Consider the following 67,061-nt stretch of genomic DNA (forward strand, 5'->3'; position numbering starts at 1 on the left):
CATCTGCGCTCCCTAACCCTTCGCCCGATCCCCCAGCCCCCGGCACCAACCCCGCCTGGAGGCCGTCCGTTCGTTCTCTGTGTCGATGAGTCTCTCTGTTCCGTGTGTCCACCTGTTTTCTCCCTGAGATTCCCCGTGTGAGTGAAATCGGACGGTGTGGTCTTCGTCCGACGGACTCCGCTCAGCACGATGCCCCCCAGGTCCGTCCATGCCGTTTCACAGAAGGTGCGAGCTCCTTCCTTTTCACGGCCGAGTAGTGCTCCGCTGCGTGGCCGTGCCACCGCTTTCCACCCACTCACCTACCGAGGGCCCTGGGGCTGCTCCCGAACCGTGGCGACTGTCACTGAGAGGGAGCAGCTGGGACGGAGCAGCCGGAGGGAGACACGGGCAGGGCCCGCGCCACCACGACCCGACCAAGACGTCAACACGGGGGGGGGCGGGGGGGGGGGGCTTGAAGCAAGAGGGAGAGGCGTCCCACCCGTGGACTCGGCCGTCGTCCTGAGCTCGAGTTGCTAAGATTGCCGGGAGCGTGGCAAGCAGAACATCGCAGGCGGCCGAGTGTCCTCCAGCCGCTTCTGTAACAATCAGTGTTGCTAAGGCTGCGCGTTCTGAACGCCACAAGCGGGAATCCTCCAGGAAATGGGGGGCGGTCCTTCACGTTCTGTGCTGGGAAGGGGTCCCTGTAACAGTCTCGCCAACGAGGACACGGAGCCTCTACTCACGGGGAAAGAAAGCCTTTGTAGCTGCACATCGCTCCCAAGGTCCGGAAGAGGGAGAAGAGGCCAGTTGCCCGGAGCCAGCTCGGGTGTGTGGCCCCTGAGCCCCGGCTGTTGGCGGGGGTGGGCGAGCTAAGCCCCTGCCCGCTTGCAGCCCCAGCTCGGCTCCAGTGTATGGGAGAAAGTTACTACAAAGTAACAACTCCGTGGGCACCCGCCGTGAGTTTTACACACAAGCTCACAAGCTCACTAACAAAGTAACAACTCGGCTGACACAGGCTGTGTGTTTCCCACATAAACTCTCCCAAATTTATTAACAAAGTAGCGACTCTGCCAGCAGCCGCCATGGGTTTAGCACTTAAACCTGCTCTCTCGCTTCCACTAGGCTCGTTGGTCTCTCGCTTGAATCATCCTCCTGCCAGGGAGACAAGAGCCCAGGTGGGGGCGGGGCCTCCTGACTGGGGGTCCCTCTCCCCACCTGTAACTCAGCTGCTGCGGGGAGCAGGGGGACACGAGGGGCGGGGGGCACGTACCCCTTCAGTGAGTGAGCGAGTGGGTTTCCGAGGGTGCGCTCGCAGCAGCGGGCCCGCGGGGCCGCGAGGCAGTTCCACGTGTAGTTTGTTGAGGTGACTCCAGTCTGCTGGAGTCAGTTTGAATGTAGTTTGAATATTAACCCCTTATCAGAGGTATCATTGGCGAATACTTTCTCCCCATCAGTGGGTTGTCTTTGCATTTTGTTGGTGTTTCCTCTGCTCTGCAGAAATTGTTTCATGTGACGGAGTCCCATTTTTTTATATATTCTTTCATTTCTCTGGCCCGAGAAGACATATGCCCCCCCCACACACACACACAGAAAATGGCTAAGAGCGGAGCCAAAGACCTCCCCGCCCGTGTCTCCTTCTCAGACTCCGTGGTGCAGGTCTTGCGTGTCCGTCCTGGACCCCATCGAGAGTGTGTTCTCGCGTGTGGTGCAAGAAGGTGGCCCGGCCTCCTTCTCCCTGCGTCGGCCCTGCTCTCCCGGCACCGCGCACTGGATTCAGGGACTCCCCGTGCCCCGCTCCGTGCCCTGGCCCCCTCTGCCGTAGACTGACCGACTGCCAGGTGTGGGCTTAGATGCCTGTGGCAGAACCAGGTGGCCACCCATCAGCCCATCAAAGTCCATGTCCTAGGCGCATCACCGGGCGGCATTTCCCAGCCGCCCTGGCCGACGAGTGAGGCCGCGACCCTGCGCTCCGGCCCACTGAAAGGGCAGAGGTCACGTGGCACTGAAAGGCCCACCCCCGCAGAGCCCCGCCTGGCGGGGCTGGCGACAATGGCGGGCCCCACAGGCTGCTCCCCGCCCCCCATCCCCCACCCGTGCTGTCGGGTGATGGAAAACCTCCACCGAGTTTGAGTCATTGTACGTCTTTGTCTGTTTATTTTAGAAAATGCAGACTCTAACCATTGTCTTCGGGACGGTGGTGCTGCCGGGGAAGGGGTGGTCTGGGGAGGGGCCGCTCCTCGGGGCCAGAAAAGGCCAGACCAGGGGCCACACCCGCCTGCCCCCGGCAGCACCAGAGGGTCAGCGTCTGAGAGAGACGTCCCAGCAGGACACAGAGGCCGTGGCTGGCAGGGGAGTCTGTGGAGGTGCAGGGGAGGGCAGTGCTTGCTCGGGTGCGGGAGGGACGTGGGGAAGCAGGGCGGAGTGGGGTGGTGTCTGCCCCCCCCCTTCACTCCGGGCACCCTCCCTGGCGCTCGGCAGACCCGGCACAGCCGGGGACGTGATGCAACGACCCTCGTGTGTCCTCAGGCTCTCGAGACCCCCGTGGACCCCCCGAAACTGAAATCAGGCCTGTGCATTATCTGCTGATAATCCGGTTCCAGTGAGAAATTTAATTACACCGTCTGGGGGAAATGGAAACGACAGTTTCTTTGAATTTCATCCATTCCGGAAACCTCCACAGAGCGATAAATCCGCTAATTGATTTCTGTACCTGTGATGTTTGATTAGGTGTATTTTATTGTCTTCTTGGTTTTAATTAACCCCGGGCTTGTCAGAATGCCGCCGGCGACAAAGGATTTATGATGAAGTGCGATAAACCCCATTAACAGGGGCCGACTTCTGTCAGCAATGGGCCGCACGCACGTGAGTCGTTAGAAATCAGCGCCCGGACAAAAGGAACCTGCACTTCTGCTCGCAACTTTTGTGGGCCGCCGCCAACCGGCCGGCCGCCCGCCCCTCGGGGCCGGGGGCTCGGAGGGGACCACCACGCCCTGGAGACCCGTGAGCAGGAGGGGCGACACCACGGGGAGGAGAACGCCGGAGTCCGAGAGAGAAGAGCCGGAATTACGCCAGCCGCCCTCGCTGCCCCCACGGGGGACTGGGTGCGGGGGACGGGGGGGGGGCGTGCCCCCCAGGCTGCTGCCACCGCGGCTGCCCCCGCAGGGACTCCACGGGCACCGCGCCGCTGGCGTCAGAACCAACGCGTCAGCAACCCAGGCGATCGGGACAGTTTCAAACCATTTTAACCGTCACCTCCCAGCCCTGGGGCCACGGGACCTGCCTGCGGCAGGTGGAGAGAGAAACGGTTACAGGCCACGAGCCAGTGCTCCCGAAGGAGAAAGGAGGAAAGGCAGGCCGCTCGCCCGGACGCCACCGTGGACCCCTGGTTCCTGACAGGGCCCCCCACGGTGGTCCCCCCCGGTGGTCGCCCGCCAGCAGCGGCGTCTCGGTGTGGGGTCTGCCAGGTGGGCGGACCCCAGCCGCCTCCCGGGAATTCCCGGTGAAGACCGGCCCTTCCAGGCCTCACGTCTGTCAGAGCCCGACACCGACAGGCGAGACAGAAGTTAATGCGATCGGGTGCCTTTCCCGTCACACTAGACGATTCCCGTGACGCCCGGGGTCCAGGGTCGCTGGCCGTCCGGAGGTGCGAGACCGCGGGGCAGCAGCAGGGGGCGCTCTCTTTACCGAGTCGGAATGAGCGGTGGGCCGCCCGGCCCCGCCCTCGGGGGCCCGCCTGCGGGGTGTGTCCATGTGCACAGGCCACCCCGGGGACAGCAGGGACTGCGCCATCGAGGCCCTGGGCGCCCTTGTGGGTTCCGCTGGCAGCGGTGGAGCAGGTCGGGCAGGTGTAGGTGGGTTGACAGCTGGAGAGCTTTCGAGCCGAGAGCTGACACTGCGTTCGTTTTCAAGAGGAAAAATAGTTGCTGGGGGCCCCCGCCCGCGGGGGAGGCTGAGAGGACCACCAGTGGGTGCCGTCAGCAGACGCGGACCCTGGGAGCCGGGCGGCCTTTCCCTGACAGATCCCGCGTCTCTGGAGGTGGATCCCTTCCTGCCGGCCCCTGCCGCACCCCCCCAACACGGAGTTTTAGGGACCCTCATCAAGGAGGGAGAGAAGGGACCCTCACCGCCGGCCCCCACCCTTGCACACGCACTGACCGGTTTGAGGAGCCCAGAGAGCGGCTGCTCGGCTTCCAAGGACCGGGGGACTCTCGGGGGCTTCAACGCGCCGCGCCGGGTGCCTCCCACGCCCGCTGGGGGGCCGGGCTGGCTCGGCCTTTCCAGGGCCCGCCCCTTGGTCCCGGCTGGAGCCGGCAGTTTGCCGGCCCATCCCGGGCAGCGGCAGTCCTGCCGGGGAGAAGAGCCCTGCGTGTCCTGTTTGGGTCTGTGTTGACAACGCACACGCACACTCCAGCGCCAACGAGGACCCTCCTGCCAGCCGGCAGCTCCCCCCCCCCCGTGTGGATGCATGTGAGCGCCTCCCCCTCCAGCCCCTCCAGCCCCTCCCCCCAGGGGAGTCAGTGGGCGGCCGACGGGGCGCACGGGGACAGCAGAGCCGGCGTCCCCACGACTCTGGCCAGAGCATCTCCTGCTCTGACCGAGGGTTTTGTTCGGAAGCCGTCCGCGGGACAAGCAGGTGTGACCCTGAGCTCAGGAAAGTGCCAGGGCTGGACCGTGGGCCCCGTCAGGGTGAGTTCCGAGGAGGGAACCACCAGGCTCCGAGGTGACTGGTGAGACGAGTCGCCCCCGGGGGCCTGTCGTGTGTGTGTGTGTGTGTGTGTGTGTGTGTGTGTGTGACAACGGCCCCTTCGTGGCCGCAGACCTGCTGTCGGAGGGGGAGGCTGCCCGCTTGCACGGCGTCCCGTCTGCAGTGGCCGCATGCAGACTTTCCCAGAGCGGCACCTCGAGGAGGAACCGTCGAAGGGACCGCTGGGAACTTTGAGGGAGGGGAAGGGACCACTGACAACCTCAGGTGGCTCGGGCCCATGGCGTTGGGGGAACGGGGACCCAGAGACCCTGGTTTCCAGTCACGGTGGCCAGAGACCTGGCGCCCATCGCCGGCTGGTGCCGGGAAGAGCACACGGACACAGTACAGTGGTCTCACGCACCAGCCGCTCGTGTGTCGCATCCGGTTGGGGAGGGGGAGCCCCCACTGACACCCCAGGGCGGACGTCCACAGGCTGTGAGCGCAGGGAGTGCGGCCCACGGGACAACCCCCCACCCCAGCACCACAGACCCATGACTGGGCGATGCCCCACCGAAACTCCGGAGCAACCAAGGGCAGTTTAGCGTGCTTTTAAAAATCCAAGGTCACCCCATGGACACGGGCCTGGGCTCCGTCCCGGCCAGCAGTGCGGCGGCGGCAGCCGGTGGGCCTGGCCTTGCGGCGGGAGGCTGCCCCCGGTGTCCCTCCTCCCTCGGACCCCCGTTTGACAGACCGCCGGGCTCTTCGTGTCACAGAGCTTGAGAGACGGCAAGTAACTGCCGGCAGCACTTTCAGGATCAGGCCGCCAGAACGAGGTCGAGGGGAGTGCGCCGACCCAAGTGCTACGTCTCTGCTTTGACGCTGCCAGCAAACCCGAACCCCAAACCGCCCCTCGGCTCCCCACCCTCCAACCCCCAACAGCGAGCAGCTCGGCCTCTGGCCTGTGCACACCAGCCCCCGGAGGGACACCCTCAGGACGGCAAACTTCTGTTCTGAGGACACTAAGTAAATTATTTCCTTGAGATCATATGGCAGATCTGTAATTAATTAAGCCCACCACGATATCAAGGCAAAATAATTTCGCTTTTCTAAAAAGGTAACTGTAATTTGCCGATCTGGTATTTGGAAGAATGCTTTGCCCGAAACCAATTCCTTTAGTTTCTAGAGAATGGAAACGAGAGGCAATCTCGTTTTAATTATATCTCTTTATTGCTAACAAAGGAATGATTTATGCAGTTAAATTAACTGGCTAGAAAATCACCCTCAGCCGGGCTGTCCTGGCCCCTGGCCCCGCGGACCCCAGGCCCTCGCGCACCCGTGTGCAGATTAACTTCTCTGATAAGCACACAATGCCCCTGGCCGCCCCCCGCGCTTTGTTCCGAAGCCCTTTTCTTTTTGCCAACGACATGAGTGATGCTCGTTGAACTGCTCGGCTCTGACTTGTTTTCTTTCTTTTTTAATGTTAAAGAGATGAGAAAAGATCTTTTCTTTCCGGCCTCATTATCCTGGTGCAGAGCGAGGCCCGGGCTTCCCCGCAGTCCCGGAGAAGCCGCCGATCGCGGGAGACGGCGACCGTGTCAGAGCCACGCAGTCGGGCTCCGTCCGGGGGAGCCCAGAACGGGGTGCCGTGAGCAGACACCCCCGGGCCGTCCTTCCTCCTCGTCCCCTCGTCCCTCGGCCGCCCCCGCCTGCCCGAGGTCCTCTCGGTCCCCCTGGGCGGTTCCCGTTGGAAGGGACCAGTGGCACAGGCGGGCACCCTCGCTGTGCCAGGGACGCATCACATGGGCAGCGGCTGTGTGCAGAAGCTGCCGGACACGGTGCAACAAGCCGCCTCACGTCGGAGTGAGGGCCCCCCAAAAGCAGTGGGGGCTGCCCGCCGTCTGCATCATCGTTTCCAAGGAGGTTCAGGGGGAAATCCTAGGTTTTCTAGGCTATTCAGCCAAAGCAGCTGGACGGAGGTTTGAGTGCGGGAGACACTGAGGGTTTCTGAGTCGGGCTCCTGTCTGGGTGGGGGGGGGGGGGGGGCACAAAGCTGCTCACAGATGCGGGGACGGTCCATGTGACCACAGGGTCCACGTCGCCCGCCCCGCGCGCGGCTGGGCTGCCCGCTCACGGCAGAGAGAAGCGGCTGGTCCCTGGGTGACTGTGTCTGCGCGTCCCCGCGTCCCAGCCGAGACACGGCCACGGGCCCCGCCGGACACCACGTCTGGCCGAAGGAGGACGTGCGGAGAAGTGCCAGACAGTGACACCAACCGCAGTGGAAACAGTGACGGGAATGGGGAGCCGGCCGAGCCTCCACCGCGTCAGAGCCGCAGGGGCCGACAGCGTGCGCCTCCCCCAGGAAACCGGCAGCCGAGGGAGAGCCCCGAGCGCACATGGCGGGCGGGTGCGCGTGAGCAGGGGAGGGGGCCGGTGCTGCGCCGGCTGGAGCCTGGACACCTGACCACACATCCCGGCCCCCCAGTCTGGGGGAGGCGGTGGCCCGATCAGGGGCTGTGCGTCCTGCCGCCCGGGGCTGGGGTCGCACGCGGCTCTGTGGACGAGTGTGGTCTGCTCCCGGGAGCACCAGCAGGAGGAACTGCTGGGCCTCGAGGGGATTCCGGTTCTGGGATGAGGAGACACCCCCCACCCCCGCTGTCCACAGCGGCGCCCCCAGCCTGCACCCCCGCCAGCGGGGCGCGGGGCCCCCTCTTCCCCACGCCCGCGCCAGCACCTGGGTGTGTGGCCCCGCAGCTGACGGCCCCTCTGACGGGCGGGAGGCGGTTTCAGCCTGCGTCTCCCCGGGGCTCCGCGAGGTCGAGCGCCGCTCCGTGTCCACCGGCCCTGGGTGTGTTCTCCGCCCCACCTCTTGGGAGAAGGGTCTCTTCGGGCCCCCCCCTCCACTTTTAACTGGACGTTTCCTGGCCGTGCGGGGAGGAGTGGCCTTCGTGAGTTCTCCGTTCGGCTCGTCGGGTGGAACCGGCTCGTCGGACGCGTCCCTGCAGACAGGCTCCCCGTCGGCGGGTCCTCCCCCCCCCCCACCCCCCGCGGGTTTGCTGTGCAGACACTCGTTTCACGACGTAGTTCCAGCGTTTATTCCTGCCGCCTCCCTGGCCGGGGGCTGTTTCCGACAAGGTGAGTCGTGTCCACGGGCTCGCTGCCTGTTTCCTCCCACTTACATGGTTTCGTGTCTCACGTGTGCCCTCACCCCCGTGCGGCCGGGCCTCGTATGTGGTGTAAGGACACGGTCCGGTTCCCGTGGCGCTGCTCACGGCAGAGGCCGTCTTCGTGGCGCTGGGCGTCCTCCCCCCGCCCCCCGCCCCGGCAGGGCACCGACCGCAAAACTGGGTTCTGGGCTCTCTGGTCCTCTGGCGTGTCCGTGCCAGCGCCACGCTGTCTGGGTCATCGCTGCTTCACCATGCAGTTGGACCTCAGGGAGCACGCTGCCGCCACCTTGTCCTTAGAACTGCCCTGGCCCCCTGGGGTCGTCTGTGGCGCCACCTGAATTCTGGGGCGAGCTGCTCTGAGGACGCCCCGTGTGAACTCGCAGAGTCGCCTGGGGCCCGAGGACATCTCAACGGCAGGCAGTGCCTTCCACCCCAGGAGCAAAGCGCGGCCTCCCGTCTCTAAGTGCGACCGAACTGTATCTCACTCAGTTCCCTGCGGTGTCCCACACCTTGCAGAGCAGGGGGTCAGACATCAGCCTGGCGGTGGCCTTCAAAGGGCCAGAATGACCTCAGGACTGCACAGATGCGACTCTTCCTCAAGGAGCCGACGTCACACTCAGCCCCTTGCAGGCAGCCGCGAGGCTGCTGGGCCCCGGGATCGTGAGGCCGACACCCGTGCCAGCGGGGGAGCCCTTCACCTCCCGGGCTGACTTCGTTCCCGGGCGCTCGCCTCACTTCCCCCCGACGGGGAGCAGGAGCCGACAGAGGGGCGGCCGAGGCACAAGCAGCTGCAAGACTTTATTGCAAAGACGACAGAGGGCGCACCAGACGCACCGCCCCACAGACCACCACCCGGGGGGCACCACCACGGGGGGCACCACCACCGGGGGCACCACTACCAGGGGCACCACCACCGGGGGCACCCCAAAACAGCCGCTTCGGCACTGTCTGCTCCTCCCGCTCCTGCCGGCCACAGTCACGGCAGAACGGCCCGCGAGCCGGTCAGGCCGGCAGCCTGGACAGCCTCCTCCGCAGCTCGGCGGCCCTCTCCTCCAGCTCCGCGCAGCCCTCCTGCGCCGCCCTCTCCACGCCCTCGTGGTACTTCTCCAGGGCCCCCCTCAAGGCCAGAAAGATCTCCTGGAGGGGAAGGAGAGGTGGTCAGTTGTGCGGCGACCCCAAGGAACCGGGGGCCGCGAGGATGCCATGTGGCTCGGTTACCGCTCTGCGGCCCCACGTCCTCCGTGCACACCCGTGCCCACTGGTCCCCCGCCCTGCGGGCCAGGCGGCACACCGGCCAAGTCGCCCCTAAAGCTGGGGCCCGAACGCTGGCTCGGGTTCCGGACGGCGAGAACACACCGCTGCCCACGCCCCAATCCCCAGGAAGCACCGGGCGGCTCCAGGAGCAACAGCGCGTCTGTCCGCACGCAACCCCCGTGGACGCGTGGGGGTCGGGAGAAGACGAAAGCCCAGCGGTTTTTACACCCAGTGCAACTTCTCCTCTCGTACTTACCGGTGCGTTTCCGATTTTAAAGGAAAACACGTCGAATGGTTTTATTATTATTATTGATTGTTACCGATGTAGAGAGCGAGAAACTCCGGTTTGTTGCTGCACTCGCTGGCACACCCACCGCTGGCTGCCTCTGGGGCGCGCCCTGCCCGGGGCGGAGCCCACCACCTCGGCTCCTGGGGACGACCCTCGAACCACCTGAGCCGCCAGCTCGCTTTCCCTACGCAGAGTGCCCAGCCCTCGCTGCCAGACGCGCGGGGCCCGGTCGTGGGGCCGTCTCCCCCCGAGGCGGGAGAACACCCCTCTGCCAGTGGGAGGGGAGGGCGCGGGCAGGTCCGCTGTCCCCGACCCTCAGGGCCAAGCCCGTCGGCCGTCCTTACACCTGCGCCCTGGCCGCCCACTCAGCGCCCGTCTCCGTGCACGGTCGGCGCAGACACGGACGCTGAGCCCACGGACCGCAGCCGGGGCAGCGTGCGCTCCAGCACACTGCTCCCGGGGCGCCGCACAGGAGGCTGAGACCAGCAGGGGGCGCCGCGGACCTGGCCCGGGAGGCGAGCACCCGGCCGGACGCACCTGCAGGGCCGCACCCGGACGCAGGAGCAGGCGCCTGTGCGAGCCCCTCAAGGCCCCACAACTGGGACGGGTGACGAACCATCAGGAAAATAAGCCAAGAAAGTTTTAAAGCTTTGTTTCCTAACTCTGGTAGGAAAGGAAGGTGGATCAGCCGCCAGCACGTGTAAATACCCTGTTAAGTTCTGTAGGTGTACGTGTGTGTGTACACGCGTACACGTGTGTATACATGTACACGCTGGAAAAGCAGCTGAAACCACCTGGTGGTAAGCGGTCCTTCCTGGCCAGATACAGGGGCAGCCGGTGCCCGTCCGAACCAGCGGTCCCCCGAGGCCCAGCCGGCGGCACACCTGTGCCAGAGGGACCTCCCCCACGTCCCGGGCAGCATCTCAGACGCGCTCGGCACCGGGGATGAGAAACGCTTCTGAGGTCCTCAACCGGGAAAAAACGCAGGACCGCCTCGGACCCCGGGCACCGGCTGCTGTCGGGAGAGGCCAGCAGGGCCGAGGGGCATGCAGACCAGCCGGCGCCCAGACGGTGCTGGCCGCAGCGCGGGGCCTGCCCCGGTGGCCCGTGTGGCCCCGCCCGAGAGGGGCCCGCGCCCGTGCCCTGTCGGCACTCACCTGGGACCTCAGCTTCTCCCTCTCGGCCGTCTCCCTCAGCTGCTGGATGGCGGAGCGGATCTTCTGGATCTCCTGGTTGGTCGTGGTTATTCGCTCGTAGACGGCCCCCCTCTTCTCCTGGACTTTACTGCAGTCTCTGGGGGGCGGGGGGGAGAGACAGCCGGGCTACCACCCCTGCAGCGCCTGAGAAGGCGACGCCTCACCTGACGGCCACTCCAGGGCGGGCCTGTGCCGGGCGCCCGCGGCCACTTCTCTGGGCGAACAGCGGGCGGAGGGGGACCCCGGAGCGGCGTGACGCGGAGTCCAGTGCCCGTGGGCCACACGGGGTCCGTGGACACAGCCCCTGCCCGGTGTGCACCCAGCCCGGTGTCGGCGGGCCTGGGAGTCGGCGCAGCTTGGCCACTGCACAGCCTGTCCCGGAACCTCAGCTCCCAGGGGGCTCTGCCCTGTGCTCCGCCCGCAGGAGGGAGGACGAACAAGGGAAATCAGCCCTCACCCCAGTGCACCCTGGGGAGGCTCACAGTGGTGACTTGCACGCCCCCAGGGCCCCGGCTGCGCTAAACACTCTGAGGCCATGGGGGGGGGGGGGGGGGACCCCTGCAAACCGCCGACAACAGGGACAGATGTCAGCGCGGTTCTGATCTGCACTTAGGGACAGGACCTTCCCTCAAACCGCAGGCGCCACGAGGGGCTCCCACCGGCGGGACTGGGCAGTGGACCTGCCGGGCGACGAGGCGGACCCCCGGGCCCTCCAGGGAGTCACGCGGATTCCGGAACCGTGAGCCCCGGCTCGGAAACCTCTGAGCCTGGACGCGCCCTGAGAGCCCCGCAGACTGGGACCCCGCGGACCGGGACCCCGCGCGCCCGGGGCGGAGGGGCCGTACTCGATCACGGCGCGCTTGTACTGCTTCACGTCCTCGTGCTTCTGCTGGGCCCTGAACTGCAGCGTGGCCAGCCGCTCCTTCTTGGCGTTCGCCAGCCTGCGCAGGGCGTTCTCCTCCGCCTTCAGCTTCTTCAGGTCCGACTCGCCGCTCTCGATCTGGTCCTCCAGGTGCAGGCTCTGCGGGCCACGGGGCGGGGGCTCAGGGTCCCGCGACTGGGGAGGGCGCGCCCACCAAACGGACGGACGACCACCGTCCGGGAGACACCGCAGGTGAACTGCGGCTCCGACCTGAGACACAGCGGTGCAGGCCCGGCACCCGCAGAGGGTCGTGGACTGCACGGCGGGGGGGGGACAGGCTCGGGCGTCTGTGTCGCTGCTCCATCAGCGAGGGCGGGGGCAGGGCACGCACGAGACCCACGGTGAGTGAGGCAGGGCTGGGGGCTGAGCTGAGGGGGGTGCAGGAGGAGGGGCCCTCCACACTGTCCCACGGGCCACGCAGCGGGGGACAGACACCTCAGGCATCACCACGCTCCAGCCCCAGGCCCCTCCCACAGGAAACCGTGTCCTGTGACGTCACGGCGACCGCCCCTGGGGACAGGCGGGTGAGGATGTAAAGGGGGGAAAAGGGAGAGGGTTTTCCAGTTCCCGGCCTGAGAACCTGAGCGCGCGTGGGCCCTGGCTCCCGGCCTGGTTGGTCCCGGGCCGCGCCAGGTGTCTCGTGGGCCCCAGTGCACACTGATGCGAGGGTCGCCTCCCCTGTCTGAGTAGAAACCCCCTCCCCCCTTCCTCCCGAAACCCGGGTCAGAGACAGCTCTTCTTCCCCGCACATGTCATCCTCTCCCCGGCGACGGCCCGGGGGACTGCAGCCCGCCCCCACCTCCTTCAGGACGCCGGCCAGCCGGTCCCGGTTCTCGGCCAGGTCCTGGATCTTCTTCTGGTACAGCTGCACCTCCAGCTGGCAGGACGGCAGCCCGTCCACCGAGTCGCGGTAGAGCTCGAACTTCTCCATGACCTCGAGCTGTGGGGGGACACAGGGCCCAGTGGCGGCCTCGCCCGGGGCTGCCGGGGGCCGCAGCGGCTCCGAGGGTGAGGTCAGAGCGCCACACGAGTGTGACCTCTCGGGGGGACCCGCCCGGGCTCGTCGCGGTGACCTGGGAGACCCCACGTCCGCCCACACCCAGCCGCCCCCGAGGGCTCCGGCCCCCGCATCACCACCACGCACTGACGTGGCCTCGGTCCTCTGTGAGGACAGCTCCTCCCTCCCCTCCCTCCCCTCAAACCACAACAGCCGCCGCGGACAGAGGGCGGCAGAGGAGGGCGGCCCGCCCCCGAGGACGAGCCCCTTCCCCCCCCCCCCCCCCCCCCGGCCCCGCGGCCCCAGGGGTGGGGGGAGCGAGTGCGGTTGAACGAGTGACTCATCCCAGTGAGGGGAGGCCCACCCTGGAATTTTTGAGCTTCTGCACTGTGTCTTTCATTTTCTCTTTGTAATTCTTCAACTTCTCTGGAGAATCCACCACTTTGGTCTTCAGACCCTCTTGCACTTCCTTCAAGGACACCACGGACAGTTTCAGCTCGTTCTGGAGGAAACCGAACACCATTCTGTGTCGGCGGCAACAGTAAACTCGGCGACTTCCCGTCGCAGGAGCGGGCCAGACGGGAGAGGCTGGCCCCCCGCGCCCTGCGTGGAGGGAGGCCACGGGAGGGGCGCCCGGACACGGTGCACGCGGTTCCGTGCCCCGCACCCACTCTCGGCGCCCTCAGTGCCCCCACCCGGAAGGGCGCTCTCACCAGGTGCTTGGCTTTCCCCGACAGCTCGGCCTTCTTCTGGGCGTTGCGCTCCTGCAGCAGCGTCTGGGGGGGGGGGCAAACGACCGTGTTCCAAGGACGGGGTGTCAGCGCTGCGACCGCGCTTCCCCGCAGAGCGGAGACGGGAGTCAGGAGTCGGAGGGTCAGACTCCGCTCGCCAGGCCCGGCCCCGCGTCCACAGGGGTGCACGAGCACCCACGTGCTGACGCCTCGGGAGCCCCAGCTGGAAGCAGGCGCTGACCTCCCCTCACCCCAGACACACAGGACGGCCACGTGGGCGCGTGCCCGCTGGGCCCCGGAGCCGCACGCCCCAGACGCAGCCCACGGGCGCCCTGCGGTGCTGCCCCACGAGGACTTGCGCACAGCGCCCGCCATCCGTCACGGCGAGTGCCAAAGGCCGGGGCTCGGCTCAGACAGCGGGGAGCGGGGCTCAGGCTGGACCTGCACGCGTGTGGGCTGCACCTCGAGCAGCGCGGGGCGGACAGACACACCCGCCCTCCCCTGGAAACGGTCAAGTGCCCAGAAGCCCGCGGGGGCTGGCTGCAGTGCCCAGGGGCCAGTGCAGTTGGGGACAGCAGGGCTGGGCCGAGCGCAGCCCTCGGAAGTCCCCGTCCCCAGAGAGCGTGTGACTTTGGCACCACCAGCGACACAGCGGTCGGACAGGGCTGTCGGAGGCACGTGTCCCTCGGAAGAGCCCCAACGGGCAAGGCGGTGACGGCGGTCCGTCACGGAGTGCGCAGCCCCCGCCCCCAGGAACGGGCCGGCCCAGAGCCGCGGTCTCCAGCGACAGGTACCGTCTTCTGCCGGAAGTCCTGGTTCAGCAGCTGCTGCAGCTCCTGGATCTCCTCCGACAGCTGCTGGAACTCCGCCTGCTCCTCCGCTGGGACGGAACTGAGTGGGGGCCGGTGGTCACCTCGCGCCAGGGGCGCGCTCCCAGGGGCCCCCACTCTTAGGTCTGGGGGGGGGGGGACTACCTCTCACCCCCACCCCGCCCCAGGACCACTCCCCGCCCTCGCCAGCAGAGGCCCGCCCGTGCCAGCCTCGCCCACGGGAGGGCCCCAGCGCTGCTGCTTTGATTTCCCCTGTTCCTCCCCCACTCACTCCAGCTTCTCCAGCCTTGCCAGCGCCTCCTGGTGGGCCGTGTTCAACTGCTGCATCCTGTCCACCGAGGATTTCTGCAGAGCGACCCCAGGGACTCCCCGTTAGTGCCTCTCCACCACGGTCAGGGGGGCATCGAGAAACCGCCGCCGGTCCAGCCTGCAGCCCCCTCACCGCGACTCCCGCGGGGCGGGGGGGGGGGGGGCGCACACGCAGGCTGACACGGAGCCGGAGCCCGGCCGTTGGCAGCTCGGCCCCCTGGGAGGGGCAGACCCAGGAATCTCAATGGCAGCACAGCCGCCACAGGGCCCAGGACGGTGGCACGCGACTCGGCCGAGCTGACGGCTGGGGGAGCGTTGCAGAGGGCGCCGGGCCGCACCTCACAGACGAGAAGCAACCAGCCACGCTGCGTGCGCACGTGTGGGCTTGGAGAGCACACGGCACCAGGAGGTGCGGCAGCGTGACCCCTGGGAGGGCGTGCCCACTGACCCACGGCCCAGTGCAGCCGGGGTGCGAGCTCTGACCGCCTAGCCCCCGGGCTCCTCTGAGGGCACCCCCCCACCCAGGACAGAGGGCCTGCACCTCCCCAAGCGCCGACTTGTGACGGAGCGAGCCTCTCTGCCATCCACTGGGGCTGAGCCGTGAAAATGTGTGATGCCGGGCCAGCGTGACAAACGGAGCGACCCCCCGCGGGGCCCTCACTCAGGAAGCAAGCACAGGCCTGGGGCCTCGAGGACCTCGGGAACTCTCCTGTCACCCCGCATGCCAGGCAGGGAGAGACGGGCCCCACCGTTCCCCTCCCTGTGCTTCCTAATGCGGGGACGGACACCTCAGGCTCCAGACTGGAGCGGGAGACCCGGCCTGTGCCCTGCGCTGCCGAGTCGCAGAGAAAGCCTCACTCGGAGACGCGCCGGGACAGAAACCTGTGTCCTCCTCGAGGTCGGGCCGTCCGGCTCATGCTCACCGGGGGCCACAGCGGCCTCTGGGTGGCCGTCAGAGGGCCAGGTGCAATTTCAGCTCCGAACAGGGCCACACCTGTACGGCCCTAGAGCTCGTTCAGCCCCTTGAAGCGGCCGAGAGGCTGGTGCGGCCCCCGTGGACACGAGTCTGACGCCCCCACTCCAGACGTGAGAAGGAACTCGGCTCCCCCACCACGAGCTGTCCGTGAGAACCGCCTCAGACAGACCGCGGCCACACACGACGCCCCTCGCCCTCGGGGACCCCCGCCCCCTGAGGGCTCACGTATTGCCAGAGGAACTCCAGGTACGTCTCCCGGCACGCCTCCCGGAAGTGGATGAAGTTGATGATGCCGCTCAGGAACCGGCAGGTGCGCTTGGCCTCTGAAACACAGGGCGAGGCCCTGGCGTGGGTCCTGGGGACAGCGCAGGGGGGACCCCCCCACCCCTGCCACCACGAGCTCTGCCCGAGGGACAGAATGAAGCTGGGTGTGAGCCGCACCCTCCCAGGACCCAGAGTTTGCTCCGACCCGGAAACCAGGGTTCCCATGGTGCCCAGGACCCGAGAAGAGGCGAACCGCTTCCGGGCCAGAGGGCAGGACAGGGGCCAACCCCCCCTCGCCCTCGACCGGCCAGAGCGCCGGGACCCCTACTGCGGGCAGGCGGCCAAGGACAGCAGCCCCCAGGGGAGCCCCGGGGCGCACAACCCTGGGACCGTGAACAGCTTTTCTGCGGGACGACACTCCAGCGCCAGGCTGTGAAGCCTGGAGACCCCCCCCCCCCCGGAGGGACCCCCTTCCCCCGGGGCCCCCGCAGAGGGGCGCTCACTCGGGTACAGGATGTCTGCCGTCTCGAAGTCGCTCACGCGGCAGACGGGCAGGAACGAGTTCCTGGAGGGGACGTGGGGGGACGCTCAGCAGCACGCTGTGCGTCCCCCCCCACGTCCGCAGGCGGGCTGCGGAAGGGGAGGCCGCCCCGGACGGGCAGGCGGGCCGCGGAAGGGGAGGCCGCCCCACTCACAGGTAGATGAACAGGTTGCTGACGGGCAGGAAGCCCTCCATCAGGTGCGGGTACATGACGTCCGAGTTCACCGGCATCTGTGGGGAAGCGGTGCTGAGAGGCACCGACCCACCAAGTGCGGGCCCCTCCCCCCAGGAGAGCCCTCGGTCTCAGAGCGAGTCACGGGGACTTTTCACGGAAGGGGAGGCATGACCCACAGCCAGACACACGCATGGACCACCACCGCCGTCACCGGCGGGGACCCTGGGGTCTCTGGGTGTTCACGAGTGGTCCCCGTGGGGGACAAGGCAGGGGCTGGCTCCCGTCAATGATGAGCAGCACAGCCCATCAGCTGCTCCCTGGGTGCCCGTGACCCTCGGGACAAGCCCAGGGCGCGGGGCTGCCCGTCTGTCCAGGCTCAGATGGAGCCTCAGCCAGGACCCCGGGTGACGCCGGGGACACCGATGGACACACCGGTGAGCGGCGGGCCCTCCCCGCCAGAACTGCCCGACCCACAAGGGCCCCACTGTCCGAGGGCAGCGGCTCGGCCCCAGCGCCTCCGCCCCGCCCCCCCCCCCCCCCCCCCCCCCCCCCCGGCTCCGAGCGCCCGCGCACCCACCATGTAGAAGTGCTCCAGGCGCGTGCCGTACACCATCTGCAGGGCGCGCAGGTAGATCATGTGCAGGACCTCGGGCTGTGGGGACGAGCAGGCGCCTGTGAGTGACGCGGCCGTGCCGCCCCACAGCGGGGCCTGCAGCAGAGGACCCGGGACAGCGCCCTGCACCGCTCCGCGTCCCGGAGCCCCCGCGTGCTCGCCCGTTCCCGCAGAAGCGGTCAGGGGTCGGCGAGGTGGGCCGCTCGAGCTCACGGGGCGAGAGTGACACTGCCCGGATCCAGGCCAGTGACCCCCCACCAGAGTGGGGGGGCGGGTCAGTCTTCCACAGGGGGTCCCTGGGGACCCTGGGCCGGTCTGTCCTTAGAAAAGGGGGAGGCCGCCCGCCTGCCGCGCAGACCCTGGGCGTGCGGCGTCCGCAGGCGTCAGAGCCCGGCGAGCGCTGAGCAGGGCTGCAAAGGTCAGAGGGCAGCACAGGACTTCTGGAGTCTGGTCACTTACGGTCCCGGTTTATTTCTGACTTTCAGAGGGGGGGAGGGGGGAGGGAAGCATCGGTGTGCGAGAGACACTGTCGGGCCACCTTCCGCACACGCCCCGACGGGGACCCGGTCCGGCGACCTCTGGGCCCGGGGGACGTGCCCAGCCGACCCCACAGGCAGGGGCGCCAGCTGCCCCCCAGCGCTGGCCTGGGGCACCCGCTTCGTCCGCAGGCTCGTCTGCTCCGAGAGCCGCCCTCTCACTTTAAAGAACTGAAGGGGCTCCAGATCAGGAGGCCGAGCTCCGCACCATGAACCAGGCCGTCCTGTGCCGTCGCTTCACGGCCAGCTCGGGAAGCTCAAGGGGACTCTGGGGCCTTCTGTGTCACGGAAGCAGGCCGTCCCCCCGGTCACAAGCGCAGGTACAGAGAGGAACCCCTGTGAGAGCAAGTCAGCCCCCTGGGGCGCACGCCGGAGGGTCATTAACCTGGGAGCCTCCCAGGAGGGTTGCTTCTCCCGCTCTTTGTGCTTGGGACCCCCCGAGAGAGTCCCCGCAGACCCTGCCCACCAGCGACCCTCAGAGCGCCCTCCAGAGACAACGGGAAACATGGTGTGGGTCCGCGTGTCTGTGGCTCGGAAGCCTTGTCTTCTCGAAGACAACCACCACGCAGCAGTCGCCAGGCTCAGAGGTGCAGCAGCGGGGCCTGCGCATGGAAACCACCGGCCCAGGCCGGAGCCTGTGTCTGGGGCGCCACGCCCCCCCCGCCCCCCACACACACCGGCCGCCAGGCCTCCCGCTCACCTTCGGGTTGGGGTAAAGGTCACTCTTGGAGAGGTTTTTGCCGTCGGGCCCCGTGAGGATCTTGTTTCGAACGTGCGTCACAATCTCAGCTACATTGTATCTGGGGAAGGACAAGGTTTCCATCCCGGAGTCTCCCGCGGGCCTGCAGGGAGAACAGCCGGTCAGAGACACCGAACCGCAGCGAGATGCCCGCAGTCAAAACGAGTTGTCAAACCGCAGTGACGCTGGGGCCGGAGATCCAGCCTGGAACCCTGCGTGACGTCACAACCCTGGCTGCCCTGCCGCGCGTGACAGTGCGTGTGACGTCACAGAACGCGGGGCTGCCCAGCGAGCCCCCCACCCCTGGCAGCCGCAGCGGGAGCCATGGAAGGAGCGGCCGCCACCCAGAGGGCGGCACCTGTCAGGGTCCCTGAGGACCCCGCTCCCTGGGGAGGCAGCAGGCCCCCGGGCTCCGCTGTGCGCATGCTCAGTCCCGCACGCGAGGAACACCTGGGCCCGCTCGCTTCCCTGGGAGACCAGCTCCCGTCCACGTCTCCTTGAGATGGGACGAGGACACCGAGCACCACAGTGCGGCGTGGGCGGCCCCTCGGGCCCTGCTCACCCCACGGGGGGCCCGACAGACACACGGGGCACAGCTGCGTCCGCGCGACCCGCGGCCACCGGGCTGCCGGGGCCGTGCGCGCGGGGTGGTTCCCTGGGCGGGCGGCACCAGACCCGCCGTCCCTCCGCCCGACAGGCGCGCTCCTTAGGGGGCGTCTGCTGCGTCAGCGCGCGTTCGGTTTCCACCTGCGTCGGGGCGGACACGCCGCCGGGGGAAAGGCCGGCCCGGGGAGCCGTCCGGTTCCCGGAGGCTCCGGGGCCTGGAAGCCCCTCCCGCACCCGGTTTCCGCCTTTGAGAGTTCGGTTCCGACCCGCTCGTGGGGGATGGGGGGCGGGGGGCGGGGGCCGAGCACCGGGGGGCCTCGCTCTACCTCGCGGCGCCTCGTTGCGCTTCACAGGGGTCGCGCTTCCCCCCCAAACTGCAGGCGGCAGGAGGGCGGGGGCTCAACGGCGGCAGCCCCTCGCGTGGACGGCTGGGCCCGGCCCCGACCACCCCGGGTCCTCCCGCGGTCGCAACCCCTGCACGCGGCGGGGAAGGGGCCGGCACAGGGACGCTTCGGGGCGACGCGCAGCCGCGCCCCCGGGCACAGCGGGGCTTTCCCTCCCGAGGCTCGGCAGAGGCCGCGGTCCCCAGGCGACGTCGGAGCCCGGACCAGCCTTCCGGACGCGCCCCCACCGGGGACCGTGACCCGGCAGAGCCGCCCGCCCCGCCCCCGCGGGCCCCGGCGGGCCCCCGCCGCGCTCACCGCCTGCGCCGCCGCCGCCCCCGAGACCCCGAGTCCGCAGAGCCGCCGCGCGCCCAGCCCCCGACCGCGGTCCCGATTTGAAAGCCCCGCCTGCCCGGGAGCCCCGCCCCTTCCGCCCACTTCCGGTAACGGTCGCGGCGGAGGCCGGTGGGGCTCAAAAGACTCCAGCTGCGCGGACTGCGCGAGCGTTGGTGGGAACCGCGCTCCGCGGGAAGTGGGGCGAGCTCGCGGCTGGGTTCGTGGGTGCAAAAACCCTCCGCGGTCCCGGTCGGACTGGCCTTCGCACAGCGTACCTGCACTTAGTTATGAACGGACAGCTAAGTGTAGCATCCAGCACACGCGAGAACCAATATCGGAGACTTTCAGGGGTTCAAAGATGTTATTTTATTGGCCAAGTTTCACCTGCGCAGGGGCGAACTCTCAAAGTGTCCAGCGACACAGAGCCCACAAGGAGCTGCAAACGAGAGCCGCCGGGAGCGCGTGCAACTACGTCCTTATACAGGGGCGGGCAAGCAAGCGTTATAAAGGAGCAGACGTAGCAGGTAGCAATTCGCTTCTAGAGACCGCGCGCGGGGAATTCCAAACCAGGCATTTTTGCCTAAGGCGGGAAGGCAGGCTGTTTGTTCATTCACCCAGTCATCTCCTGGCTCTAGCTAGCTAGCTTCCTATTTTCTCATTAAAAACTACAAAGCACTGCTTATCTAGCCTACCCAGGGGAGAGTGTCTGCCAGACACGGGAGGTTTGCTTAACTGCCCTGTGTCTCCCTTATCATTTCCTTTTAGCTACAATGTGGTTCTTGTCTATTAGAGGAAATTTAGCTCTTAATTTCCTTATTCCCAACACTAAGCAGGCTCAAGGCTTTTGAGTACTTATCGTGCACTTAGTAGGTGCACAGGACGTGCACACAGAGTATTTCCTGTTTTGTGCACCTGACGGGGCTGCAGCTACGCCCGAGACGCACCGGGACTGAAAAGAGCAAATCCCGGGAGCGGGGCACATGCGCCGCGCAGCCACTGGGTGGCGCTGCCGCGCCAGCGTGAACCGGACACGGGGAACCCGGTGTTCTGTTTCGGGTGGGGCGATCGGCCTGAAGGAAGCGGCTTGGAAACGCGAGGTTAGCTCCCGGGCCCCGGAAGGAAGACGGCGTTGGGTTCAGGTCACCTGTCCACCTGCTCCTTCCCGCCGCGTGTTCACTTTCACTCGTGGGTTTGAGAGCTGAGGCCAACAGCGCGTGGAGTCACACGCAGTTTTCGGTCCTGTGCTAAACACACTGTGGCAGAAGCGACATGAAGCGGGTGTGCGCAGCGAGGTGCTGCTCACACCCCCCCGCACCCAGGACTGATTCACGCAGGCGACCCCCAGAGCGACCCAGAGGGAGGGAGTCGGGGCTGGAGCTGGCCTGCACGGCCCCATCCAATCACGTGCTCAACGTTCGTGCCAATTTTGCCTTCCGGTCTCTGCCCGGCAACTGATGACACGTGAGACTCTGAGCCAATCAGAGAACAAGGGTGTTTAAGGCGGGGCTTTCCACTGTCTCTGGCAGAGAGGAAGCTGCCTCTGTCCCCGCCCGCCTCCCGGGTCGGAGGCTCAACTCTAACGGAGAACGTCCCGGGGCCTGAGCCCTGGGGTCTTCAGCTGGAAGAACGAAGGGGAATTGCGGGGAGCTGGTGAAGGCCAGGGCCCCAGGGCCCCTTGGGAGAGATGCTGAGAAGTGCTTGAGCCCGCACGTGGAGCGTGGAGCAGGGCAGGTAAGGCCTTCCCTGGGACACCTGTGGGAGGGAGACAGCGGGAACCAGGGAGCCGGACACCTGCCCGTCCCTGGGAGCTTCCTGGGGTCGGAGAGGGGCAAGGCCCCTCCCAGTGTCTCCTGCTCGTCTCTGGGAACGTGTTCTAGGAGATTCTAGAAGAGGCGTTGACACCAAACCCAGGTGTGACTGCCTGACGCTCGGCAGCCAATCACTGGGAGACGGGGACTCGTGGGAGGAAAGCAGGTCCATTCAAGGGCCCGCAGCTGGAGATGATGGGGTCTCTCCTGACAAAGACCATCTGAACAATGGACACAGACAGGGGTTTTTGTAACGAGGGAAATGGAAAGGAAATAAAAAATCCACCAAAGACATGGAGGGAGGGTGCTGAGAGTTCTCCTTTTGAGGACACAGTGCAAGCAACACAGTTTGTTCAGGTGACTGGTCAGGTCAGCAAACCTCCCAGAGCTGAATGTCTGAGGGTGGACTGAGCTCCTTCTGAAGTTAGTGTCTGGAATTCCTCAGCAAACTGGCTGTTTACCTGAGTCACATATAAGTCAGCAGGTCATCATTTACAGAAATAATGTGGAGAGAATAGTGGGGTGAGTTACCAGGTGTGTCTTAAAGATTAATTGTAAAACCCCTGGCCAGTGCGGCTTAGTTGGTTGGAGCATCGTCCCACACACCAAAAGGCTAGGGGTTCGATTCCTGGTCAGGGCACAGACCTAGGTGTTGGGTTCCATCCCCTGAATATGCAGCCTAGGAGGGGCAGCCAACTGATGTGTCTCCTTCATGTCCGTGTTTCTCTCTCCCGCCCACTCTCTTTGTCTGTTCATCATCCTACTCTCTCCTCTACCCTTCTGCTCCCTCTGGAAGTAATGAAGAAAATGTCCTTGTGTGAGGACATAATAAAGTTGTATGTGTAAAGAAGATTGTTAAAGCAATACTTGTGACATAGAACAATCTGAAGCCTCCACACACACAGCGGTTGAGGAATGCATGACTACACAGTGTCTGACCACAGAGGGGGTCCAGGCCGTGTGTCTATTGGCCGTCGGTACCTCCTCTTTGGAGAAAAGTCCGATCAGGCCCACAGCTCATTTTATACTTCGATTGTTTGCTTTCTTGGTGTTTAGTTGTATGAGTTCTTTCTAAATTCTGAATATTAAACACAGTTTAAAAAGTGGGTCCAATTACTACCTGCCTTTTACTTTATTTATTTAGTTTAAGATTCCATTTATTTATGTTTAGAGAGAGGGAAAGGGAGGGAGAAAGAGAGCAAGAGAGACACTGAAGCACAAGAGAAACATCAATTGGTTTCCTCTCACATGCTCCCTACCAGGGACCAGGCCAGCACCCCAGGCCTGTGCCCTCCCTGGGAATCGAACTGGCAACCTTTGGGTTCTCAGGCTGGCACTCAACACACTGAGCCACACCACTCAGGGCTGAACACTTTTTAATTGATTGCTGGCAAATACATTCTTCATTGACTACATGGTGTTTACATTTTGTTGATGGTTTCCTGTGCTGGGCAAACACTTGTTACTTTGAGATGGTCTCATTCATTTATTTGTTCACTTTTAGCCCTTGCCCAAGGGGACATGCCCGAAAATGATATTGCTCAGAGTGATGTTAGAGAATTCACTGCCTACGTTTCCATCCAGTTTTACGGTTTCAGATTTTATGTTTAAATCTCTAATTTTACTTTCTGTTCTTTCTTGTACTTGGTTTACGGAAGTGATGCAGTCACACCCTTTTGCACCTATCCATCCAGGTCTGACAACAGCATTTAGAAGAGGGTCCCTTCACCTCAGACCAATTGCCCACAGAAGCCAGGACTCGTTGCTGGCTCTCAGGTCTGTCCCATTGACTTTGGTGACTGCTGTCCTGCCAGGTCCTGCTGTCTCTTCAGGGCAGACGTGTGACGTCCTGTCCTGTGAGGGAGTGTGGCACCACCGACTTCCTTCTGTCTCAGGGTTTCTCTGGCTGTTCAGAGTTTTCTGTGTTTCCACATACTTTTTAGGGTTAGTTGCTGTGCTTCTGAGAAGTAGGTGGTTGGTACTGTAGTAGGGATTGCACTGAGTCTGTGTGTTGCCTTAGGCAGTGCGGACATTGGGACAATATGAACCCTTCCCAACACCAGCACACTGCATGTCCCCACTCATTTGTGTCTCCTCAGTTTCTGTCCTCACTGTCCTACAGTCGTCACTGTGCAGGTCTGCCACTCTTCACTTACATTGAGTCCTAGGTACTTTGTCCTTTTGGATGATATTGAAAGTGGGATTTGAGGAATGTCTCATTCTGAATATTCAGTATTGTAGTATAGACAGGCAGCAGGTTTCTGCTTTTATGTCCTGCAGTGTGACTGCATTCACAGTAGTTCTAACAGTTGTTTCGTATTTTTTTTTCCAGTGGAGTTCTCAGGCTTTTCTCTATTTTGTATCATGTCATCTGCAAATGGTAAGAATTTTACTTTTTCCTCTCTGATTTGTGTGATATTTATTTGTCTGTCCTGTCTGATCAGTGTGGCCAGGATTCCCAACCCTGTACTGAATGGCAGTGGTCACTGTGGGCATCTGTTTCTCCTTCCTGGTCCACAGGAACAGCCTTCAGCTTTGCACCGCTGAGATTGTGTGGGTTGTTGGTTTAGGAATCATGTTTTTAAGGAAGAGGCTTTCTATGTATTTGTAACAAAATTGGTTGCAGTTTGGGTATTTAAATTGTATGTACACTTTGCTATTACAGATTTTACCATGATGAACACACTTAAATATAAGCCTTTGTGATAATGCCTGATTTTTTTTCTTTCAGATTCATTCTTGCAAAGGGAAACATTCTTAAGCCAGTGTGTGTCTGTGTGTGTATGTGTGTGTGTATATTCAAAATACATCCAGAAATATTTACATTCGTATGAATAAAGTATATGATTTCCATTATAAGTTATAAATATTTTATTCTATTATTGTTATTACTATTAACATTATTTGGGTTATTTTAAGCTTGTATGTGATCGGGATTAAAAAACAACAAATATCTCCAGAAATAAGTGAAAATACATCCCACACTGTGAAAACTTTTAATTTAAAACATTCAGGTAATTGTGAAAGTACAGGGTGCAAAAGACTCGGCTCGTATGGAGCAGAGTGGAAGGGGAGCCCCCCGGGAGGGACTGAGCAGCAGGGAGGGGAGGGGTCCCCACCTCCTGGCTGCTGTGCGGAGCACGGCCTGCAGGGGGCAGCAGAGAGATCCGGTGTCAGAGCAGAGGGGCCTGCCTTCCTCAGAGGGTGCTGCTGGGGGCCTGCAGCTGGCTGTGGCGGGGAATGTGGGTGAGTGGAGGGATTCTGAGCTTATTCACACAGGAGAGCCCCGCACTCCCTGAGGACGAGGGTTCAGGTATGTACATTACGGTTCCATGTTTCCTGGGTGATTTCCATGCTGGAGTCCAAGGTGAAGAGACTCCCCAGGAGACATTTGCAGAGGAGGCTCTCGGGTCAGCAGGGATCCCGGTTGTGCCCCCTGCCGGCCCTGGGGAGGCCGTGTCTCCAGGTGGAATCCTCCACCTTCTCCCAGGTCGTCACTGCCACCCAGCCCCTCCTGGCGTCTCTCTCTCTGCCCAGCAGCTAAGGATGGAGAGGCACCTGGTCCTCCCCCTGCCTGCTCTCCCTGTCTGCCTCGCCGTGGTCCAGCTGCTCAGCCCCTGCTCAGGTAGGACCTGCTCTGCGTTTGTGCATCTGAACCTTTCCCTTGGGGCCCAGTCAGAACCCTGGACTCCCCGCCCCTCACCCCTGCAAGGCCCGTCCAGACACACCTGTGTGCGGACTGAGTTCCGGTCTAGGTGTCTCTCCCCTCGCCCTCCCTGCTGGGGCAGCCCCTGGCCCTCTGGCCCCAGCTCCCTCTGACGGAGCCCCCCCTTCTGATGACCAGCTCAGTTTGCTGTGGTTGGACCCCCCAAGCCCATCGTGGCCATGGTGGGTGAAGACGCTGAGCTGCCCTGTCACCTGTCCCCGGAGATGAGCGCTGAGACCATGGAGCTGAGGTGGGAGCGATCCAGCCCCAGGCAGGTCGTGCACACGTACGCACACGGGCAGGAGGACACGCCGGCAGCAGAGTATCGAGGGAGAACTTGGATTTCAAGAGAGGACGTCACTGCGGGGAAGGCTGCTCTCTGGATTCAGGACGTCAGAGCCTCTGACAGAGGAAACTACCTGTGTTATTTCCGAGATGGAGACTTCTTTGAAAATGCCCTGGTGGAGCTGAAGGTTGGAGGTGAGTCAGGTTTGATCTGAGGTCATTTCCCTGGAGTCAAGGGCAGAGGGTCTAAGCCCACCAGAGAGCACTCTGGGCTCTGCACCACCAATGGTCCCCCTGACCCCCAACTCCAGCCCCATCCCTGCTCCTCTGAGGCCCCTGACAGACCCAGGTCGTCCCCCAGGAAGTGTTCCTCCTACATCCAGTAAAGAGTCCCTCACGCCGCCCACCAGGTCTCAGCAGGGAAGTGGAGGTCGGGGACAGGAAGGAGGAGGACACCCTTCCCCCACGGTGGGGGGCACACAGGTGTTTGGGTTCAGTGTGTCCCAGACAGTGGCCGTGGGCCCCCAGGTGCCCGCTGCTGTGGGTCCAGGGGGCTGAGCTGCAGGGGCAGCACCTGTGGTGCCCACACCCTCCAACCAAAGGCCCCAGGACACACGTGCAGTTGAACAGGGTGTGTCCATCCCTGGAGCAGTGAGGGGGGATGCACAGGGGAGGAAACCGGGGTGTCTCAGAGAGGGGGGTGTCGGGGAGGACACGGTGTGACCTCTGGGCTGTCAGGGGACTTGGGGGGATGTGGAAGCAGGGCTCTGCTCTGGGCTGGATGCTGTCAGGAAGGTGCAGGGGGGTCATGGGTCACTCCCAGCCAGGACAGGGAGGGTGGTCACTGCTGAGGTCTGCACACTGCTCCTGCTTCCTCTGTGCTCAGACCGACTGCTGAGTGGTCTTGACTGTGTCCTGACCCGTCCCAGGGACAGAGTGACCTTGTCTGAGGTGCTGCCCGTGAAAGTGCTCGTGTCCGGGTGTCAGGGCTGCACTTCACCTCCTGAGGACACAGCCCCGCCCTGGGCTTCTGCCTGGTGGGTCCCTGGGGAGCCCGGCAGGGGATGGACTGTGGGGGGTCCTGGCTTTGTCCTTGCAGGGCCTCCTCAGCCAGACACTGTCCCTCCCTGTAGATCACAGGTCCTTTGAAGAGAGTCCTCCCCACAGGACTCTGTCCTCTCAGGTCTGTAAGGGGCTCCCTCCTGCTCCCCTTGTGTGTAGGGATTCAGTGTCAGTAGGAAATACCCCACAGTTCCTGCCTGGGTCAGCGCTCCTCTGTGGAGAAGTGTTCCCCTCTCCACAGTCACGTGACAGAAACCTCCCACGGTGGAGGGGCCCCAAAGGAGGCTGACACCTGCAGCATGAATCACAGCAAGTGTTTGCTGAGGGGACTTACATATAACGCACACCTGGGGGGCCTCCACACCCGGGGAAGCGGGACGACAAGTGCATGTCCTTCCCCACACGGCAGGCAGGGCAAAGGGCTTACACAGCACAGAGGGGATGAATAGAGGCAATGGGGTGTGACCTGCTTCAAATAGCAGAGAATTTATCTGCTGGCAGATGGGGGGGGGGGGGGTCCAGCAGTCTCCATGGAGACTGAGGGGAAACAATGTCTGCCCTGGCCCAGATCCCCCTGGATCCGGCACGAGGGGCCAGTGACGGTCAGGCAGGGGTCACACCGTGGGTCCGTCTCTCCTGCACAGCACACTCTGGGAGCAGCTCCTGTGAATCCCTGCTGGGCTCATCCAGGGTGGGTGTGCCCCTCCCTGCTGTGGAGACCCTCACCAGTACAGAGGGCTCCCCAGGATTCAGGCTCACTGTTCCTCCCCAGCGCTGGGCTCTGACCCCCACGTTGACATGAAGGGCTACGAGGCTGGAGGGATCCGTGTGGAGTGCACGTCTGCCGGCTGGTACCCGCAGCCCCAGATCCAGTGGAGAGACGCCAGGGGACACAGCTTGCCTGCTGAGGTGGCCACAGCGGCTGCAGACCCCCAGGGCCTCTATGCAGCCTCAGCCTCTGTGATCCTGGAAGGTGGCTCTGGGGAGGGGGTCTCCTGTGTCATCAGAAACCCCCTGCTGGGCCAGGAGAGGTCAGCCAGGCTTTCCATCCCAGGTGAGTGCCCTGCCCTCTGCCCTGGGCTCCCTGGTACCCCTGGGGGAAGGTGTGGTTGTCTGCTGCTGACCTGGGTCTGTGCAGGGGACAGAAGGGACAGAGCAGGGACCTGCTGCTCCTTCCCCATGAAGATGTTTGTGTCACAGACACCTTCTGAGCACTCCTGCGGCCACACCCGGTGCCAGGGAATGGGGACTGGGGACAAAGGGTCAAGAGGAGCAAAGACGTGAGAAAAGGGGGAAATATGTACCATGCAAATCTTAGGAAAAGGGCTGATCTCCTCAAAATACAAAAGTACCAACTAGAACAATGAGCAGCGAACAGGAAGTATCAGTTCACAGAACAGGAAATGACTCAGGAAAAGGTGTCCAATCTCCCTGACTAGGGAGGTGATTTCCACCTGTGGGACTGGCGATAGAGGAAAAATCGAGGTAGTTGGCTACACATTCTGGTGGCAGGATTGTGGGGAGACAGTCACTCTTAGAGGTCTGTGGCTACTGTTTGGTGTAGTTTTGGTGTCAATGAGCACAACTTCCACTGGGGACACCAGAGCCACCGTATCCAGAGGACTCACTCAGTTATGCAGGACCCCACTAGCTCACATTTCTGTGTAATGATTCATATAAAAGGTTATTTCCTGCACCATGAACTGTAACAACAAAGAGTCAGAGACGGTGCAAGTGCCCCCGAGGGGCCGTGTGTGCAGGGGGCGCTGCCCCGTGAGAGCAGACACAGACCTGCCCCCTGTGCTGAGGCGGGAAGGCCGCCCAGACCCGGGGGAGCAGAGGGAACCACCTGTGGACCTGCTGGTGTGGAGTGCTGTCTGCGGTGTGAACAAGGGAAAATAAAACTATATTAATGTTTTTAAGATTTAACAAACACTTGCATGGCACTCACTATGTGTCAGGCACTGTATAAACATTAACTTAATCTCTTACCAGTCGGGACGCCCAGAACAGGGGGTTAAGTCACTAGTTCAAGGTCACAGAGCTGGTCAGGTGGAAGACCCCGAATTAAAACCCAGGTCTCCAGTCCCGAAGTTCACGTTCTTAATCCCCAGATTAAAGTGACTCAGAAGGAGATAATAAAGGGCAGAGGGAGGAGCAGTGGACAGATTCCAGTGGCTTTGTATACGTTCATTTATATTCAAAATATTCCCTTGTGAGAGGCAGTTACTTCAAGACAACGGTGTTACGTGCCAGTGAAAGTTCTGGGCACTTTGGGGAGAGAACGATTGTTTTCAGTCCCCAGATACTCTGAGACCCGAGGTGGTCATCAGCTGAGGCTCACCCTTCGCAGGCCCCTTCTTCCGGAACGCGCAGCCCTGGGTGGTGGCCCTGGGAATGACCCTGCCGGCTCTGCTGGGGCTCCTGGCGGGGGCGGGCTACTTCCTGTGGCAACAGCAGAAGAAGATCCAGGCCCTGTCCCAGGAGAAGGAGAGGGAGCGAGAGGAGAAAGAAGCAGCTCAGGCGGAGAAAGCAGCAGCTCAGGCCAAGGAGCGGTGGGAGCGAGGAGCCAAAGGTGAGGCCCCGCTGCAGGTGGTCGCCACCTCCCGGCCCCACCCGGCACCCACCTTGCAGGTCCTCTATTCGATCCCCTTTAAACAAGTTTCTTTCCCTGCTTATTTCCAGAGAAGCTGCAGGTCGAACTCAGTAAGTGGTGGTCCCTGGCCCACACGTCCCGGGGTCCCTGCATTACCCGAGTCACTGAGCCCTCACGTTGTTCCCTGCAGGGTGGACGAGGATCCCGTTCCTACCACATGAGTGACCCCAGCTGGTCTCTCAGCCTCTCTGTTCCCATATTTTAGCCCCTTTCCTCCCCACTAACCTCCCAGGGGAAGAAATCAAGACGCTGAAGGGGACCAGGCTGTGGTCTTTCTCAGTGGGGAAGGGACTTCCGTCTCTCTCCACCAGAGGGCGCTCCTGCAGGATACCCCAGGAACCCCAGAAAGGGGAGTAGGTGGGCTCAGTTTGGGAGTCCTTCCCTCCCTGGTTGGTTCACAAACTCTGTGGCGCACCGAAAGAAGGCAGAAGGAGAGAAAAGTGTCTTAAAAACAGGAATGGCTGTGTCAGTTGTCACAGACTTACCGTCACTGCTGAACAAATAGTATCTGAAATTTTCCCATTAGGTTGCCCCGCTGTTTCCCGAGTAGGCAGGAAATAATGCAGATTGAGGGGAATGAATCCCAGCACACAGGTACACGCGTGTGCACACAGGGCAGCGTGTGCTCAGACACACTCAGGCCCTGGAGAACCTGGTCATCGCTTATATGACAAGGTCTCGGTCCATGTCCTGGGGGGGGGGGGGGGGGGTGCCTGACCACAGATAGTCCCAAACCCTGAACACACGAGGCTTTTCCTTTTCACGTAAAGAGGGCTTCTTGTTGGCACAGCAGCCATCACAGCATCACTGTTCTTCCACGTTGGGATCATTACTGGTAAAGTACGGGTGACTGATCACCAGCGCTGTGACACTGTGATCACCTGTCTGACACAGAGACGCTCCTCAGGGACTAAGGGCGGGAGGGAGCCCAGGGTGGACGTGCTGGACTCGGGGGGATTCGTGAGGGGGCAGGTCGGAGCAGACAGCAGGGGACCTCATCACGCTGGTGAGACTGATGTGCAATTTAAAACTTATGCATCGTTTGTTTCTGCAACTTTTATTCACCATCCCCAACCGTGGTTGACAGAAGGTCACTGAAACTTCAGAAGCTAAAGCGGGGATGAGAGGTGACTGCTGCACAGACAGGGACAGGACAGCTGTGCAGTGACCCTGGGATAGCCCGTGCAGGGCGCCTGGGGGTCCTGAGCTGCAGCTGATGGAAAGAGGAGGGGGACCCGGGGAGGGAACAGGCAGAGGGAGAAGGGGGGAGGGTGGGGGGCACACAGGAAGATGACGGTGGGGGGCACCAGGGAGAGGAAGGAACTGACTCAGAAATGACAGTTCAGGTGACTGTCTGTCTCCATTGCAGGTGAGGAGCGGTGTCAGGCCTATGCAGGTGAGTGAGCCTGAGGCTCTCTGGTTTCCCGGCTCCTGTGTGGGAAGCACGTGCAGCCTTTCCTGCTGGGGGAGGAGCCATCCCATCCAGCTCAGAGGCTCATTCTCTGTGTCTGCACCACCCCCTCCTGTGTGGGCACTCAGAGAGGACCTTCCAGACCCAGTGTCCCCTCACCCTGCTGACACACACGCCCACACCCGGCACAGCCTGGTCCTGTCCCCACGGCCCCAGCGGGATGGGGGAAAGCCCAGCACTGGGAGAGGGTTCAGCCTGGCCAGCAGAGCTGCAGATGAGGGGAGTGGACGCTGGAGGGGACTGAGGAGAGGAGAGAGAGGAGGCTCAGTGAGGACAGTGGGGGGGAGGACAGAAAGAGTGACCTTTCCTTGTCTGTGTCTCCTTCCTTCCAGAGTTGAAGACGGCCCTCTTCCAGCCTGGTGAGTGGGTCCCTCTGTGTCCCCAGGACAACCCCCAAGAGCCCCTGCTCCCTCTTTCCAGCTCTTGCCTGAGGGAGGTGACCTGAGGTCATGGTCTCAAAGGTGTGCCCACCTGCTGCCCAGAGCCCAGGGACCAGGGACAGAGGCTGTCCTGGGGCCCACAGGTCTCTGTGGGAAGAAGAGGCAGGAGGGGCGGGGCTGGAGGGAGGGGCTGCATGGAGAGGGAGGGGGTGAACTGACCAGGCTCCTCCCCTCCTGCCCCCATGTGTCCCCGAGTTCTGCCAAGTCCCACAGTCACTGCTGCTCTGTGAGGGCTGGGACAAGGACCGAGTGAGGTGGTGACTGTGTTTTGTCAGAGCACCCACAGGAAACAGGCGGCCTGTTTGAAGGGGGTGTTTGTCTGACGGTAATGACCACAGTGAGGAGAAGGTGTCACAAGACCTAAAAACGATGCAGACAACTCCTTGGACTGTGACAGACTGTGTTGTAGGGTGACTCACTCCCAGGGGTGCAGGGTCAGAGAGGACAGAGGACCCCACAACCTGCACAGATTATCCCCTGACAACACACCCCTCACAGCACTTTCTCACACTGTGACTCGGGCACTGATGACTGACAGGAACAGGGACAAAGAATGGGGCAGCACCAGCCACACCTCCCAGTGGCCCTGTGACAGGTGACCCTTTATCATCCACACAATCCCCAGTGTGGAGTTCACCTCGGTGCCCCTGTCACTCTGGCTGTTGGTGACAAAAGTGCTCATGGCCGTGTTTAAGGGATACGGATGACCGTCACCTGGAGGCTTTGGTGTGCTGGCTGAGGACAGTGAGGTGGGTCAAAGGTCACAGCAGGAAGAGGTGAAGGAAATCCCTGACACAGAGATGGGGTTGGGTGTGTTCACAGTGACAGGTGGGGTGACATTAGGGAGACCAACAAGGACAGATGAGGCCCCTGGGCTCCCAGCAGTGGGAGCTGTGACCACCCCTGGGCCGAGGGCAGAGGGACAGGGAGGGCTCCCTGGGGCCTGGAGGAGGCAGCTGGGGCTCGGGGGGAGGGGTCTTGGGGGGAGGTGCTGTGGTGGAGCATCTCCCCAGGGGACGTGGGGGTCAGCACTGTGCCCCCCCTCCTCCCTCCTTCCCGTGTCCAGCCCGATCCTCCCCTTGGCCAAACCCAACAGTAACCAGAGCCCAGGGCCCAGGGGTGCTGTCCATGGAGGACTGAGTCCTGGGCCAGAGGGGGTGGGACAGGTGGGGAGGGACCCCAGAGCACATGGAGCCCAGCCTGGCCCCGAGCACAGGAGGGACACGGTGTCTGTCGTCACACCAGGGGCTTCCTCTGTGCCCAGCCTGGGGCTCAGTCTACCACCCATTTGTCCTCTTCCTCCCCAGAGACCAGTGTTTCACCCCCAGTTCACAGACAGGATATTGAACTCGAGATACTGTGTAGATTGTGTGTAGGGAAAGAGAGACTGTGCAGGAAAGGACGTCCCCCAGCTCAGGGGGCAGGGCCAGGGCTGACGTGTAATCCACGTGACTGTGCAGCACAGGTGGGCTCGGACATTTTGGGGCAGAATCAGGGAAATGGTAGATCCCAACCCTTCTCCCCTCCCCTCCCTCACCAAACACAAGGCCCCTGCATTTCCCTGGCTCAGCTGAGGGTCACGTCCAGGGTGGGCTGGGGACCCCGGCCTGTGGGCTCGGCCTCCTGCCCAGACCCAGGCCTGGAAGGCTGAGGCTCTGAGGTCCGGGCACCACGGCTGACCCCACGCCCTCTGACCCCCTGCAGCGGATGTGTCTCTGGACCCACGCACGGCGCACCCCTACGTCCTGGTTTCTGAGGACAACAGGAGCCTGCAGTGGGCACAGGAATGGCAGAACCTGCCAGAAAATCTCGAGAGATTTTGTGGGAATCTCTGTGTGCTGGGCCGTGAGAGCTTCACGTCTGGGAGACACTTCTGGGAGGTGGAGGTGGGGGACAGGGCACAGTGGTGTGTTGGGGTGTGCAGGGAGGACGTGGAGAGAAGAAAGATTGTTAAAATGGCGCCTGAGAATGGGTTCTGGACAGTGTGGCTGGAACCTAGGAAGGGTTACCTGGCTCTCACAGACCTGCAGACCCCACTGACCAACGTGAGCCCCCCTGGGAGGGTGGGGGTGTTCCTGGACTGGGAGCTGGGGCAGGTCTCCTTCTACAATGCCCTCGACGGGTCTCACCTCTTCACCTTCCCGCACACCCGCTTCTCTGGGCCTCTGAGGCCTGTTTTCGGGATTTTGATGTTTGAGCCCACACCCCTGACCATTTGCCCAGCGCAGGAAGGAGTGGGGGCGTCCCTTGTGCCTGACCCAGGGCCTGACCCTTCCCTGGAGACCCCAGTGTCCCCGGGCTCAGCTGGAGGGAATGGGGACCCCCAGGCTGAAGAAACCTCTCTGCTTCCTGCTGCCCAGCCTGGGGCTGAGGGCCTCCTGGACAGCAAACGTCTCAGCTAGGAAACACCCACTGAAACCACACTGAGGGACGGGCTTCACTGACACTCCCTCAGTGTTCCCACACGAGAGACCAGGGTGCACACAGTGGGTTAGCTTTCCAAAGGTGACTCAGATTTTAGTGCTGAACGATGTCCATCCCCTGCCCCTCCCCCTCCCCCTCCCCCTCGACTGTCCCTTTGCAGCTGAGTGTCCTGTCGGGCAGGGTCATGGGCAGCCCCGAGGGTCCCTCCCAGGGCTCCAAGGGTAAAGGTCACTGCATGCCACGCCCTCTTCCAACCATGTTTGTTGACAAGGTCTGAACATGGAAAGAGGGGTTCAAGGAATCCATCTTCCTGGAAGAGAGCGTGGCACACAAAGGGGGGCGGTAATTTTTCTGGGGGTTGCTTTTAACAATTTCCTTGCTAATATCAATCATGGTCTTACTTTGTACCCTGATTCCCATAAGAACAGACCATGAGAAGAAAGAGGCTCGAAAAGAGTCAATGATTGATTTTGAGGGAAATTTTGAAGGGACAACTAGTTTTTCCTAAACTATTGAATCATGCCCAGATTGTTTTAAATAAAGTGTTTATAACCCTGAGTAAGAAATTATTCCCGATTGTTTTTGTAAAAGAATTTATGAATCAATTACAATAGGTTGAATTATTGGCGGACTTTCCCACGCCTGTTCCTTACCCATAGATACAAAAAGTCTTTCTAAAAAACAAAACAAAAAAAAACTATATAGACCCTTACCCACAGCCCAGGGATACCCCTCGGTAGCATATTAGATTATTGGCAAATTATGGTATCCCCTAAAAGGAGCTAATGGTCTCCAGAGGGTTCCAGATCTCCCATTGCCTTATACAGGAGTATATAATGAGGGTGGCATTAGAATGGTCAATTAGGATGAAGTTCAAGTGCCTTATAATAGTCTAAATTTCATGGAAAGGCCAGCTCGAAGCAGACCTCCCTGGTGTTTATTAACTAAGAAATAAAAAGTTTACTGTAGCTGAATTTCCTGTTTATCTCTCCTTACCTGTTTGTTTTGGAGATTAAAAGGTGGTGGGATTGTTAGCTATCTGTATCTCAGGTTTATTGATTTGCATAATTCCAATGAAGTTGTATAAAATAATTTCCTGACCAAAGAATAAAATCCCCTCTAATGAAATAGCCCCTGAGTGTCTAAAAGTTGTTGGAGTAACAGCCCCGCCTTTACCTTGAATAGAAATATATATCAAGTAGAATTAGACAGGCAAAGAAATAAGAAAAACTGGTTAACTATTATAAATTAAGGACGTAGAAACAGTTACCAGGGAGTCAGAGTCCATGGTGCACAGAGAAATATTTTAGACAGAAAGGTAAATAGGTAAGTTAGACATCACAAAGGCCTTATAATAAATTTCCTATAACCTCTATTCAATTTAGCGTATCCTTTTGCCCCATGACAAATTCTGAGAATTTTAATAAACAATAAGACATTCAAACTCTATGTACAGCTATTTCTAATTGTCTGGTTTATGGCTCTCATGGTTATAATAATCTTTGTTTAATACAACTGAATCTATGGGAATTTTTGTATTTTTCCTGGTTACCTTTGTATTCATTTTTTTCTGCTTCACCTAACCGCAAATGTCAATCACTGCTAAAAATGAAAGCATAAAAACCTGCTTGTGCTTGCAATAAACGGAACAGAGCATCACTGTCCTCTGAGGCGTGTTGTCGTCTGTCTCCCATCGCCGACGCCTTCCCCACCTTTCAGGAACCCCTGGACCCAGCTGCGGCTGGACCGCAGCAACTGCAGGTGACTGTGAAGGCCACACCCACTTGGATCCTCCAAGGTCAACTGTCAGAGCCATGGTCCACCCCTTCCCTGACTGGCTCTGCATGACCCTGTGGTCCAGAGGGTGAACTCACAGTGACCCCATCACACAGGCTGAGAAGGGACCAGCGGCCACTTTCTGAACCAGCCTGTGACCCGTGGGCCCAGAGCAGACCCACCCCCACACCTCCCACCTGAAGGTCCTCTGTGAGCAGGACGGTGGAGGGGAGGGGACAGATGGACATCAGTGGAAGTTTCATCACACGGTGGGACCCACGTCCAGGACAGGGACGCCCCCCGCTGACCACCCACTGAGGTTCCCGAGGTCCCTGTCACCTGTGGGTCCTGGGGAAAGGCCGCTCTTCCTCATCATCATCACTGTGACTGTTCACCATGTGTCCCAGTCCGCTCTCAGGCAGCAGGGGTCTGTGGGGTACTTTAAAGGCAGACCCCCCGGCGGGCATGGAGCACGGAAGCCTGACGGACGGCGGCTCCTACAATGACACCCTTCGGGACGCTGGAGAAACCCAGAGGGAGGAGGGCTGCGGGTCCAGCCCGCCCTCTGCCTCTACCCTGCCCTGGGAACAGCAGCGAGGGGGTGGGGGAGAGGGACCAGGAGTGGGGGACAGCCCCCTGCCCCGGCCCTTCCTCGCTGTGTGTGCTTGGGAAAGCCTCCGCACCTCTCTGGGCGCCATCTGTCGTCAACAGTACAGAGGAGCCCTGGCCGGCCGGAGGAATCATCCCACAGACCAAAAACAAAACCAAAACCAAAAACAAAACCCCAGAGTGCGGGTTGGGTCCCAGCCCGGGCGCGCCCAGCAGGCCACAGGCCTCAGCTCTCCCCCTCCCCCCGCCCCGTCCTCCCTGTGAAACCCAGAGGAGCGTGTCCTCAGGCGAGGAGGACTAGACACGGTGACGAGGATGAATTTGTGAGGCGGCACCGCGGTTGTACCGCGTCACCCGTAACTCTTCCAGCGGTTCCCCCTTTTAGGAACCACGCCAGCTCTTCGTAAAGCCTACGGGAGGCGTTAAAAACCACGCTCGTTCCTAAAGACGGACGATTCTTTCACGCCGGGGGCTGGGAGGTGGCGTCTGGACCCCCTCGCGCTCTCCTGGCGGCTGGAGCGTTCGAATCGGGCGCCAAACGGGGTCCCGTGAGCTTTCCTCTGGGGGCAAACATCATCGTTTTCGGGTGGATGGACCCTCGCTGTGGACAAGGGCTCTGTCCACCAGTCACTGGGCCCCAGTTACGCCTGCAGAATCCCCTTCGTCCCCTAAGGCAGCTGTGTCCCAGGATTAAGACGTGGCCACCTGTGGGGGTCATTTGGGAGCGGCCACCGAGGAGGGGGCGGTGGGACGGTGGTGTCTGCCGTGGGACCCACTCCTCTGTCCAGGGGGCTGCTCAGCCCTCAGACCCTGCTCGTCTGCCCCCTTGCTGCTGCTGGGCAGCCATGCTCGGGTCCCTGGACCGTGTCCCCCCCCCCCCCCCCGAGCCCAGACCCCTATCTGGGCGCCTGGCACCCAGGAACCGCCCCACCGGGGAGCCTGAGTGCTGGGGCACCGGACTGCAAGTGCCCCGGGCGGACCTCGCTGCTCCCGGGAGGTCCTGGATCTTCTTCTGGTACAGCTGCACCTCCAGCTGGCAGGACGGCAGCCCGTCCACCGAGTCGCGGTAGAGCTCGTACTTCTCCATGACCTCGAGCTGTGGGGGGACACAGGGCCCAGTGGCGGCCTCGCCCGGGGCTGCCGGGGGCCGCAGCGGCTCCGAGGGTGAGGTCGGAGCGCCACACGAGTGTGACCTCTCGGGGGGACCCGCCCGGGCTCGTCGCGGTGACCTGGGAGACCCCACGTCCGCCCACACCCAGCCGCCCCCGAGGGCTCCGGCCCCCGCATCACCACCACGCACTGACGTGGTCTCGGTCCTCTGTGAGGACAGCTCCTCCCGCTCCTCCCTCCCCTCAAACCACAACAGCCGTCTCGGACAGAGGGCGGCAGAGGAGGGCCGCCCGCCCCCGAGGACGAGCCCCTCCCCACCCCCCCCGGCCCCGCGGCCCCAGGGGTGGGGGGGAGCGAGTGCGGTTGAACGAGTGACTCATCCCAGTGAGGGGAGGCCCACCCTGGAATTTTTGAGCTTCTGCACTGTGTCTTTCATTTTCTCTTTGTAATTCTTCAACTTCTCTGGAGAATCCACCACTTTGGTCTTCAGACCCTCTTGCACTTCCTTCAAGGACACCACGGACAGTTTCAGCTCGTTCTGGAGGAAACCGAACACCGTTCTGTGTCGGCGGCAACAGTAAACTCGGCGACTTCCCGTCGCAGGAGCGGGCCAGACGGGAGAGGCTGGCCCCCCGCGCCCTGCGTGGGGGGAGGTTCAGAGGCGCCCCCCCGCCCCCCGCTTGAGGCTCCTGCGCAGGTCCAGGCCCAAGGCCAAGCCCCCAGCGCCACACGCAAGGTCACCCCTCCAGCCCCGCTGTCCGGCATCCTGGCCGCACTGGGGCGGGGTCAGCGAGTCCCCCTGCGCTGCCCAAGTCTCTGAGTCCCCGGGACCCCGCCTGGCCCGCTCCAGCCCCCACCGTCAGCAGTGGGAGGACCGAGCCACGTGGGGGTGTGACCAGTCCCCTTCCCCTCCCCAGCAGAGTGACATGGCTGAGCAGGCGCTGGGAGAAGCTCGTCTCACTCTCACTCTACGGGAGGGGCCACGGGAGGGGCGCCCGGCCACGGCGCACACGGTTCCGTGCCCCGCACCCACTCTCGGCGCCCTCGGTGCCCCCACCCGGAAGGGCGCTCTCACCAGGTGCTTGGCTTTCCCCGACAGCTCGGCCTTCTTCTGGGCGTTGCGCTCCTGCAGCAGCGTCTGGGGGGCGGGGGGGGGGCGAACGACCGTGTTCCGACGACGCGGGGCGAGGTGTCGGCCCTGCCTCCGCGCTTCCCCGCAGAGCGGGGACGGGAGATGGGAGACAGGAGACGGGAGACGGGAGTTGGAGGGTCAGACTCCGCTCGCCAGGCCCAGCCCCGCGTCCACAGGGGTGCACGAGCACCCACGTGCTGACGCCTCGGGAGCCCCAGCTGGAAGCAGGGGCTGACCTCCCCTCACCCCAGACACACAGGACGGCCACGTAGGCGCGTGCCCGCTGGGCCCCGGAGCCGCACGCCCCAGACACAGCCCACGGGCGCCCTGCGGTGCTGCCCCACGAGGACTTGCGCACGGCGCCCGCCATCCGTCACGGCAAGTGCCGAAGGCCGGGGCTCGGCTCGGACAGCGGGGAGCGGGGCTCAGGCTGGACCTGCACGCGTGTGGGCTGCACCTCGAGCAGCGCGGGGCGGACAGACACACCCGCCCTCCCCTGGAAACGGTCAAGTGCCCAGAAGCCCGCGGGGGCTGGCTGCAGTGCCCAGGGGCCAGTGCAGTTGGGGACAGCAGGGCTGGGCCGAGGGCAGCCCTCGGAAGTCCCCGTCCCCAGAGAGCGTGTGACTTTGGCACCACCAGCGACACAGCGGTCGGACGGGGCTGTCGGAGGCACGTGTCCATCGGAAGAGCCCCAACGGGCAAGGCGGTGACGGCGGTCCGTCACGGAGTGTGCAGCCCCCGCCCCCAGGAACGGGCCGGCCCAGAGCCGCGGTCTCCGGCGACAGGTACCGTCTTCTGCCGGAAGTCCTGGTTCAGCAGCTGCTGCAGCTCCTGGATCTCCTCCGACAGCTGCTGGAACTCCGCCTGCTCCTCCGCTGGGACGGAACTGAGTGGGGGCCGGTGGTCACCTCGCGCCAGGGGCGCGCTCCCAGGGGCCCCCACTCTTAGGTCTGGCGGGGGGACTACCTCTCACCCCCACCCCGCCCCAGGACCACTCCCCGCCCTCGCCAGCAGAGGCCCGCCCGTGCCAGCCTCGCCCACGGGAGGGCCCCAGCGCTGCTGCTTTGATTTCCCCTGTTCCTCCCCCACTCACTCCAGCTTCTCCAGCCTCGCCAGCGCCTCCTGGTGGGCCGTGTTCAACTGCTGCATCCTGTCCACCGAGGATTTCTGCAGAGCGACCCCAGGGACTCCCCTGTTGTGAAGCACTAACTTCTCCCCGTGGTGGAGAAGTTAGTGCTTCTCCACCACGGTCAGGGGGGCGTCGAGAAACCGCCGCCGGTCCAGCCTGCAGCCCCCTCACCGCGACTCCCGCGGGTGGGGGGGGGGGCGCACACGCAGGCTGACCTGGAGCCGGAGCCCGGCCGTCGGCAGCTCGGCCCCCTGGGAGGGGCAGACCCAGGAATCTCAATGGCAGCACAGCCGCCACAGGGCCCAGGACGGTGGCACGCGACTCGGCCGAGCTGACGGCTGGGGGAGCGTTGCAGAGGGCGTCGGGCCGCACCTCACAGACGAGAGGCAACCAGCCACACTGCGTGCGCACGTGTGGGCTTGGAGAGCACACGGCACCAGGAGGTGCGGCAGCGTGACCCCTGGGAGGGCGTGCCCACTGACCCACGGCCCAGTGCAGCCGGGGTGCGAGCTCTGACCGCCTAGCCCCCGGGCTCCTCTGAGGGCACCCCCCCACCCAGGACAGAGGGCCTGCACCTCCCCAAGCGCCGACTTGTGACGGAGCGAGCCTCTCTGCCATCCACTGGGGCTGAGCCGTGAAGATGTGTGACGCCGGGCCAGCGTGACAAACGGAGCGACCCCCCGCGGGGCCCTCACTCAGGAAGCAAGCACAGGCCTGGGGCCTCGAGGACCTCGGGAACTCTCCCGTCACCCCGCATGCCAGGCAGGGAGAGACGGGCCCCACCGTTCCCCTCCCTGCGCTTCCTAATGCGGGGACGGGCACCTCAGGCTCCAGACTGGAGCGGGAGACCCGGCCTGCGCCCAGCGCTGCCGAGTCGCAGAGAAAGCCTCACTCGGAGACGCGCCGGGACAGAAACCTGTGTCCTCCTCGAGGTCGGGCCGTCCGGCTCGTGCTCACCGGGGGCCACAGCGGCCTCTGGGTGGCCGTCAGAGGGCCAGGTGCAATTTCAGCTCCGAACAGGGGAGGGTCGGCCACACCCGTACGGCCCTAGAGCTCGTCCAGCCCCTTGAAGCGGCCGAGAGGCTGGTGCGGCCGCCGTGGACACGAGTCTGACGCCCCCACTCCAGACATGAGAAGGAACTCGGCTCCCCCACCACGACGAGCTGTCCGTGAGAACCGCCTCAGACAGACCGCGGCCACACATGACGCCCCTCGCCCTCGGGGACCCCCGCCCCCTGAGGGCTCACGTGTTGCCAGAGGAACTCCAGGTACGTCTCCCGGCACGCCTCCCCGGGGGGCAGGCGGTTCTCGTGGGAAGGAGTTGGCTCATGGGTCGTGATCCACCCGCCGAGCTCCGTGGCAGTGTCCCCGGGGTGGCGTGCGGGGGGCCGGCAGCCCCTCGTCCTCTCGTCTACTCCTCTGTCCCCCACAGTGGCAGCATCTGGGGTCTCTCCCGGCCCCGGCCTCCCAGGACCGAGACCGCCGCCAGGAGAAAGGAGGTCCCAGGTTCTCTCCGTTTCCTCTTATCTCCGCCAGAAGCTTCTCGGCTTCCCTGTGCGTGGATCGCCAGGGGCCCCTGGTTCCGCCCTTCGTCTCGGCCCCTCGGCAGGTGTTTTCTGCGTGACCCGCTACCTCCACCCTGAGCGCCGCTCTCCCCAGGGAGCCCCTGGGTGCTCCCCACACGGACGGAGTCCGTGCTGCGTCCACGTCACGTGGGCCTTACTTCCTAGGGACAGAGCAGACTGCGTTGTGCTGAGAGACCACGCCCACCCTGCGTGGGGAGGAATGTGTAATCTCTTACCGCCCCCCACCCACTGCAGGGTGTGGTCTCGTGGGGTGACGGGGCATCTCGTTCTGTGCCCGCCAGGATTTTGTTCCAGGCTCAGACACGGGAGCCGGGGGGCGGCGGGCCGGTTCCTCCTGAGGCTGTGACGCGTCTGGCCCCGGCTCCTGGGGGTGTGCTGGTGGTGGCCTGTGGGTCCTTGGCTCACAGACGCGTCACCCTGATCTCTGCTCCATCTTTGCACGCGTCTGTGCACGACGGGGTCCCCTCTCTCACCAGGACGCCAGTGACAGCGGATCAGGGCCACCCTGACCATAGCCTGACCACCTTCACAAAAGACCTGTTTGCCCACGAGGCCCCATCCTGATGCTCTGGGGCGAGGACCCCCCATGTCTCTGGAGGACACAGTTCGGCCCACGGCCCCCGGCTCGCCGCAGGGTGGGCCAGAAGCCCTCCCCAGCAGGACCTATAAATAGCCAGAGGGCCCCAGCAGGCGCGGGTGCCAGCTCCCCGCAGGGCAGGGTCCAGCCCGGGTTTAAATGGAGCCCTAATCCCTCATTATGTTTCCATCACCGGTGTCCTCTGAGGGCCACGCGCGGCCCGTGTGATTCACTCCATTTCATTTTTCTCAGAACTCCTGGCAGGCAGGCGTGCCTGGGTAGCTTCAAGGGGAGTAAACAGGACGCTGACACTCTGGGCCTGGGCCACAGAGACAAGGGAGGTTACATCCCCCAGGGCACAGAGGGCGGCTGGCTCACTGGGCCGGGGAGCCGTTCTGACACTGTGTATGCTAAGTGACCCCGCGGAGACGCGAGGGAGAGAGTGTAACAGAGTATCAGCCTAGAAACCACGCCCAAGCCCCAAACTGCAGATGGGGCCGTGCCTGGCCAGTGGCCAGCGGTGGGGAGGTCTGTTTTGATGACGTGTCTCGGGACGATACTTCCCTGAGCCCGCAGGACAGTCCCTGGCCCTCGGGACTGCACACGTGAGGCCAGACCACGCGTGTGGACAGACGGTGCCCACGGAGCAGTGGGACGGGGCAGCCTGGAAAGGACCGCTGGGCCCCGAGGAGTGCGCTGCCCGGGCCGGTCTCTTCGGAGAAACCCGGTGCCTTAGGAGAGCCCTCCAGGGAGGAGGCCGGGCTCGCCCATCTCCCACCGCTGTCTCGGGGGTCTGGTCCCCACACTCTCTAAGGCCGGCTCTGCACCATACCCCCCCCCCCCCGAATCTGGAGGAAGTGTCTTCCTTCCTGTCAGCGCCGTCTGGCAGCACGCCGCGTGCAGTCTGAGCTCCGATAAGGAGCAAGGACTCCTGAAATACAGCGTGTTTACAGTGCTTGAGTCTTTTGCATATTCAAAGATTGCCCTTAAAATAATTCTGTTTGAAATTCAAGTGTAACTGCGTTTTAATTTTGCTTTAATCGGCCACCCTACTAAAAGCTGGGCTCTGCGGAAGATAAAGCGGGAACCAGGCGTGGGTTCCGCGCTGCAGTCCCACGCGACTCACGCACAGATAACCACGTTGCCAAGTACAGAGTGAGGTTTACGGGACATCCACCGCGAGAACGCTGGAGAAGTGCCCGAGAGGAAGACGGTCCTTCCAGCCCTAGAAGCAGGGGCCTCGTCTGGCTGGGCCGGGAGGGTGGCAGGACCGGGCGTGGGGGGTGGGGGGCGGGGTGGGGTGGAGGTGGGGCAGGCGACAGCAGAGTGCGAGGACCCCGGCTGGTCGCCCACTTCTGCTGCGCCCCGGGCACGGGACAGGAATTAGTGGCAGCAGACCCCGGAAAGGGGGGGTCCCCCAGCCCAGGGGCCGGCTGGCGAGGTGGGGTGAGGCGGGAAGGCCGGTCAGGCCTCACCGCTGACGTGCTGCTTGTGGGCTTGGGTGCAGGCGGCAGAGCGCACCTGGGAGACCGGGAGGGGGCGAGGGTCTCCCCAGACCCCGACCCCCAAGGAAGGGTTTGTGCACAAAGGAGAACTCGGGATTTGAACCTGCGTAGGAACTGCGTGGGGAGGCGCCAACGTGGGAAATCACACACTTGGGCACGAAACCATTCGGGTTCCCATCGCACGACCCGACCAGGGGACGCCCTCTGGGCTGGCTGCCGCTGTCCCAGAACCCGAGTGTCCTTTCAAAGTGAAGCACGGACTGGCTCTCCTACCGGTAGCCCCAATAGGTGAGGCAGCCGTCGCTTTCACCTGCAGAGAGAAGTCCTGAGGGTGATTGTGGCTGTAACCAATCTGTGTGTGTGTGTGTGTGTGTGTGTGTGTGTGCGTGTGTGTGTGCCTGTGAGCGCCTGCCCTCCCAGGGAAGGGGGGCTCACCGAGTGTGCACCTCACACTTCCTTCTCCTCTCCCTCACCCCTTGCATGCACTGGGCTGGTTCATCGTTAGTGCCGTGAGTAGATGTTTGTGAGATCAGGCGTGACGCGAGAGGAGGAGAAGGCTGGTGTGCAAATGTGTCGGCAGCGCACAGGCGGCTGCGTCTTCCTCCGGGGAAGCGGACCCCCCCCCCCCCCCCCGCAGAGCCCAGCTTGGGGGCGTCCCCGACGCACGGGCAATCAGCAGCCCTTTGTCTTCGGGCTCGGAGAACAGAGCGAGAGGAGGCCGAGCGTGACCTTGGCTGTTACGTTGTCTGTTACGTTCGTCCCCACCCAGTTAGGGCCGAGCCGCGTTCTCGGGGAACCGCGGGGCGTGTACCACATCAGCCCCCTGTTCTCGGGGCCCTCGTGGCCACTGGAAACTCTCTGTCCTGTTCCTTCTCCCTGCCCGGCCCACTTCTGTGAACGGGGAGATCTGATCTTTTTTTTTTTAGGAAGAAACTGGCCACGTGTAATAATAACATTATCATGAGACTTGTTTTTTATCTCGGTTTGTTGATGGCACACTCTGAAGAATCTAAGGACAAAAACATCTCCGTTTCTGAACGTTTCACAGCATCGAGCTGATGCCACCCGTCAAGGTTGGAGCCAGGACATTCACTTCAAGTCCTGATGTCCTGACTGTCCCCTGCCCCAGGGATCTGAGAACAGGGGTGGGGGGTGGGGGGGCAGAGTCAGGAGAGAAGAGCAGGGAGGAGGCCAGACAGGGGCGGGGAGGAGAGAGAGCGGCTTGCGTGTCCCCCGGGGGGGGCAGCTGGGCAGCGTTTCACAGCCGACTGTCCAGGACCGGAGGGCGAGGCCCGACCTGTCACCTGGTCACACCGGGGAGACACCGGCTGTGCCGCCATGGAGCTGTGTTAAGGGCTCGGCTCCTGCGCCCACGTGAACGGGTTAGCGGCGGCCCAGCGAGCAGCTATCGCTTTGTAAACATGGCCCACGGCTCCCCAGCCGGCCTCTAGCGCCTGGGCGCCGGCGGGGTGCGGACCGGCCCACGCCTCGCTCGTGGTGGACCGGCGGGGGCTGCCTCCCAGGCGGTCACTGGGTTGCCAGCACGGCCCTGTGATGCCTCTGACGGCCACGGATGGGGGCCGTCCCTGTCTGTGCTCTCTCCGAGCCTCTCCTCGGAAATCCCAGCTCAAGCCCCCTTTTCCCAAACCAGTGCAATCTGGGTTTTGTTTTTCTACGGAGCCAGATCCACTGATGGAACAGGCCATCTTCCTGTTTTTCATTTTCAGTTGTAGTTTTTGATGCAAAATCTGCTGTTGTCTGTACTCAGGGTGCCAGAGGGCAAAGGCTCGTAACCCACTGCCCGGCGTTTCGAGAGCCAGGACACGGCACTGTCCGCCCTGGTGAGCCCGACGGTCACACCGGACTTGCCTCCGGAGGGGAGATTCCGGGCAGTTGGTGAGTGTCCCCGCGTCCACTGCTGTGGCTGCTGAGACGAGCAGTTAGACCCTGCGCAGCCGCTGGTGTGGCCCCGGGAGTGTCACTGGGCGGACAACTGGGCGGACAACTGGGCAGACAACTGGGCGGACGGACAGGGGAACTGTCGAGGGTGACGCAGACGCGGAAGCCGGGCTGCGGGGAGGGAGAGCCCGCCCCCGCTCACAAGCGCGCGTCCACGGCCGGTCAGCAGGGGCCTGGGGCCTGGGCGCGGACTCGCCCTGGTCGCCGCTTCCAGGCCACGGCCGGGACGGGCCTGCCCAGGTCTCGTGTTTCTCCCTCGTTCCGTCGGAAGGTGATGGGCTGCGGAAAACCTGTCCGTGTCGCTTAAACTGTCGAGTTTGCTGGCCTGTAGTTAGCGGTTCGTGGTGTCCTTTGGGATACTTGGCATCTCTTCGTGTCCGTCGTAACCTCTGTTTTGTCCATGGTTTTATGTATCTGGGTTTTCTCTTTTCACCGACGAGGCTGGCACAGGCTTTGTCTGTTTTACTTGTTTCTCAAAGAACCAGCTCATATTCCGTCTTGTGTCTCTTCTGTTTCTGTTTCTGTTTTGTTTGTTTCCGCTCCGACCACAGCGGGTTCCTTCCTTCCGTCTACCCTGGGCTGGGCTGGCTCTTCCTCCCCAGCTCACCTGGACGGGCGTGTCGTCGGTCGCGGGTTCCTCTGTCCTGGACGCGGGCCTGCAGAGACAGGCCTCCCCCCCCCCAGCAGCCCAGCCACGTCCCGCCAGCTCTGGGACGGCGAGTCTCCCTTCGCACGTGGAGGGGGGGGGGGGCAGCTCCTGGTCCCCGGCCCTGGTCCCGCCCTCCTTCTCCACTCCGGGCTGTCGAGGGCGTGTTGCCGAGTGTCCGTGTGTCGGTCTCTTCCCCAGCTCTCTCTCTCCCTGAAGCTGGCGTCCGCTTCCAGGCCACTGAGGTCGGACGAGGGGCGGAGTGTGGCCTCCGTGCCCCCGAGTCCCCGGAGGCTGCCCGATGCCCTGCAGGGTGATCTGCCCCGGAGAACGTTCCCCGGCACCGGGAGTCGAGGTGCGAGCCGCAGGGTTTGCCTGACGGGTCTGTTCAGCGGGTCTCGTCCGATATGACATTTAAGAGGCTGTTATTTTCTTATTGATTTTCTGTCTGGAAACGATCCAACTGTCCACCAGCTGGCCTGGAGGCGACTGCAGGTGTGCGGCCCCCCCCCCATAGGACACCGCCCCCGGCAAAGGGACAAACGCCTGTGGTGCCCGCGGCGACGCGGGTTAACCGACGCACGCGTGACGGGACCCACTCACAGACGACTTCCCGGCCGGAGGTGCCGTGTCTGTCCGTGGGGCGGTCGGAGGAAGCGAAGCCACGGAGACGGAAGCAGCGCCTGTCGGGGAGAACTGGGGAGGGGAGGCCGTGGGGGGTCCAGGGGCTCGTCGTGGTGCAGCTCGTGAAACTCCGGAAAGTTCCCGAAACCGCTGGATTGTGCGCTTCCACTGGGCGGATTTCAGAGCAGTTAACATGTGCGTCCCTGAGGCTATTTGAGTAACTATTTTAACAAGAGCTTAAAGAAGCGGTGGGCGGCAAAGGGCAGCGCCCCGGTCAAGTCCGGTTTTGTCTGTTCAGACGAAGCTGCGCCCGGCGGCCTGGCGTTCTCGCCGTCCGACTCCGTCCGCTCGGCTCTCAGCAGCAGAGGCTTGTGGGAAAGGCCGGCGCTTCCTCCCCCAGAGGACGCCCGGCACCCCGCCGGCCCCCGGAGAGGCTGGTCCACACAGCGGACACCTGCACCTCATCCGGGACGAGGGCTGGAGAAGTTTCTGGAACGTCATTTGCAGGACAGCGTGCCCGTCGTTCCGTTTATCTGCCCGATAGTCTCTCTTCCCGACGAGCAAACCCACTGCCTGAGGCCCCCACGGGCTGAGTCAGCTGCAGGGCTGCGTCTCAGCCCGCTGGGACCAGCACAGCCAACCCCGAGGGCCGGGCGGCCTCGGCCGTGGACGGTTGTTGATCGCCGTTCGGGAGGCCGGGGAGGCCAAGGTCGAGGGGCCGGCCGTGTCCGTTCCTGGTGAGCCTGTCTTTCTGGCTCACGCGTGGCCCCCATTTCCCTGTGACCTCATGGGGGGTGGAGGTGCAGAGCCCTGGCTTGGGGAGGAGGCACTGAGGACGGGGTTCTGTGCACGCAGGAGAGGAAGGGCCCCTGTCCCTCTTGTCCGGGACGGCCCTGGGAAGGCCCTGCCAGGTCTGGGGGCCCTGGGAGCTGGTGGGCTACTTTGGAGACAGAGCCCGGGAGAGGGGACGAGCCCCCCGCGGGGTGTGGGAGCCAGGAGAATGGAGGCGGAGCCCCAGAGGCGGTCTGAAAGGGGTGGCTGGAGAGCGGCGTGGGAGTGCCTGCATCCGTGTGCCCAGGCAGGGGGGTCAGGGAGCCGCCCCCCGCCCCCCGAGAGGAGCCCCGGAGAGGGGCAGAGCTCACGCGGCAACGGCGATGGGACAGCGTGTGAGGTGGGGCAGCACCCCAGGGGCGAGGCCTGCCAAGCTCTCCCCCGCCGAGGGGGGGCTCGGGCCGGGGAGGGGGAGGGGGCACGTCCCCTGTCTGCCGGCCAGGCAGCAGCGCACAGGCCAAGCCCCAGTGGGGTGGACAGGGGGACAGTCAGGGCCCCGCACACCGGGGGACAGTCAGAGCCCGGCTTCAGCACAGCTGGCCAGCAGCTTCCCGCTCCCGTCCCGCCTGGACACGCACACGGACACCGTGAGGTGCCTCTCGTGCCCTCAACTCCCTCCGACGTCCGGTGGCCACGCAATCACCGCGCAAGGGCTCGTAGGGCTCCTGCCGGCGTCCACTGTGGCTTAGTGCCCGAGGACACGGCCTCGAAAGCCCGAGGGCGTCCCTCTTCCCGTGCGGGGGACGGACCCCACTGGAGAGGACTCCACACGCCTCGCCCGGGGGCGCCGGCGCCGGGGAACTGCGAGCCCCCTGACTGAGAAAACGTGCTCCCGGCTCCCCGACCCTGGTGGCGTGACGAGCCCACGGAACTCAGGCTCTCTGACGCGCGGCCAGCGACCTCCGCGAGCCGAGAACGTTTCCTCCCAAGCGCCAGGGCGCCCCGAGAGCAGCCAGTGTTTACACGGGGCTCAGGGCTGGAACAGGCCCGTCAGCACAGAGCTCGTTAACAGAGAGGGGAGATGAAAACCAAACCGCCCGGGACAAGAACAGAATCCACTTTTATTTATTTAAACGCAAGTGCGTCCGATGCCGCAGCGCGGGGAGCGTTCTGGCTTCGCGTCTGAATTCCTGCTCCCCCTTCACCCCCCCGGCCTTTCCCGCTCTGGGGCCCGGGCCCGGGGCCGGCTGCTGGGCCCTCCCCCCTTTCTGGGCCTTGGTCCTCATGCAGGAGGGCAGGTCGGCGGCCCCCCCGCTGGGTCCTCGTCAGAAGATGCAGTGAATCGATCGTGATGGCAAAGTGTTCAGATCGTGTCAGGCCCCCATCAGCGACGCGGTCAAACGCACGCTCCACCCCCTCTTCTCTCGGCGTCCAGGCGGAGGGTGGTCAGCCTGTCACCCGAGAGCCCGGTGCCTGCCGCTCCAGCCCCACCGCCCGCCCCACACGCCGGCCGCCCACCCCTCTTGGCCACTCTGGGTTTGCAGACGGCTCGTCCTCTCCCCCCTTCCAGCCCCAGGGACCCTGCGGCCCAGCTGTCCCTCTTCCTAATCAGGCACGAGCGGCGTCTCCACGGACGCCCGGACACCGCACAGCCACGAGTGACAGGCGAGTGCGGCTCCCAGGAATCACGTGCCAACAGCCCCTACTGGCCGGGAGGAGCCGGAGGTCCCCGCCTGTCCCTGTGCACAGCCGTCCATCCCCACGACCCGCACCATCCACCCGGGTCCCGCACTGTACGGTGGCCCCGTGTTCATGGCCTGTCTGTCCTCCGGGGCCGGGAGCCCTTGGAGAGCCGAGACCGAAGCCTGCGGTAACTCAGAGCCGGAAGCGGACTGGGCGTCGGGGTGTGGGGGGGGGGGTGACCCAGGCGGGGGCCCCTCCGAGAGAGAGGCGCCAGGCCCCGCCGGAGGGAGGGTCGGTGGGGAGAGGAGTGCTGGGTGGGGGCGGGTTTTCCTTTTCCCAAGTCACACGTCAATGCGGCCGCGCCCCCCGCCTCCGCGTGCCGCTGGCCTCGGCTGCGGGGTTCCCAGTGGGTCGCCGGAGAGGGCCAGAGGCCCGGGGGAAAGGGCCTTGCTGCTGGCCAGCCGTGTCCCTCCTTCCAGACCGATGTCCGCCGCCCACCCGCGGGAACCCCTGTGGGGGGCAAGCTGCCGAGACGTGGTCTTCCTGCCGCCAGAGACCTCCCCCCGGGGCAGGGGCCGCAGACACCCGTCGGCTTTCCCCCCCAATGCCATGCGCGGCCGGGGTTGGGTTCGGCCTGCGAGGGGTCGGGGCGCACCGCTCGGGAGGGGCCGTGGGAGGGGCCTCGGGGGGCGGGCACAGCGCCGGCGTGTCCTCGGGGACGGGGGATCAGTTCGCCGGCCCTCGGGTCACAGGTCACAGGTCATGCTGACAGGAAACAGCATCTTCATGGGAAAATTGGGCGAACATGAAAACAGCCAGACTGTGCCTGTTCTCTCCAGCCCCCCGGGGAGGCCGTCCGCAGGGAGAAGGCAGGAAGGGGGGGGAAGGGAGCCGGGGCAGAAGCTCTGCCCCCGCCACGCTAGAACGTTCCGGGGTGCGCGAGGCCGTCTTGCTGGGACTCAGTTTCCGCACTTCCCGCGACCTCCCGTGAGGTCGTCGCTCGTGCTGAAGTTCCGCGGGGCCGTTTCCAGGCGTGGCCCCGGCCGAGGCGCAGAGCAGAGCGGGGGGAGAGAGAGAGAGAGGGAGAGAGAACACTCCGGGGGATTGATCTGGGTGGTGGAAAAGGCGGCGGCAGCTCGGACGCAGACAGCGGGGACATCATGGGGTCTGGGGGCCCTGCCCCGCCCCTGAGCCAGACCACCCAGCACCTCAGAGAAGGGGACTCTGGGTGTCAGTCCCCCCTGAGAAGGGGCCGTTCCCGTCTTCCCTTCCCAAACCGCCGCCCCCGCCCCGAGGGCCTCCCACCCGCCCAGGCGGGAGGAAGCGTCTCCCGTTTCCTCTGGCACATCCCCAGAAACCCCGGACCCACAGCGTGTTACCCAGGCTGCGGTCGTGCGGCCCGGCCGAGGGCGGACAAGGACGGCGGCTCCCTGCGTGGACGGTGCTGCCGGGGCAACGCCGGGCCCACACACACGGGCACCAGCGGCCGAGTGGCCTTGCTGCTCCCTGCAAGCCCGGGTCCGCCCAGCTCTGGTCCAGGGGCCGGTGCTCCCTCCATTCGGACGCGGCCCTGGGGGGTGCTCTTCCTGCCAACCCCCCGCGCGACTTCTCGGACGTCTGCTCCCCGCGTCTCCGCCTCTCCCTCCTCCGGAGCCAGGGCGGCAGGTGCCCAGGCCCAACGCTGCTGCCCCCCCCCGTGCCCCCCCCGTGCCCCCGGCTGCTCCGGAAGCCAGGCCGGGAGAGGAGCGCCCTTCCAGGCTGACTTTCAGACCCCCTGGGGGCGGGACCTCGGTGTGTGCCCGTCACTGGAGGCGGGGCCCCTGCCCACCTGGAGGTGAACCAGCCTCTGGGTGGGCAGGGGTCAGGGGTGGGCGCTGGCCTCCCCCCCAGGCCCCCTGTTCCCCCTGCCTCCCTCCCCGGCCCCCCCAGATCCAGGCGACGCTGGGAAAGGGGGGAAGGGGGGCGCACCCCGTCCTCACTCCCCACCCCCAACCCCTGACTTCCAGCGCCGACTCAGAGGAGCCGTGAAGCAGAACCGGCCTCGCAGGCCCCGACCCGGGAAGCCCGGACACGTGGGGGCTGAGGTCAAGGCTCTGAGGGGCAGCCGAGGGAAAGCCCTCGTGTCCACATTAGAGCCGGGGTCGCCCGGGAGCTCCGAGGGTCACGGAGACGCAGCCGGTGCTGCGTGAGTCCCGGCAGATCCAGACGGTGTCCTCGCCCTCGGGACGTGCGTTTCCGTCGGGGGTCGGGGGTCAGGGGTCGGGGGTCGGGGGTCGGGGGGCTGCCGCGGTTTCCTGCCGCTGAGACGGCTCCTCTGCCCCAGCCCCTTCGAGGCCCTGGGGTCCGGGACCGACGACCGGCTGACCCAGGGTCCCGAGGAGCGGCCGTGCCGTGAACGGGGTCTCGGGTCAGCGCCGACCCCGGTGGAGGGTCAGCGGGACCGGGGAGGACCAGGTGTTCTCAGGCCGGCCGGCGCACCTGGGGACACGGCGGGCGACCGGGGTCTGTGTTCCTGCAGGAAGGCTGCGAGGGGCTACACGGGGCAACGGCGCGACCTCGGGCAAGGCCGCCGAGAACTGTCAGGCGGGTGGGAGGTTTCGCTCTCGCTGTGCCGGCGGCCCGTAAGGAGGGCGCACAGGCCAGCTGCGGGCGGAGCAGACACCTGCCGCCCCGGGTCCCACGAAGGAGGGTCAGGAGCCGGCAGCCACAGGGCAGACGGCGCAGCGGGAGGGTGGGCAGGAGACGCGGGGGGCAGCGGCGTTCGCAGGGGGCAGACGCGCCGGGATCCCTGTTGGCCGGCGTCTGCGGAGCGAAGACCCCGCAGCGAGGTGCCCTGCGCGGGCCCCGGGGAGGCCTGGGCCGAGGGGCCGGGGGCCCCCAGTGCCGGCGAGGACGGGGAGAAACCAGCTGTCCCCTGAGGGCGGTGCAGATGGGAGACAGGGGAGCCGCCCCGGGCAGACGGCGTGGGGGTCCCCCCAAAACCGAACACGCACGGTGCACCGCCCACCTTCACACTGCCTGCCGGGCGTGTACCCCAAAGCGACCACAGTGAGTGCCCACACGACACACGCGTGTGGGGATGTTCACGGCAGCTCTCTCTGTGACCCCCAGGCGTGGACGGCCGTCGGCACGCCTTTCTGTGGGCGCCGTGGGGACAGCGGGGCTCCGACCTCCACGCGGAGGAGGGGGCGTCACGCACACGGCAGCTCAGGTGCGTCTCTGGGGGGCGGGGGGGCGGCTGATCTCGGAAGGTTACGTGCCGTACGATTCCAATCGTGTGAAACTCTCAAAGCGACCAAAGCATGGAGCCGGAGGGCGTATGTGTGGTTGCTGGCGGCTGCGCAGGGGGGACGTGGTCGCGGGGCAGCCGGGACCTGACACCACCAGCCCGAGGGTGGCCCTCCAGGCCAGGACACCGGAGGACGCTGCTCCGGAGGTGGACGCAGAGCGGGGGAAGTCGCCGAGGGCGAGCCCTGGGCCTGGACACGGTCAGGGATCCATGGGAAAAGGAAGGGAGTGCACGGACGGGGGAAACTGAGGCAGGCATGGCCGCAGGGGGTTAGAATGAGGGGGATGGGGGGGATTTCCCTTGTTCTTATTTTCTTCGTTGTAGTTTTATTACTTTTTAAAAATATTTTATTTATTATACTTATCTATCTATTTATTTGTAGAGAGAGGGGAAAGGAGAGAAACATCGATGTGTGGTTGCCTCTCGTGCTCCCCCCTACTGGGGACCTGGCCCACAACCCAGGCCTGTGTCCTGACTGGGAATTGAACCAGCGACCCTTTGGTTCGCAGGCCGATGCTCAGTCCACTGAGCCACAGCAGCCGGGGCAGTTCTATTGCTTTAACCATGGAAAGTGCTCAGAGGAAAGTTCGGGTGTGTTTGTGAGCACCTTGGAGACAGGACACAGTTTCTCTTGCTTGTCCTGGGGTCCTTTTCTCAAACCCGACTCTGCCGGGGAGTCCCCTCCTCAGAGGGAGAGCCTGTTAGTTCACGGCGTGCGGCGGCGGCCAACAGAAATGTGATTTGAGGGGAAAATATCAAAGCTCCATCTCTAGACAGCGTGCACGAGTGGGCTTCCCTCCCGGAGAGGCCCAGCGCCCATGGGGAGCGAGGGGTGGCCCTGCTGCTCCCCACGGCGCCTCCGTCTCACTGGGCTGCCCCCCCCCCCCCGCAGAAGAGACGGGCGGGCCGGCGACACGCCCAGAACTGCCCGCACCTCGCCCTCCTGGAACCCCCTCGCTCGCGCCGGGCCCCAGGCAGAAACCGTCTGTCACTCGTGTGCCCGGATTTTTTCCCTTTTATGGGCGGACTTGTCAGGTTGTAAATTCAAGGGCCCTGGGAACCGGGGCGCTGCTCATTCCTCCGCTCCCCGCGGCCCCTGGGGTGCATTCCTGCCCCACCCACCGGCCGGGCTGGAGCTGGCCCTTCTGTGGCGCAAACAATAGTTTCCGTTTGTCGGGGTCTGTGGGCAGGGCGTCGGCGCCGCGAGGTGCCCGGGAAACGGCCCTTCCTGTCCCCAGAGCAGACCCTGGGAGCCCGCCCCCGTGCCGGCCGCAGCGAGGGTCCCTGGTCCCGCCCCAGCCGCCCCCAGCCCGTGGCCCGAGCAGCGGCGGCCCTGGGCTAGGTGGCCCGCAGGGACAAGGCGCCGGTCCCCGCCGCCGAGGGCTGCCGGGGGGCGGGCAGAGGAGACAAGATCCTCAGACGCAGGGACGCCCGCAGGCCCCTCACCGCCCTGAGCACAGACGTCCTCAACAGACTTGTCCCCTGCTCCTCCGCACGCCCACGGGTGGCATTCCACAGCCGCCCGGTCGTCTCCACCGGGTGAATCCACAGCAGGCGTCTCTGGCCTCCCCCCCCCCCCAGGGGCAGAGCACCGGTTCCACCGGCAGGCAGCTGTCCCCCCCCCCTCGGCCTGAGCCACGTCTGTGGGCGACTCGGGGCTGGGCGGGAAAGCCCAGGGGGCTCCTTGGGGCTTGGCACCGGGTCGCCGAGACCCTCTGGTGCCTCTGGGGGCTGCGGCGGGGCCGTGCCCGCCGACGGGGACGCGTGTCCCAAGGGGGGAGGGCAAAGCAGGACACACAGCACCCACGGGCGCCCTCTGACCTTGGCCCCTTTAATCCTCAAGCCCCCGCACGGCCTGCCGTCGCGCCCCAGGTCCCGGGAGAGGGAGCAGGCACTCAGGGGGCGGGGGGGGGGGGGGCTCCTCCTCTGAGGGGGCTGTGCGGCTTCATCTGCCGAGTTCTCCCGACTTCGCACCGCGAGAGGGGCAGGCTCCCAGCCCTCCTCCCTCCTCCCTCCTCCCTCCTGCGCGAGCAGACAGACCGGCAGGCGCCCCACCTGGCACAGGTGGGCCGCTTCCTCACCCCCGTCCGGCCAGTGCAGCGGGCCCTGCTCTGCCCCCCCGCACCCCACCTGTGGGTGCCCCAGGTCGGCCCGGCCCCGGCCACCACCCCCACCCGGCCCTGCCGACGGGCCCTGCGTTTGTGCTGTGCCGACCAGCCGTCCACGGGGCTGGGTCTCCTCCCCCTGACCCCCGCTCCCGAGGAGCCCACGGAGAGGCGAGGCGCCCAGCGCCGCCCGCCCGTGGGGCTGGGACCAAAGGGCTCGAGCGTGCGGAGCGGCGTGCGTGCAGGGAGACGCCCGTTCCGGACCCTCCGGGGCCCCTCTCGCCCGGCCCGGAGTGGAGGCCGTCCGCCCCTCCGAGTCTCCAGTCCCCCCGCCAGGGCCGGCTCAAGAGTGGCCGACGCTCGTCCCCGCCCTCCCCCCCCCCGCGGTTCACCACAGGACAGGACAGTGGTCTGTCCCCTCGTCCTGCACGGCCACCGAGCGCCATCTGGGCCGCAGGCCGCCTGGGGGTGTCAGCCCTCATTACAGGGGACCGGGGAGACGAACCTTAGGAGCCTTTGATCCGCGGGCCTGGCTGCCGTCCGCCTCGGGCCCCAGGGCGCCGCGCGGGGACACGGCGCAGGGACAGGGTGCAGGGAGGCTCTCTAACCGCATTATAGGCGGGCTCGGCGCCTGCCGGGGGCTGCCGGCCTCCCCAGATCTAATAAAGGGGGAGATCTCATCTCTGCTCTGCCGGGGCCGCCCGGGACCAGACCCCGGGACCCGCACGTGGCCCCGGGACAAACGCGCCGAAGCTCACGTCTCTCTTCTCCCGACTCTTCGTTTTCCCGCAACCACAGACGCTCAGAGCCGCACCCCTTCTCCCCCCCCCCCCCCGGGGGCAACAGGTGGGGCCCGGAGACGGGGGGGACTCGCCCCATGTCACACGGCCCCCGGGGGTGACCGCGCGGGAGACGCGGAGGACCGGGGGCGGCCGACGGGGAGAGCCAGCCTGGCCGGCCGTCAGCGGGGCCGGGCGGAGGCAGCAGGGTCAACGGGCCCACGAGTGTTGGTCTCCGTCTCCCAGGAGCCGCGCGGGGCCTGCGGGGGGGGGGGGGGGGGCTACGACAGGCAGGGAGGCCCTCGGGGGAGGGGCGTTTCCCCGGGAGACGGGGTTTTTATGACTTTACAGACATGCAAGAACCCCCCCCCCCCCCGACGGCAGTGAGCGCTCTGCGGCCCCGGCAGCACGTGGGCGGCCGAAGGCGGTTCGGCGGAGCCCAGGGCGCCGCCGCTGGGGTGGTTCGCGGGTGGCCGATCTGAACGGGGCTGATGATGTTCTAAACTGGTCGGAAGCCGGGTCCTGAGCCCAGTGTGGGGGGGGGGGAGGCAGCCGTGCGGCTGAGGGACCCCCCTCCCCGGACCAGGGTCCGAGAGGTCACTGTGCCGCCCGGTCGTGAGGGAAGAACGAGCCTGCCATCCCGTCGGCGGCGGCTCTACCCGTCCCGGGAAGCCTCCCCCAGCAGGAAGCCTGCTCACAGGGTCCCCGGCGCCGGCGCCTCCGCAGAACAGCAAACCTCTCCCGCGACCGACCGACCGACCGAGGAGAGCGAGGATGGGGAACACCCACCCCGAGGGCAGGAGCCTGGGCCCGCGTCAGGGGCGCGGGACGGCTCTGTCCTCGGGCGGAAATCTGGGGTCCAGTTCGCAGAGGCCGTTCGCCCCGCACCAGGCCCCCCAGGGGTTCCCGCGGGAAGGGGGTGCAGGGCCCCCGGCGGGGGCGGAGCCCGTCTGCACCCCCTCTGCCGCCCCCATCCCTGCCCCTGGGGGTATATCTGACTGCGTCCGGCCCGGGGTCCCTGTCCTGCCCCTGGAGGCCCCCGCTCGCCCGTGAGTCCCCGACTGCTCCTTTTCTGGGCGCGCCCCGACCCGCACGCCCCGACCCGCACCCGCCACCCGTCTCCCCACCGACCCCTGGCGCCGCGTGCTCACGGTGGGTGCAGAGGGCGCTTCACTCACACGGGCGAGCGTGCTCAACGCCCCCCTGAAGCCCAAAGCTCGGGCCTGTGGACCCACTGTGTGCATTCTGCAGACACAGGGGCTGACGTCAGAGGGACCAGAGGCCTCCTCGCCCGAGGTCCCCCGGCCGGCGAGGGACGGGCTCGGGCTGAAGCCAGCAGCCCACCCCCGGGTGCCGTCCCTTCCCCCACCCCGCACACCGCGGCCTCTCGAACCCACGGCGTGGGGCCGCGTCACGGCAACGATGCACAGACTCTCCAGAGAAGGGCCCAGATGATGGGAATCCCCGTGGAGAGGCCTCAGACAGAGTGGCTCCGTGGTTCGTGTGGCCTAAAATAAACACACACGGCTGGACTCCTGGTGTTTTTGGACACACACACACACACACACGTACACAAATACACAGTGAAACGTGCCCCAAGGAAAGCTGTGCTTACGTGCAGGGAGGGGGGGGGCGACCGGGGCGTCTCACGGCGGTTTTCCCGGGAAAGCCACTCGGGGAGGGCTTCCTGGGGGCGGTGTCTCGAGGTCCCACCATCGTCTTCACGGGGCAATGTGGGGGGGGGGAGGGGTGCCAGACAAGGGAGGGCTCAGGTCTGAGGAGCTGAATGGAGTGGGGGGGGCGGTTTCTGATCCGGGCACAATCCTGAGTGAGTCCGTGGGTGTGAGACACAGCGTCTCGGAAGTGAGCGGGAAAGGTCTTCAGGGGTGCACGTCGACTGGCCCCCCCTCGGTCCCGACGTCCCAGCGCTGACAGGGGGATGAGAGGACAGTGCGTGGTGGGGGGCCGGTCCACCCGGGCACGGTCCCAAGGGAACCAGGAGCAGGGCCAGAGCGGCCGAGGCTCCACCAGCCCCCGAGGACCCCCCCCCCCACCGCCCCCGGCTTCCCAGGAAGTCTGTGCAGACAGACACCCTCCACGTTCACGCCGGCCACCCGCCCCCGTCTCCCCCTGTGGCCCTGCCTGCAGTCACGCTCGCTGCCTCCCGGTCCCCGAGACCCAGGGCCCACAGCCACGGCTGTCACTCGGGTCAGACGGGGGCGGGCGGGGCCCAGGGATCTGCGTCCCCTCCGCTCAGGACACGACCCTGCGGCCGCTCGGGCCGAGGCGCCCAGGGGAGGCTCGTTTTAACTGTGTGAACAGCTGGGCACGGCGGGCCTTCCGCTCAGAACCAGCTCTCCGTCCGTCCGTCCGTCCGTCCGCGTGGGGACGCAGGAGGGCAGGCCGCGTCCTACTGGGGGACTCGGGGCTCAGTGGGAGGGTCCACCTGGGGGGGCAGGGGCGCCCCTTAGTCTCCGAGCGACGGTGCAAGGGAGGGGACCAGACCAGCTCCTGCCCCAGAAGCTGCGGCTGTGAACACACGAATAACAATGGGAGAAAGCCCCCAACTGGAGGGGCAGGTCGGCTTCTGTGACGCCCGGGAAACAGCAGGGCTGGGGCCGGGGCGGGGGGGCGAAGACAAGGGAAGTGGCTGGTCTGCAAAGATGGGGGGCAGAGGCGTGGGGGGGGGCGGTCGGTGACCCCAGGGCCTCAGCCCAGTCTGGGCGCTGAGGTCAGCGGCACTGTGGTGCCCGGGACAGCCGGGCCGCGTGCAGACCCAGTGGGGGCCGCAGGGGCCGATCCTCACGTCTCTCGGGAGGTCGTGCTCCACACGGGAGCCCGTGGCCGAGAAGGAGGGGGTGACACTCGGCTGGGGCTCCCACCTGACTCTCTCCACGGTGGCCCCTTGCCGGGGCTGCGGGAGGAGGTGGACGGACCGAGAAGCCCAGACGGGCAGTTTGGGGCACGAGGCACAGGGGACTCGGTCGGTGACGCTGTGAAAACGGTGCCGGTGCCGGGCGAGCACTCGAACATCGGGGAGACCGCTTTGCCAGGGGTGCGCTGTCTACCCCCCGGGCTGTGCGCCTGTCAGCTGCGGCGGAAGAAAGATGTATCGAATGTAAAAAAAAAACAATGTGAAGGCAACGAGGCAGCACGTTAGGTTCATAAAACCGGAACAAGGACAGTTACCCCGACGGATCCGGTAGGAATCCTGGAAGTTCAGTGTGTAGCCCCTAAAATTTCTAGAAAGGAAACCCTGTGTTAGGGGTCCACGGAAGAGCCACCACAGCCGGACCCAGAGTCCTCGGGCGGGCAGAACAGCGTCAGACTGTCCTTCCAAACGTTCCCCGGGGACTGAGCGGGGCGGAAACACCCCAGGGTGGGGGTGGGGGGAGGGTGACGCGGGACCTTGCCCGCTGGGAGGAAGCCGGCCGCCCAGACAGCGGAGACCCCAGGCAGTGCGGCTGTGGGCAGAGCACGGTGGGCGGCGTCTCGCACCGGGGACAGACTGGGACCCCCGCGTGGACCGTCCTCAGTGTCTGCTGGACACGGAGGGAACCCCTCGGGCCCCCCCCCCCCCCCGGGCGGACCTCGCAGGCCCGCAGCCAGGCGGGCAGGCTTCGGGGCCAGGCAGCACCGTCGGTAACAGACACCAGAAGCGTAAACATCACACCCTCAACACGCTCGGTGGGAAGGAGCCAGATTCCACAACCAAGACTCCCAGACCAGCCTCCCTTTTTTTTTTCTTAAGAAACACCAAGATCTGGGAAGTCCACACCCACAGACCCTCGCTGGCAGAAACACTAAACCCAGGAGGAAGATGAAGGGAGAAAGCAAAGCGGGAGACACAGGCGGAACCGTCGGGGAGGAGCCTGGCAACTGTGGCCGACACCGAGAGGGGAAGCAGCGACCGGCTGTGCTGAGGCTGTCTCTCCTCGGCCGGACAAGAACAGAAGATCCCGGTGGCAGAAGGGGGGTGTGTGGGGGCTCGGGCTGTTGATTTACTTGAGGAGAGCAGAGAGTTATTTAAGAGACGCTTAGACTTTAACTGAATATGCGTATTTAAAAAATCTGGGTGGCTATTAAAATAATGGAATGTGTAACTACCCAATGAGCCCGGCCTGATAGGGAGGCACGGATCAGCTCAGAGCTTAGAAAAGGGGAGAAACGTCCACACAAGGTAGGGTGGTAAGAGGATTTCCGCAGCAGATATTACTGACCACCAGTTAGTACGGAGCGAAGACTACTGGATTGAAACATGGAGGTAGGTTTTTTAATGTAAAAAGGACCCAGACATGATGGATGAATGAAGGCCTCTACTAGTCAAAACAAAGGCGAGGCAGAAATGGTACTGTCGGGCAGGAAGGATTTTAGAGCACAATTCGCCGGAAGAGACCGTGGCGGGTCTGATACGCAGGTTCCTAAGAGCCGCCCCACGAGGAGGCACAGAGGCCGGGGGGGCGTCCGGCAGCACAGCCTCGAGCTACACGGAGCAAGCACGACCGGTGACGAGGACATTCTGGAAAGGCCTTCTCCTGCTGAGGACGCTGAACTGTGTCCGTCACACGCTGATGGGCAGGAAGCACGGAGAAGGCGTGAGCGCAATGAGTGATCTGAACAGCTCCAGGTGTGGGGGACCTTGCCCGTCTCTACCGAAAAGAAAAGGCACCTTCTCCCAAGCACAGAAGGAACGTTTTCCAAAAAACTAACAGAGAGCGAATTTCAACAGAATTTGACATTTCCAGACCTCATTCAGTTACAGTGAAGAAAGTCTTACTGTAACACGGACACTTGTTGAAAGTGAGCTACAGTGACAACCCCCCCACCCCACCCCCACCCTGCACTTCTTAAAGATCCCGGGGTGGAAGGATCATACGGTGACAAAACCGTTTCCGAGTGCCGGTGCATCCGTCTAAACACACTGTGATTCGACCCCTGGAAACCCTGAGTCTGAGGCCCTGGGAGCCCCCCCTGGAGCATCTCAGCGGCCTCCTGGCAGAGCCCCCGCCCCAGGTGGGCTCCCCGCCCCAGAGGACCCGCCGGCCCTGCCCTGGGATCACTAGCGGCCACCCCGGTGGAGCCGGCAGAGCCCCAGGCGCCTGCTGGCCTGGGAGGAATGCAGCCTCCCCCTCAGTGCAGGCTGCCCCCCTCCCCCCGCCCCCCCCCCGGCTCCCCAGGCTCCGGATTGGCCACCAGCCCCCGCGGCGGCGGGGCAGGGCCTGCTTATAGCCCGCAGCTGGCCGGCCCCGGTCCAGTGCCCAGTTCCGTCCCGGAGAGACTCGCTCAGCTCAGACCCCGTGCTCCCAGCCGAAGAGCCAGCCGCCAGCATGTGCAAAGGCCTGGCAGCCTTGCCCCACTCCTGCCTGGAGAGGTGAGAGCCCGCGCGGCTGTGGCTGCGGCTGCGGGGGGGCGGGGGTCCGCCCCGGGAGGGCACCCCGCCGGGCCGGGGAAGCGGGGTTGGGGGGGCTGGGTTGCGGCAGGGCAGTCGGGCCCCTGTGTGCCCCACGGTGGGGGGGTTTGCAGAGCAGGGCCAGGAGGCGGACGCGGTGGGGCGCCCCCGCACCCCGTGGCACCCCGAGCATCTGCCGCAGCCCAGACACCTGCGCTGGGCCTCGAGCCCGGAGTCCGGGACGCCGCCTCCACGGCCAGGCCGGTCCCCGCGCCCTGTCCCCGCGTGTGAGCGCCTGGCAGGCCGCTTGGCGCCTCGGTGTTCCGGTCTGTGAAATGGAGCCCAGCGCGTGGGCTGCAGGCCGGCCGGGAGGGTCGCCGGCTGGACAGGGAACTCGGGGGACCCGTCCGGCGCCTGTGGGTCTTGTGTGAACTGGAGCGGGGAGGCAGGAAGGTGGGCTTGCGGGAGACATGGGGCGTCTCTCTGCTCGGGGCCCCTCGACCCCGTTGGGGAGGAAGCAGCCGGGTTGCGGGGCAGAGCAAGGCCCTGGGGCAGGAGGAGGTTTATCAGCCACCAGTTCCTCTCAGGGCGGCGGACACACCCTGGAGGCCCCGGCTCCCCTGCAGCTGGGCGCTGTTCTGGGTGGTGGGGGGGGGGGCGGCGGTCCTAGGCGGGCCACACCGCGGGGACCCCTGTCTGGCTGGTGAGGAGTTCACCCTGGAGACCCCAGCGGACGCACGGGAGGAGGGGCTCCCTCGTGTCGCTGGGGAAGGGGTTTGGCTGAGTTCGGGCTGAGCCCTGGTTGCAGGAGGGCAAGGGGGGCCGGCCTGCCCACCCTGACCCCCTCGCCAGGCCCCGGAGGTGTCTCCCCACGAGGCCGTGCGGTCGGCGGGCAGCCGCGGCCCCTCCTGTCCCCAGCTCAGGGCTCGGGTCTCCTCCTCCGCGGTTTCCACCCGAGAAGTAGCCCCCGAAGGGTGTTCAGAGAGCCGGCCCCACAGCGAAGGGGTCTGTCTGTCTCTGAGGACGTGGAGACCGGACACAGAGCCCGCCCTCGCTCCCTGCTGTCAGAAGCGAAGGCTGTTTTTAAAAGGAGACACAGAACAGCAGCTCGCTGAGCCACAGTGGCTGGACTGTGACCAGGGAGCAATAGTGGCCATCAGACGCACCTGGGGGGGGGGGGCAGGCGTCCCTGCTGGGGGCTCTCGGCCCGGCCCTCGCTCCCCAGAAAGCCTGAGGGCAGGAGACCCGGGCAGGTGAGTGGCGCCCGGGGCCCCTGGAGGTGAGGCGGTGCCCGATGGTGTGCCCCCCCCCACAGGCGTGCAGCCCTGAGAATCGCAATCCCCCCCACACAACTCGAACGGGCGCCTTCTGCCCGCCTGTCACCCGAAACCCTTCCGTCCTTGCCCGTCGTGGCTGGAGCCACCTGGTTCTCTGGGGACCGGGTGCCTCTGCATGGTCCCTTCTTGCTCCTTCTCCCGTGGCCAGTGCTGATGCCGCCGGACACAGCTGCCAGTCACGGGGCACGCTGTGCTCCCCCTGAGGGGGGCCCGTTGGTGCGCCGGGCCCCTGCACCTCTCGCTCTCCCGGCAGGTGGCAGAGCCCATCATGGTTGTGTGCGTCCCTCGTCCCCGGTGCCCGTCGTAAACAGAGCCCCTTTCCGGTCACCGCGCTGCCGCGGGGCTGCCGTGGGGACGGGCGCCGGGGAGCGGCGGGCTGGCAGCCTGCACGAGGAATGGTCCCCCACCTCCCGTCCCGGGGTCTGCACCCCCCTCTCCCCCCACAGCCCCCTCCCTGTCTTCTCTCCAAGCTGCTAAGGGGCCCCGGTGAGCCTCTGTGCTTAGGTCAAGGTACTTAATGTCCACACGAAGTAAATGAGGACGACACGCACACACACGCTTTGCAGGGCAACCTGTGTTTGACGGCAAGCCCTCCGCCCCACACACACACACGCGCCGGGAGAGCCGGCTGGGTCTGGCTGGGGTCCGGTCTGCACCCACGGGCCGCCTCTCTCGCCCGCTGGGGCTCTGGCTCCTGGGGTGCGACGTGAACCCAGGGCGACTGGCCCCCCGGCGCCCCCCTCCAGTCTCCCCTCGCGCACGCACAGCGAGACGCAGCGGGTGCCCGGGACGAGCCAGAGATGCGCTGAGAGGGAACCTCCCCTGACTGATCTCCCCCTGAAAGTCGGGGAGCGGGGAACAGTCGGCGGTGGACTCGTCGTGGCCCTGAGGGGCCCAGCCCTGCGCCGAACGCCCAGCCGTGGCCGATGTGCGGGAACGCAAATCCCGCTCCGTCTGCAGAGGGCTTTCATCTTAGGAAGAGCTTCCGTCTCCGAGTTCAAAGAGGCATTAACCAGGTCCACTTTGATGTATTTATAGGAGCTGTTCTTTCTCTGCCTATTTAGGTCTCCGAGACGATTGCAGATGAAAACTCAAAGTTGACCTCGCATATTTGTATAGATTTAAAGAGAACAATAATCCCGGCATCTGAGCCGCCAGCGGCCGCCCCCTGGCCCCGGGCCCTGGCCGCCCCGCAGCCTCCGCCGGGGCCTGTGTGGGGGCGGCTCAGACAGCTCGGGAACAGGGGCTGAGTCAGCTGAGGGGCCTGTTTTTGCCCGGTGATTAATCCACCTGCGATGTCAGCCTTCGTCTGAAAATTCACTTTATTTCCAGAGCCTCTTGAACTTCTCTGAGGGAGATTAATTTTTAAAGTGAACGGCGCTCTTTGGGAAAAGACGAGAGTATTCTGACATACAAAGTGTCATTATTAGGGTCCCCAAAATGCCACCCTCATAGCAGGCAGCCAGCGTGATGACAACTGTGTTCGTCCACCTTGGGTGACGGCCCGATACCCAGTGCCCGGTCCCTGCGGACGGGGGCAGCGAGGGACCGCGGGGGCTGAGCTGCGGACAGAGTTCGTTCGCCCCGGGGCGGGGGGCGGGCGTGTGACCACAGTCTCACGGGCTCAGCCGTCTCTTGGGGGGCACACTGGCGTGTTCAGGAGCTGCACACAGGGTGTGGGGACGTGGACACTCTGGTTCCGTGTTTTACTGACCGTTCCGGTCCTTCCCCCCTCCCCCCTCCCCGGAGTCTCTGGTTTAGGTGGGTCTCACGGGGGCGGTTTAGGGTGGGACGGCGCCTGGAGGCAGGGCCTCTGGTTAACAACTCTTCCTGGGTGCCTGGGCGGGGGAGAGGGGGGTGCTCAGACAGGGAGGGGCCCAGCCTCCATGGTCTGCAGGGGTCCATGGAGCCTGCTTCCTCCCACGCCCTTGGGTCCACAGAGAGAAACGCAGAGCGAGCTCAGAGTGAGCAGGGACTGTGGCTCAGGGAGGACGGACCGGACCCTCCGAGGAGCCGGGAGGCAGAGCTACGGCTGAGCGTAGTAGGGTCACACCCTCCGGGAGCTCCCGGTGGGGGAACGGGGCCTCCAGACACAGCTGGTCGCAGAGGTTCCGGTGCAGCTCTGAGATGCCGAGACAGCGGGGAGCCGTGCGACAAACGGGGGCGGCCGCTAGGAGAGCCCCCGGTCCCCCCCTCGCCGATGCAGCCCTCACAGAAAACTGTGCCTGGCAGCCACACGGGGCTCGGGACAGCTCCTGAGAGGGCCGGCGGTCAGCCGGGTCCAGACAGGAGGAGGGCGGGGGTCCCAGCCGCAGCCCCGCCTCCTCTCCAGGCCAGCCCGGGGGGAATGCTGAATTTCCCGCCCCAGGGCCCCCACTGGGGCAGACCCTCCAGTGCCCCCACCACCACCACTCCTGACGCTCTCCACTCACGGGATTTGTGCAGGGGAAAGACTGTCACCTCCCCGGCCTAAACATTAAATTACCAAGGAGACGGACTGTCCTTGGCACTCAGGGGACGCCTGGTGGCCATCAAGGATGGGAGGCCCTCGGCCGTGGGTGGACGCCACGGAGCCGAGCTGCCCCCTTCTCCCTGGGTCTGGGCCCCAGAAGTTCTCGGGACGGGACATGCCGAGTCGTGGGACTCAGTGGGACCAAGGGAGGCGGTCCGCGTGGACGGGAAGGAAGGTCTCGGTGAACTGCGTCCTTCTTCCCACCCTCCTCCTCCTCCGGCACTCTTTACCCCCCCCCGCCCACCTCTCCTCCCTTCCTCCGCATCGTGCGCCACAAACAAGCAGCGGGGAACCGCGTCTCGGGTCCCCCCTCGTGACCGAGAGCCGAGCAACATGGGGCCACGCAGTGGCCGGTCCCGCCCGGGCCCCCCGTGGGGACGCCCGCTGACCCGTCCGCCTGCGGGACTCGGAATAAATAACCCGTCAACTTCTGTCTCCCCGACCGCAGGGCCGTCCTCCCACTGCTGGTTGTCTGGCTCCCAGCGGGGCCGCCGGGGTCCGGCAGTGCTGCCGGCAGGGCGGAACAAGCCGGGGACGGGAGGTCGCAGGGGTGGGAGGCTGCAGGGGCCAGAGGCCTCCGTCCTGTCCTGTCCTGACCCCTGACTCGGCCCTTCGTCGCCCCCGGGAGCTCTCTGATGGATGGGTGGTCAGCGGAGGGCCCGGAACCCTGGGAAGCGACTTTCCGTGGGAACCCCCGCCCGGGGCGTGGCCGTGCTCGGAAAAAACAACATTCTCCCTCGCTCTGTTATTTTATTTTATTTTTGTTTTTAAAGATGTTATCTGTTTATTTTTAGACAGAGGGGGAAGGGTGGGAGAAAGAGAGAAAGAGAGAGAGAGAGAGAGAAACATCCATGTGTGGTTGCCTCTCACTCGCCCCTACTGGGGATCCGGCCTGCAACCCAAGCACGTGCCCTGACTGGGATTCGAACCAGCAACCTCTTGGTTCGCAGGCCGGCGCTCAGTCCACTGAGCCGCACCAGCCGGGGCCATTTTATTTTTAAATCGCAGTTCAGGGCAGGTGCCGTGCCAGCGGGGTGCGGGCTTCGCCGGGCCACAGCGGGGTCTCCCGTGGCGCTCGGGGCCCTGGGTGTCTGGGCCGCGCTTCCCCGCCAGGATTAGGGTCGTCGACCCCAGATCCCTGCTGAGCACGGTCTGCTGGGGTCCGTCCTGGTCTGCGTGTTTATCCCTTCGAGAAACACCCCTTAGCCGACATGCCCGTGTGAGACGCCGTCGGCAGGAAGAGAACACAGACACGCGTGGGAAGAGAAGAGGGACACGGCAGGCTGCTCCCCGTGGGCCAGGGGCTGGGCTCGACGCTTTAGTGCGTGAACCCCTTCAGCCTCATAACATGTGTACACACACACACACACACACACACACGTGCGTGCAGAGGTGAGGTGGAAACTGTACCGCCGCCGTGTCACGTGGAAAAACGGCGGCTTGGAGCTGAAGGAACTCCTCCCCGGAATCCCCCAGCTGATCAGCAGGAGCTGGAGGAGCAGAACCCATTCGTTCACCCTTGGCGCAGCTGAGTGTTCACGTCCCAGAAGCTGAGGGAGACGACCACCAACTACGACAGGCGGTGTAAACGGGGCGTTAAGGGGGAGGTGGCGGTGCGGGTGGTGGGGGTGGCTGCCGTGTCCTACCTGCCACGTTCGGGCCAAAGCCAGGCCCTGGGTTGAGGCGGGAACTCTGAACAAAGCAGGTGCGGCCTGCGTGGCCTGGGGACCAGACACTCCCGTGGGAGGGACCGACGGCGGCCCAGTAGCGTGAGGGCCGGCGCGGGGGGGACGCCTGGGGCTCCGGCAGCGAGACGGGGACAGCCGTCCACCGCACGGTCCTCCTGCTGCCGCACGAGGTGCGGTGGGGCTCCTCGGGGTCGTGGCCCGTGTTCCCCACCGTCGGTGTGTCCCGCCCGGTTCTGTCGACCAGGAAATGCCTAACATACAATTCACACGTGTGTGCCCTGGGGGCAGCTGTTCCACGCGTGTCCAAGGCAAGGGACATCGCCGTAACCCTTGAGACGGGTGGTTGCGGATAAGCAGGCGGTTGTGGACAAACCTTGCTTGGATATCATCGTATTTTTAACAAGTCGCGATGTTCCTGTCCTCGCTGACCTGGAAGGCCGTCCGCACGGGGCTCGGTGCGGCAGTGACGTCCACTCTCGGGTCAGCCACGGGCAGCAAGGAGCCGGGCGGCCCGGGACCTGTCGAGGGCGGTTTCCCAGCCGGCGCCCCACGCAGGGCACAGGTTTACAACTGCGGCGCCGTCCTGAAACCAGAGAAACCGTTTGCAGGCTGAGCGCACTAGCGTGAGTCGTCGAGAGAAAGCGTTGGCGTCCTCTGAACTTTTAATTAAAACTTCGCCCAGAAGGTGGGAAGGGGCCACGCGGGAGGAGACGGAAACCGCCGCCCACTCACGGCGTTGCCGCGGCGCGGCCGGGAGAAATGCCAACTGAGCCGTGGCCGCCGAGGCTGAGCTGGGCCGTAGGCACGCCGGGGGTGTCCTCCTCGGGCAGAGCTGCCCCCCGACCGTGGAGTCACTGTCCGACGCATCCGGGCTCGTTCTGGAGGGGGGAATAGGGCGGCGGTTTCGAGCCCTGCTGGTTTCGTCTCCCACTTGGCGCGTTTTTCTCCGGCGTTTGTCTGGGCCTGGCTGCCGTTGGGGAAGGGAAGGGGAGCAGGGGGCGGGGGTGGTGTCCCGGGAACCCGTCAGCGGCGGAGCAAAGGTGGAAGCACTCGGTCCTCACAAAAAGAGGATTTCCCAGTGCTTCCCGCCGCAGCGTTTGCCAGCTCTGTGGCTGTTAAACCCCCACCGCTCCGTGAGGCCCCGCAGCCACATTCCTTCTCGGTGTTCTCGCAAACTCCCGATTAAACCAGCGGGCATCGTGACGTACACAGTCTAACTATGTCTCTTTTCTTTTTAAAGATTTTATTTGTTTTTAGAAAGGAGAAGGGGGGGGAGAGAGACAGAGAGAGAGAGAAGCATAGTCTATGTTTTAACGCCTCGAGGCCTGAGCCTGTGCGGAGCCTGGAGGGAGCCCCAGGAGGGGTGTTCTCCACGGGGGGCGCTCCGCTGTCCCCCGCCCGGGCACGCGTGGGGGCCGGCACCTCGGAGTCTGCGGTGGGCTCTGGGGCGGGGGCTCCAACTCCACCGGCGACGCCCCC

The 67,061-nt window shown here is 64.6% G+C and overlaps 4 protein-coding genes across 4 annotated transcripts in view; 2 read left to right on the forward strand and 2 right to left on the reverse strand.

Annotated features, from left to right (window-relative positions):
- Nucleotides 1–8,614: 8,614 nt before the first annotated feature.
- On the reverse strand, nt 8,615–19,597 carry NUF2 (NUF2 component of NDC80 kinetochore complex). The gene is made up of 14 exons (XM_028530900.2): nt 19,507–19,597; nt 18,161–18,302; nt 16,889–16,963; nt 16,291–16,367; nt 16,099–16,160; nt 15,557–15,654; nt 14,318–14,391; nt 14,011–14,107; nt 13,199–13,261; nt 12,850–12,987; nt 12,288–12,428; nt 11,412–11,587; nt 10,528–10,663; nt 8,615–8,964 (listed from the first exon to the last, which is right to left on the reverse strand). Exons 2-14 carry the CDS (start codon nt 18,281–18,283, stop codon nt 8,830–8,832), a joined length of 1,395 nt encoding a protein of 464 aa, XP_028386701.1. The 5' UTR covers nt 18,284–18,302; nt 19,507–19,597; the 3' UTR covers nt 8,615–8,829.
- A 5,044-nt stretch (nt 19,598–24,641) lies between these two features.
- Nucleotides 24,642–33,354, forward strand: LOC114512039 (butyrophilin subfamily 3 member A1-like). Its single transcript, XM_036015767.1, has 8 exons — nt 24,642–24,957; nt 25,177–25,518; nt 27,158–27,439; nt 28,739–28,960; nt 29,071–29,124; nt 30,411–30,437; nt 30,845–30,871; nt 32,657–33,354. Exons 1-8 carry the CDS (start codon nt 24,648–24,650, stop codon nt 33,352–33,354), a joined length of 1,962 nt encoding a protein of 653 aa, XP_035871660.1. The 5' UTR covers nt 24,642–24,647.
- Nucleotides 33,355–36,221: 2,867 nt separating this feature from the next.
- On the reverse strand, nt 36,222–40,415 carry LOC118498234 (kinetochore protein Nuf2-like). The gene is made up of 7 exons (XM_036015768.1): nt 40,380–40,415; nt 39,097–39,170; nt 38,793–38,889; nt 37,947–38,009; nt 37,272–37,409; nt 36,693–36,857; nt 36,222–36,362 (listed from the first exon to the last, which is right to left on the reverse strand). Exons 2-7 carry the CDS (start codon nt 39,150–39,152, stop codon nt 36,222–36,224), a joined length of 660 nt encoding a protein of 219 aa, XP_035871661.1. The 5' UTR covers nt 39,153–39,170; nt 40,380–40,415.
- A 19,473-nt stretch (nt 40,416–59,888) lies between these two features.
- The window catches only part of RGS5 (regulator of G protein signaling 5), a 23,619-nt gene continuing 16,446 nt past the window's right edge, over nt 59,889–67,061 (forward strand). Inside the window, exon 1 of the mRNA XM_028530877.2 lies at nt 59,889–60,027. Within this exon, the coding sequence (XP_028386678.1) occupies nt 59,984–60,027 (44 nt within the window). The 5' untranslated portion in view covers nt 59,889–59,983. The remainder of the gene's footprint in view (nt 60,028–67,061) is intronic.

Source organism: Phyllostomus discolor, chromosome 14, assembly GCF_004126475.2.
Source record: "Phyllostomus discolor isolate MPI-MPIP mPhyDis1 chromosome 14, mPhyDis1.pri.v3, whole genome shotgun sequence".
Lineage (NCBI taxonomy): Eukaryota > Metazoa > Chordata > Mammalia > Chiroptera > Phyllostomidae > Phyllostomus > Phyllostomus discolor.

What these genes read in the sequence shown, in the direction of transcription:
- LOC114512039 (XM_036015767.1), top strand. Translation starts at nt 24,648, where the DNA reads ATGTACATTACGGTTCCATGTTTCCTGGGTGATTTCCATGCTGGAGTC. An exon ending in GTGGGAGCGAGGAGCCAAAG is followed by an intron (nt 28,961 to 29,070) that starts GTGAGGCCCCGC and finishes GCTTATTTCCAG; the next exon opens with AGAAGCTGCAGGTCGAACTC. An exon ending in CCTGGCCCACACGTCCCGGG is followed by an intron (nt 29,125 to 30,410) that starts GTCCCTGCATTA and finishes TCTCCATTGCAG; the next exon opens with GTGAGGAGCGGTGTCAGGCC.
- LOC118498234 (XM_036015768.1), bottom strand. Translation starts at nt 39,152, where the DNA reads ATGCAGCAGTTGAACACGGCCCACCAGGAGGCGCTGGCGAGGCTGGAG. An exon ending in AGGACTTCCGGCAGAAGACG is followed by an intron (nt 38,010 to 38,792) that starts GTACCTGTCGCC and finishes CCCGCCCCCCAG; the next exon opens with ACGCTGCTGCAGGAGCGCAA. An exon ending in AGAAGCTCAAAAATTCCAGG is followed by an intron (nt 36,858 to 37,271) that starts GTGGGCCTCCCC and finishes GTCCCCCCACAG; the next exon opens with CTCGAGGTCATGGAGAAGTA.
- NUF2 (XM_028530900.2), bottom strand. Translation starts at nt 18,283, where the DNA reads ATGGAAACCTTGTCCTTCCCCAGATACAATGTAGCTGAGATTGTGACG. An exon ending in GCCTGGAGCACTTCTACATG is followed by an intron (nt 16,368 to 16,888) that starts GTGGGTGCGCGG and finishes GCTTCCCCACAG; the next exon opens with ATGCCGGTGAACTCGGACGT. An exon ending in AGAAGCTCAAAAATTCCAGG is followed by an intron (nt 12,429 to 12,849) that starts GTGGGCCTCCCC and finishes GTCCCCCCACAG; the next exon opens with CTCGAGGTCATGGAGAAGTT.